The sequence below is a fragment of the Vidua chalybeata genome, chromosome 5, assembly GCF_026979565.1.
Source record: "Vidua chalybeata isolate OUT-0048 chromosome 5, bVidCha1 merged haplotype, whole genome shotgun sequence".
Taxonomy (NCBI): Eukaryota; Metazoa; Chordata; class Aves; order Passeriformes; family Viduidae; genus Vidua; species Vidua chalybeata.
In genome coordinates, this window is record NC_071534.1 from 1,431,033 (window position 1) to 1,503,121 (window position 72,089).

At 39.3% G+C, this 72,089-nt stretch overlaps 1 long non-coding RNA gene across 1 annotated transcript; it reads right to left on the reverse strand.

Annotated features, from left to right (window-relative positions):
• Window positions 1–23,602: 23,602 nt before the first annotated feature.
• LOC128788666 (uncharacterized) lies at window positions 23,603–27,045 on the reverse strand. The gene is made up of 4 exons (XR_008431157.1): window positions 26,722–27,045; window positions 26,031–26,067; window positions 25,437–25,505; window positions 23,603–24,100 (listed from the first exon to the last, which is right to left on the reverse strand). It is a non-coding gene; the product is annotated as an uncharacterized LOC128788666 (long non-coding RNA).
• Between the last annotated feature and the right edge of the window lie 45,044 nt (window positions 27,046–72,089).

Sequence of the window (72,089 nt, forward strand, 5' to 3'; positions counted from 1 at the left end):
TTTACTGTGGTGTCTTGTGTTGCATGTCTTTTTCAAGTGTCTTTATTTTAAAATTTGCCTGTATCATATGCTTTTGATTTGGGAATGTAGACCTAAATATTCTAAAGAGGTCTAAAGTGTTTCATTGCTGCAGGTTTTCATTCAAACCCCGGGGACTGCACAACACAGGAAATGAAGCCCTGGGTTTATTTATGTATTTCACTTTTTCTAGAGATTCCTCTTGGCTTCAGGTGCAGTCGTTAAGGGATCCAGTGTCCCACAAACCTGTGTACTGCTGCTTAAGGATGGAAACAAACCAGCCCTCCCTAACCTCACTGTGGCATGTGGTAAATCTCTGACCCCCCCAATCCATCAGCATTCCCCTTAGAATCCTCAGCTGCAGCTCCTTAGCATTGTCCAGGCTGCAAACTGCACCTTAAAGTGTCTTATACCTGCAATATTTCGAGTTTATATATTTAAAACTGGACAAGTATCTGATTCCAGGGAGAAAATGTGAAGAACATTCCCCTCCTGAGTGCCTACAGTTTCGCTGCAGCAGGGACCTGGCTAATAAAGTTTTTTATATTAAGGGAGTTATAATTTGCTAGCAGGATCTCGACAGTTGTCTCTAGAATAAGACAATATGACTTTCCCCTCCCTACCGGGCCTAATTCCCTGGTAACCTTATTGAAAATGTGCATGGGCTACAAAACTAAAGATTAACTGTCCAGGGACCTGCTTCCTGGAGCTTATTTGAAGATTAAATCAAATGGCAGGCAATATATATTTGGTAATTCAGCTTTGTTTCAGACTTTTCCAATCTAGTGGCAAGTATAATAGAAGAATCTGACACTCAAAAGCACTAAATGGGTTTTTCTTTTTTTTTTTCCCCGTTTTTGTTTTTTTATTTGAAAATGCCTGGTATTTCTATCCCTAGAAAAAATTAGAATTAATTATTTATTTCCCCGTGTCTGAAGATTCTGCTCTTTTATTTTTGAAAATGAAGCAAAGAAATTTTAATTACAGATGATGCGAATAATTTTTCTCTTTTTGTGACATACTGCTCTTTCTTCTTATTCTACGTAACAAATAGCAGCAGAAGAGTTTTAAGAGAAGCAATAAAATATCCACTGTAGCATTACAGCATTCATTTAAGCAGAAAAGGAAACACACATATTGTTTTTTAATTCAGTGTTTAGACAATGTATTAGTTAAACAAATTTCTGTTCAGCAAATTGGATTGAGATGGATGGATATGTTATGCTGTTTTAAAAAACTGTATTTAGAAGGCACATTCAAAGACACTGAAGTGTGATTTGTCCTAGTAGCAGACATCTGAAGAACAAGTGACATTCTTACACAAAATCTATATTGGTGATGTATTTAATTACAGAGTTGATTGAAATTGACAGCTCCAGTGACCTATGAGTGCACTGTTACTGACTGATGGATGCTTCAAATCTGGTTACTTTTAAACCAATTCACATACTGTTCAATAATACCCTGTCAAACTGCAAACTGCAGTTTTGCATGTATATGGACTAGGCAGAGAACATTTTAATTAACAGAAGGTAGACATGAATGATGCTTAAAAATTGATGTAATTTAAAAAAATATGATCATCATGATTTGAATAGGAGATAAAGAACTCTCAGTGTTATTCAGAGTGGCTGCATTCCTTAAGAAACACATCTTTTACTTTCATACTCACTCGTGTCACCCCCAAACCTCTCAGCACAGATTAGCTCTCCAGGCTCTCCTGCACACATGCAGGCAGTTCTTCATCAGGGGAGAGAGAGCCATCGAGAAAACGGTGCCTCACCTTTCTGCTGGAAGGAGACTCTGCTGAAAGGAGACTCTGGAACTTCTGTAGTCAACTTCAGTGCAGAGACCAAGTCCTGTAGCACCAAGAGATGGCTCCAGTGGCCACTTGGCTCAGCCTTTTCCTGCAGCATCAGCCACAGGCTCAACCACAGCATCTTCTTTGCCCCTCTCCCTCCTTTGCTTCCACTTCTCTGCAGTTCTGGGGGGGTGGGCCATGCTTTCCTCAAGCTGTTGAATAATGTCTTGAGTTTCAGCAATCAGTTATTTCTTAGCCATTTATAGAAACAGAGCATGTCTTCTGGAGGAGTAACCAACAAGGTGTGAAGTTCTGGCTGAAGAGTTCACGTTCTGATCTGAAGAAAATGGCATAAAGGATGAGATGGAAAAGACCTCTGGGATCACCTCTGACCCAACACTGCCATATCAACCAGACCACATCCTGGAGCCTTAATTTTGCTTCTGTTTTAAATCATGTACACCTGAGATGTTAAAAAAAAAAAATCAAATAGCCTCCTATCCCCATTTAGTTAATTTGTACCTCTATCATAGAATCCTATCCTGGCAGTAATGGTAGCCATAAAAAAAACAAACTTTCCATCTGCCAAATTACACCGTGGTAGCTACGTACATGATTGAAAACAGAAACAAAATCAAGGCTCCAGGTTGTGGTCTGGTTGATATGGCAATGTTGGGTCATGGGCTGGCTCCGGGGTGATCCCAGAGGCCTTTTCCAGCCCCACTGATGCTGTGGGAAATCTGTCAGCTCACCTATATGCTGGCATCACTTCTCCGTGGAGCAAATCGAGGAGTACCTGAAGAATTGTATTTCCACTGATCACAGATGCATTTTCTCAAAGAGCAGTAAAGGTTAGAAAGCCCATGTGAAACAAATATGATCTGGGTGCAAAGCATCAGGCTGAGAAAAGAATTTTCAGTGGAGATTAAGCTCCTTAAAAAAATCCATAGGCTTTCTGTCTTTGAGGGTGCTTTCTTAGTGTAGCTAAAGTTATTAACTTTGTACACAAGTGATGAAAAAAATCAGAATCCCCATAGCCAAAATCTACATTTAAAGGAAGAGTGAAATGCTTCCAATATTAAAAAAAAAAAAAAAAATATATATATATATCTCCAGTCTACTGGAATTGCTTGTACAACTTTTGCATGTAGTACCTTTTTTTTAGTGTAGTAACATTTACAAGAAGTTTAAAATATTCTTTGTCTTTTTTTCACTTTTTCATCTGTTTCCAACACAGTTTTGCATTTTAATCACATAAATAGACCCTGCAAACATCTGGAAAACACTCTGGACCCTGGAAAACCTCTTTACATTCTCTGAGATGGGGTAAGTAACAGAATATAGAAATATTAAAATCCTTACAGTTATCCAGAATTTTACCAGGGCAAGCAAAGTTACTTTGTTGTCAACAAGGATTGTGAAAATATCCTTTGAGTGAAAAAAAAAAAAAAAAAAAAAAGAAGAAAAAAAAAGAAAAAAAAGAGTATTGAGCATTAGAATGAGTTCAGGAGGTGACAGTGCTGCAGTACTTTCGCATCTTGTCTCAGTTATAGCTGATATGTAATTCATGATAGAATGGAGCTTGCTATAGATTAACCAAAGGATTTATCCTGTTTCTCTGTGGCCTGCACTGAGCTCTAAATTGTCACTGGGGATAATTTAAATTGGGAGTTAATCTTTACATGCCTTGGTTCATGGTTCATGCACACCTAAAAGCTGTAGGATAACTGGAATCTAAGCATGTTTTCTCTGTTTCTTCATCGTGTAAAGTGCTGGTATCCCAGACTAATTCTGGCTTGACCTCATTGGTTCAGTTTTATGCAGCTCCCCTTGCAATGAAGGCTACAAAATGTTTCTATTTTTGTCCATGCATGAGTGGCCTCAGTGGAACATCTTAGATGGAACATCTATGCCTTTAATTGCTTGGCAATTGCTTTGTAGTGTAAGACACCTGTCCTGCTGTTTGCAACTTTTTCAGACTCCAGAAATGTTTGGCTGAAATTTTCTGGGTCGAATATCTGCCTCGGGCCGAATGGGATAAAAGAGTTCAACTGTTTCTAAGAACAAGATTAAGAAAATAAGCCTTGTTTTCTCATGTTTAAAACCCCTGTTTGAGCGGGTTTGAGATAAAACCTTGCTAATGTCTGTGTTTTAATGGCAGCAGGAGCTGGGCAGTGAGATCTCTGAGTCGACAAGGAAAGTTAGAAATTCAAAGCACAGATATTGCTCCACGCCTTGCTTCTTTCAGTCTGGATTCAGTCTCTCAAGCACTCAGACCTCCTGTCCTTCCTCAGTATTCCCACATTTAGGTATTTCAAACTCCTAGGAAAAGCTTTGCCTGAACTAATTTTTGCATTTATCTTTTCTCACCAATCTAGCAAAGATGAGTTAAGGCAATTCTAGCTGCAATAGTCAAATATTAAGCCAACTCTCGATTTTTTTTTTTTTTCTCATCAGCTTTTTCACTTTGCTGTAAGTGCAGCATTAGAATAATCTCTCCACGTCAGGAAAAGAAATATAATGACGTTAGTATTACACAAAATTTGAACTGAATAGCAGACTCAATGCAATTTTAGTAGTTTTTCTCTTCATTCTCAACTTTTCTATTTTCCTCTCCAGCATTTCTGGATAGACATTCCGAGACTATCAATATGAATAGGATGTAACAACAGCCATCTGCAGGTCAGATAAACCCATCCATCAGCACATCAGCAAGTGGACCTAAAATATTTATAGAATTTTTATTCATGAGAGAAAGAAAACGTTAATTGGTGATTAACATAAGAAGGTAATAATGAACTCAAATCTGTGTAGTGCAGTTTTGTTATTACTCATTTTCTGCAGGCAAGATAAGAAAACAAAATGAAGAAATTAGTTTTCATTTGCCAGAAGAGCTATTTTGTGTAGATTACTGATGAAATGTATTTTGAAATCTGATGCATCTGTACATATCAAGATTCATTTCTCTGATCTAGTGAAATATCACAGATACTTCCCAAAAAGGGAGCTTTATAACAAACACTAAAATCTCTATCAATCACTGTGTATTCATAATAACTCATAGCCCTGATACTTAATTACAGCTAAATATAATTTCTGACTTGAAACATTTTCAGCATTGCACTCAGCATATTCCTAACTTAAAATGAAGTTTTTTTTGTATTAAAAGTTCAAATACTTTAATGGATTTGAGTCTGTCATGAAGTTGTCTATATAGTCAGCAATTACTGTATGTAAAAGTGTGAAAATAAGTTCAATTTCTGCAAAACAAGCAGCTCTTCTGGGAAAAAAAAAAAGGTAGTGTTCCTTTAAGTAGTCTTCTTCAGAGAAAGAAAAGCTGAAGTGCCATAAAAAATTATATCCATTGCTTGTCCTCTCCTAGTTTAATTTCATTTTAACTTAAATAAACATTTCTTTACATTTAGTAACATTGGAAAAGGCTGTTCTTACTCATTTTGTATGATTAAAACTACATTAGCAATATAGATGTATTAATTTACAGATACAGCTACTAATTGCTTAAATATTGAGTTCAAAACTAGACACCAGTACTGGGAAGGGATAATTGGTTCTTGCCGTAGAAAAAAAACTATAATAAAGAACTTGAAAGTGCTGTCACATTTCACATAACAAGCAAAATCTCAGAATATTTGAAAAATATTCTGAAAGAAAATGTCTTGGGGCTTTCTTAATGAGAATGAATGTGGTTTGAAAAGATCAAATAATATTCACATATGTCAAATACAGGTTCTAATAACAGTTAGAGATAATGAATAAAATTAAAGTAGGTCATTTTTAGTCACTTAGGATCCAATAGGAGGCATACCTCTTCCTAACTGCTTGTTAAAATATAATTAGAAGCATTTGCTCTATTTACAAAAAAAAACTTTATATCAAAGATTTAAAAAATTAAAATGGGATATTTTACCATTCTTTAATTTTCTGTTTTTGTTTTATTAGCATTTGAGTAGTAAATGGCATATAAATATGTTAATCTTGTAATAACTGGCATAATGCATTCATAACCATAAGTAATATGGCAGCTATAAATATTCTGATAGGAGAGATGGGGTTTTTCCTCTCATCCTGAAATATGATGGCTGTAGCAACCCACAATTATCTGCAAATATCTGGAACTGAACACACAGAATTGTGGAAAGAAAGAAAAGTCCAAATTACAGCATTGTTTGGACACCAAATATTGAATTTTGTATTGAAAACATATGGAAATTCTTAAGAGGAAAAAAATAGTCGGGGTGAGGAGTCTGATATTGTCTCCTTTGAGACTCATTTGTCTCAGTTCAGGTGGATTCAACACATGGTGAGCACGTTTCAGCACTGGTCGTGCACTGGTCATTTGTCCATAGTAGCGATGGGGGGGAGCCCAAAGGCTTTTCAGAATGCTTGTTTTAGATGTCAGACTGGATCCAGCCGGCTCAAAGTGGATCCAACCAATTCACCCTAGATCACAGCAGACCCAGCTTCATGCTCTGTGATCAAAGATGTCTCAGCTCTTCCAAAAATAACCATTCTCTGCGGGTTAGGCTTCTACTGAGGGAGTTATGTACAAAACGGACTCTAGGTTGATTAGGTTTTTCCATCTTATTTTCTATAGACAAACTGATGAGGAGATGTTTATACCAATGCACAGATCCTTGCACTTTGCACTAACCACCTCTGGTCTGTATAGCAGAACACTAATTTCAAAATCAGCACTTTTATTTATTTACTCTCTCACCAGCAGCATGAGCTGCTCTTAAAGTCAAGTCCTCTTAATGGCACAGAACCTTCTACACCCTTCTTTTGCTAATGTATTCTTCAAGGGAAGGCTTGCATGCTTGCAGATTACTCTCAGACATAATGAAGAAACGTCAGAAAGCCTGTTGGCCTAGAAAAGAGCCATTCACATGCACTCATTTATGCATATCCCACTCACACGCTGGTAGTGTTTTGTGACATATTTTCTATCCCCTTATCCCTGAAGTTATCAGGCACCATATGTAAGGCAGGCATTAAAGCAGGAACATCACCCGTGACACCTAGTTAGTTGGTTAGAGACAAAGTCATTTCTTCTTATCTCAGCAGGAAGCCACACTACTTTGAGCCCAAAGCTTCTTGGTTCAATTTCTTGCAAGAATTGATTCCTTATAAATATGAATTACTCTTCATTTGATCTTTTCTCATTTGTGGGCAGGGCAGCAGTGCCCCACGGATCTGTGTGTGGAGGGTCCACGTAGGTTTTCAGTGTTTTCTCTGTGGAAAGCAAGAAATAGGGATTGAGTGATTCTCTACATGAGACTTTGGAGGGTGCACTCTGTTTGACATAACCTTATTGGAATGGGGGCTTAAAAGCTTAGGGCGACAAAGGGAGGAATATGTCACATATGCATTAAGCCCCTTCTCATCCTGTAGAAATTCATCACACACCCCAGGGAAAATCTTTAAAGGTAGATCTCTGACTTGAGCTGGGGTCCTCTTCTGTGAATCCTCACTGCACTGTCATTCCCCAGGTGTGCAGGATTAGGCAGGAGGTAAACAGAGCTGTAAAACTGATGAAATGTGTGAAATTGTAAAGTAGATCCTATATTTTCAGGAAGAAGTGAAATTATTATCTGCTCATAACTGAGAGAGGAACCAGACATTATCTCAGTCACCTTCCATGAGTTGAAGAGTACCAGAGCAAACTAGCCCTTAACCACTATTTTGTGCTGGAGGAAGTTAATGTTTGTCTTTGGGCTTTATTTTTATTCTGGACATAATGTATGTGTGGACATACCTGTTAAACCGCTTTGTGCGTCCCACTATCACTGAAGTGTTTATAGGTACCATCTCATAAATTTTTATCTTTCAATGAGCTACAATTTCACAGAGTGGCAGAGCTTGGAAGGCAGCTCTGGAGACCTCGTTCAACTCCCCTGATCAAAGCACAGTCAGCTGGAGTAGATTGCTTTGGACTGTGTTCAGGTGAGTTTTGAACATCTCCAGAGTTGAAGAATCTCCAGCCTCTCTTGACAACTTCTTCACAATCACCCCTACTTTTTTTTTTTTTCTTTTTTTTTTCTGATGTTTAAGAAGAATTTACTGTAGTTCAGCTTGTGCCCATTGACTCCTGGCCAGTCTCTAGGTACTACAAAAAGGATTATGTCTCCATCCAGTACTTATCTGCCTGTTTTCCTGTGCACTACAATGCACTGGTCCTGAACTTGCAGTAGCTGATCCTCCATAATTAACCAGTTCTCCTGGAACTCTGCTTGCTCCACGACCACATCACGAGGGATCCTTCCAATCAGGTCCCTAAACAGAGCAATTTGCCCTCCTGAATTGCAGGGTTATGGTCCTGTTTGGCCTTGTCCCTCTTCTCTCATGAGCCTGGACTCCACCATAGCCCCAAATGGCTCATCATCCCAGACACTTCTGTGCTCCCCATGGGATCACAGCTCTGCCTGTGCATGCAGATCCCTAATTCCTGCTGTTTTCATCCTGTCACTCACGTGTTATTGCCCTTGGAGATGCTGCCAGCCCTGCTGGCTTCACAGAAAAGTTCCCATAACTCTGCCCTATCAGCATTGCTTTGTGCAACTCTTCCAGCGCTGCTGAAAAAATCTCCACTGGTGCAGTTGCATTTTATATGAAGTTTGAGAAAAATTGCCTTACCTGATTAATTGTGATCATGCAAACAGATTTCTAAGACACTCAACTTTTTGGAAAAAGAAAGGTGTATGACATTAAACAGCACAGGAAGGCTCCATTACAGAAGCAGTTAGATCACTTTGAGCAATCAAATGATGCTGCATGTTGCCCTCCTTTGGGTAAGAGGTAGGTATCTTTTTCCACTCCTTTGTGGTTCTGGGTTTTTTTCTTTAGGTTGTGCCCCATATTTTGGCCACCATTTCTACCACTTCTCAGGGATGTGATATCTCGACTGTGCATGATCTATTGCTGAGGGCATAATGAGAGTCAAGTTTGCCAACACAGTCACTCCATTATCTGAGTCATTGCTCCATAAAGTGCTTTGAGGTACCTTGAATATGAAAGGCCATATATCTCCATAAATTCTGGTTTATTCTGTAGGATGCCCAAGCTGTGCCAATGCATATTCAGTGTTCTGGGCAATGGGAAGAAAATGGGAGGGGGAAGAGGAAAAAAAACATTCTTAACTGTGCTACACTGGCCTTTCCTTCTTCACGGCACAACTATTTTCACATGTTTGACACTCACTTTGAAATTGTTTCAGTAGAGTTATAACTCTGTAGTGAAACATGGCAAAGAGCTCCTTGTGAGTAACAAGTCTTAAAGGACTGCTATCAAAACAGCAGTTTCTTGCTTCTAGAGCTAAAGCTAAAAGCCATATTTTAAATTTTGGTTGTGTGCGTGTCATATTTACTGTACTACCAGAACTTTTCAAAGGTGATACTGAGCAGCTCCTTTCACTCTTCCAGAGCACTGCTGAAGTCTGGAAGCAATCACACGATTCTCTCAGTACTCTTTATTTCTCCAATCTCAATTTTTGGGGCATATTAAACTGTGATTATGTTCATTTCCTGTGAGTCTTAAGTGTGTTACAGGCTCTTTAAGGGTGTTTTTTGTGGGTGTTGGATTGTAGACATGGGACAGATGTTCTACAAGTTTTTCTGATTAACATCCCTCTGCTGCATACAAGACCAAAAGAACCAGAAGAGATGTCTCATACTCCATAAAAGAATATATGACCATAAAGGAGATGTAATTTTTGGATGCGATTTCATTTCTGTGTGGTTTTTTATATACTTTGATTAAATGAAATTAAGAGGGACTAAAGTCAACTATAGGGCTGCTTCAGCATTTCAAAATATGGATAATAAAGTGAACCTCAGCAAATAACATAATCATCCTGAGGATGCAGCTTGGCTGGAAAACCCTCAAGATCTGGAATAGTATTTTGGCAGTTGTGTTCCTGGCAAGGGCAGAATCAGGATGTGTAAAATGCAGGAAAATTAAAAAGATAAATAGAAGAAAAGTAACTTTTCCAAGTAAGATAATTTTTGTGGAGTTGATTACAGGGGACTTTAAGTTGCAAAGTCAGAAGATTATCTGGTTCCAGTCAATTCTGGATCACAAGTTTTTGTTACTTCATTGTGGAGAGAAGAGCCATGTGCCTGGTTTTGGACTTTGTGCTATGTCCTGTGACTGTATTTGTATAGAGAGTTGCACTCTAATGTTGTTCCACATTAAGCTTCATGTAAAAATATTTAATATATTTCTGATTTTTTTCTATGTAGTTCTTCCATCCCTGGTCTCTATTACTTGTGCCCTATGACTCTTACAAGCCTTGTGCTCTTCTTGTGGATTATCTGATGGATTTAGCATTAGAGAAAAGCAGACATCTATCCTGAGGTGCATTAATTGTAAGTTGAATGGATGGCTGCACACCCTCAGTATTCTGTTTTTAATGTTGTCATGGGTGTCATCTCTGTTTCCAGCTTTTTGGGTTTATTGCACTTCTATTTTCTGTAATTCTCTTGAAAGGCAGAAGGTAGAGTTATGCTGTGATGAATGAGTTGGGGAGCCTATAGCTCAGGCAGTAGTTTGCTCAAAGATTGACCATTGAATGTAAAGTATGCAAGGCTAAGAACAGTTTTGATATGATCCATTGTCGAATGTGCAGTGATTCATTTTCCTTTTCTAAATATGCTATCTTGGCTGTGGTTCTACCATTTGTCACATTTTTCTATTAATAAGTACCCAGAAGGACAAAAGCATGAGCGGGCTTTCCAAAGTTCAGTATAAAATAAATTAATATGTAAGAAATATCTTCTTGACACAACAGAACACACACCTGACAGCATACCACGTAAATTAGCAGCTTCTGGGATGGTAGCTGCAAAATGATAGCACATGGAAAGCTTTTCCAAAAGGTGATATTGAGAGCTGAATGGGAATTTCAAGAGCATTTGGGAATATTTGGCTCTCATTTCAGGTTATTTTATTCATAGTTCTGTCTCTGATGAGGCATGTGCCTATATTTATAGGGACATCATATTTAAACTCGAACAGGAACTGTTGCCAGTCTCAGGTGAAAAAAAATGTAGGTAAACATTTACTTTATATTGCCTCTCTTCAGCAAAGTTACAAACATATGATAAAAGTTAATCACGTGTTTATATTCTTTATTTATATTCTTTTCTGAATGGGGGGCATGGCAATCTGGGCTCTCAAACAGATGTAGGGCTGCATTGTTATATGGCCGTAGGCTGTGAGGTTCACGGCCAAGTTGCTCAAGGAATTCATGATCTTGAAATACTGCAACACACTGGAATCTGCAGGATTTAAAACAAATTAAGGGAAAGGAAGAATTTGTGTGTTTTATCCGAGCAGAGCAAAGCCTCCTTACTGCTGATTCTACTGTGAAGATCGGGAGGGTGTTGGTTATTCTGGCAATGACAGCGCTGGATTAAAAACAAGCCAGGTTGGTACAGATCCAGGGTAAAGAGTGCTAGCTGAGAAAAAATGAAAAGGTAAGCACATATGGCTGAACAGCTGCTTTCAAATTTATAAAATATCTTCTTTAATCCCTGCAGCTTTCTTGGCTTTTTCCTCCTAATGCTGTTCCTTTACAGCAAACACTGAGAAAATCATTCTGGTTTTTTTTTCATTGTCAGTTTTCCCCAAATATTAAATCACTTCCATTTCAAGTTTATAGTTTTGGTTTTCACCCAGAATACCCCAAATGCAGAAGTAAATAATTCTAGAGGAGCTAAACAGAGTTTCAAGTCATAAAATGGAGAGACAGTGAAGGAGAAGAAAAATTGTTCTATAGTAAGTCAAATTATTTATTCTTGTATTGGTGGCATGATTTTTTTTTTCCATTTCTGCTTTTGCTGCAGCAAACTTCAAACATATGCATGATTTTATAATAGTCCAAATAAGGGAATTTTTCTTGCCTCAATCTTAGGATAATAGTTTTCAACAACACTATTTGCCTTGGAATTCTCAAAGCAAAATTAAGACTTCAACTTATTAAATTTAACAATATACCTAAAGGGAGTGAAAATATTCCAGTTTTCAGCCATGAAATACAGGGATTGCTACCGTGCTCATGCAATAGAATATAGGGAGTGTAGGACAGAATAGGGGAGTGGCTCCTGTCCATGATAATCTTAATCCATTCAAACTTTAATATAGTTCATCTTTATAGGAAATACTTATAACTAAATTGTCTATCTCTACAAAAGAGCCCTATTTTTTCTTCTCATATACTCACTTTTATTTTGATTCTTATGAGTTGTCAGAAGTGTAAGTCAAACGAAAATTCTAATATTTTTTTCTGAGAAAAAGGTAATGTTTCAGAAATTTACTTTCTTTTCAGATTTTCAATAAATGAATTTCTTTCAGGTGACTTTTTAAAGAACAATAAGTTTTTCAGGATTTTTCTCTACAATTGGTCATTTTTGAGTCCTTCAACCAAATGGATGAGAGAAATTCCAAACTCCTGCTTGTATTTTCAAATTTAGATGGGGAAGTTCTTGACTGGGCTGGGTTTTAATATTATTTTTGTTTTATACTGCCTTTTGAAAAGAAGCAAAACTAAAAGTGTTGCCCCAGGCTCCAGTTTTTTGTGCCAGAAGTGCTCTGGAGTGCAGACACAGGTGCTAATTTGAGTATGGGAAGCAGTGAATTTGCATCATGATGACGTTTCTCTTGGCCTTCTGCTGCTTTTTTTTTTATGGAGTCATTGCTTTGAGCTCACTACAAGGGCTTTGTCCAGCACTTGGGCATGGATATAGACTCCTGGATCCCTTTTTTTTTTTAAGTTATTTAAATGTGTGTGGCCAGCATTTTTTCAACTTTCCCCAAAAATGCTTGTTAAACAGATAGGAACCCACCAAGACTCCATTTGACTTCATGGGTGTTTAAAGAAATCTGTTATGGATTGTAACAGATGTCAAAGAGGAAAAGTTCCAGTTAAGTGGTTCTTTTGGCCCTAAATACCTTTAATACCTTCACTTTTGGATTTAGAACACCTAAAGTACTTCAGGAGGAGAAGTCCTTTCACTGTTTAATGCTTCTCAGTGTTTAAGAGGCACTTGGACAATGCCTTTATCAGCATGCCTTAGCTTTTGGTCAGCCCTAAAGTGATCAGGCAGTTGGACCAGATGATCATTGCAGGTACCTGTGAACAGAATTAAATTCTTTTATTATTGTTATTATTACTATACTGTAAATATCATATTAATGTGCTATCAGAAATGATTGTAAAGGTCATTCTTTTATAAACAGAGAAGTGCAAATTACTTCAAGCTTTATTTCCCTTTATGTAGTAGTCTTTTATGTGTGTTTTTCTATAGCAGGACTGAATAATCTTAGTTTGACAGTACAAGTATATTTTGCAGAGGGAAAAAATCTCCAGAGTTATGACCACGTCAGCACTTGGCAGCTCAATAGATCTGTATTTTCCTATTTTCTTTCAGCACATGGGAGTTTAATAGCTTACCTGTAGAACAGGAAGTTTAGACCTGGTCTTTAAAGACCTGTGTCTTATTCCAGAGGAGACCTCTATCATTATTCCAGCTGGGCTGACAACACGGAACACACTGTCAAAGTCCTGGAGGTAATACCCTTATTACATGTGTCATTAGAGGATGTTTGCCATATCTGCTTTAACACCGCAGACATTTTAAGTAGGTTATTCCATCACTTTGCCATTTTGATTATGACAACAAAATGACACCATATTGAAATGGATTTTGGAAAGAAAGGCTAACTGTCCAAAGAGGTCCATGCTCGCTCTAATTAAAATTGGCTTAGGTGGCACAACCTTCATAATTCAGACTATGGCTATGAAGGATATGCATGTTGAAAGCGCTCTTTGCTCATTAGTGCTATTTCTGTCAGACACTGCTACCTGCTCTTTTCTTAATGAATGCTAAGCCATCTCTTTAGAAGATTGTGCTGCTTCCCTGAACTGAGGGAACTGTCTTATTTCCTCCCAAGTTCGTTGAGAGTAAAATCGGGGAGTCACCTCTTTGACATTTCCCAACCTCTGTACTTATTTATCTCTTTGAGACCCTGCGCTCCAGAGATATCACTGTCTTAATTAAGAAGAAGGATGTGACCATGGTAAATTGACTGATTCCATTGATTAAGGACTAGCTGTACAAGTAACATTGATTTTAACAGTGGGTCTACATAAATGTAATTGTTCGAACATGGGGCTGCATAATTATGGTGATGTACGAGAATAGTTGGTTTGTCCTTTTCAACCTTCACTAACATTCTTTTGCATGGTAATGTACCTCATTCAATTAGCAGAAATCTTAAATGTTACAAAATGTCTTTTGTGAAGGCACACAGTAATCATTATGGTCTAATTTAATCTAACAGCATCAGACAGATACATCTCTTTCTTTTCCTTTCTTTGTTTCTAGATTCTTCTCCCCTACCCTTTTTTTTTTTCCTCAGCTCTTAGGAGCACTCATACACCCATAAATAAAAAAAAAAAAAAAAAAAAAAAAAAAAAAAAAAAAAGAACCAAACAAATGGGAGAAAGACTTTTCCTTGCTCTGCCTAATTTGTAAAATGTATGATTTTGAGCAAGAACTCACAGAGTTAATTCATGATTAGGGACAATTTGTTCTCTTCTTTTCCCAAGTTCAGATTCCTGTGGGGCATACTGGACATATTCTTAATCTACCCAGCAACTTCACCAGCCCTACCTCTGGTGGAAAAATTGCATTTTTTCCCAAATGTGGACAAATATAATGTCTTTTTCTGAATTAACCATCCACCTGTCTGTCTCTCACCTCCATGCTCCCCTAAAACTAGTGTATGTTTGATTGCACATCTCTGATATTTCTTTTTGTGAGGAACTCATAAGGCTTTAGTGCATGCCTTACCTTTAATGCAAGTCAGTAAGCAGAATCTGGAGAGACAGAAATTTAAGGAAGGAAGTGGAAGAAAGCAGCACAAAAGCTGAAGTTTTAATTGCTGCAATAAATATGTGGACCACTTTCAGAGTACAGAACTTGTGCTACCAGTTCATAATTATTTTTTATGGTGTATTCTCCAGACAGAGCAGAACTCCGTGGGGCATTAGGTTATTAAGTCTTTTGGGCAAGAACTGTCTCTTGGCAAAGTGTTTATATGACTGGTGAGTAATTCTTGGTAAGAAGTAATAACTTAGTTTTGTAGGTTGTTTATTCGCTAAAAAACCTGATTTTGTAGCACCATAACTTACTTGGAAGTCTGAGTCAAAGAGTTCAACCATTGGTTTCCCTTCTCCTTCAATGTTTTCCATGTCTATTTTCAATAGTCACAAAACTGGGAATTTTGACATTCCCAAACTGCTTTGAGTTTCCCTTTTTAATGCTACTTATAACTGGAAGATACAGATACACTCGAAACCTGGGTTCTATGAATGATATAGCTTGATAGAGGAGATCCATGTGGATTGAGGGATTCACTCTGGCCAGTTTTGGATAAAGGTCTTGCTCATCGATATCCCAACCCTTGGAGGAGCTCTTAGGCAGGAAATTCCACCAGGAATTTTGATATCCCAAACCTCGGAGGAGCTCTTAGGCAGGAAATTCCACCAGGAATTTTGATATCCCAACCCTTGGAGGAGCTCTTAGGCAGGAAATTCCACCAGGAATTTTGATATCCCAACCTTTGGATGAGCTCTTGGGCAGGAAATTCCACTAGGAATTTTGATATCCCAACCCTTGGAGGAGCTCTTAGGCAGGAAATTCCACCAGGAATTTTGATATCCCAACCCTCGGATGAGCTCTTAGGCAGGAAATTCCACCTGGTAGGCTCAACAGTGGCTCAGTGGAGGATTATTTGCCAGGCCCAGTACTTCAGCTTCCTTGCAGAAGCTTTCTCCTCTTCACCAACCCAGAGCCCAGCAAGTCAAGCAGCACTCCAAAGGATGGATATAAAAACCAGTTAAAGGTGTGTCCTGCTTGTCCTGAAAATGGTTTTTTTTTTGACATGTGCTTTCCAGTTGATCACTGCCCAAGTTGTCACATGCTCCTAATACCAAAACTTGCTGTCAGGCTGGACACTTCAGATAATGCTGTGGTCATCGTATGGCAGGTGCCCTTGAAAACTTTAGTTTACCTTTTTTTTCCCTACTACAAAATGCATCAATATTTATTTCCCATATCTGCAGCAGGAAGAACTTTGGATAATCAGTCTCTTCCATACTATCAAAAACAGGCAAAAACTGTCCTTGCAGTACGTGTGCATGAGTACATGATATATCTAAATGAGAATGAAAGCCCTCCAGCAATCAAGTATGCACACAAGTTAAGAGAAGTGACACCAGTACGCACACTTCAGCACATATACATGCATACGCACAAAAAATCATATCCTGGATTTAAAAGGCTTCAAGATTAAAGGCCCAAGGGGCTTAAAACTTAAAGAAATATTTCTTCCACCTCATTGCATATTCATGAGTGAGTATTTTGGCAAGCAGACTGAACAAAAATAGCTTACAGAATTATGGAAGGAAGATTATTGTTGATTCCTGTGTGCCACAACAGAGCTTTCACGGAGAGAAAGGAAAATGTAAATAATCATCCAAACGACTGCATTGGCACAGGTGAGTCTGAGGGCTCTATCCAACTCGGGTCTTGTTACAGGCTTTTGACCCATGTAAGCTGCAAAACTTGGAAAAAGGGTCCTCCAGGGGCCAGCCCCTTCTGGAGACAGGTTAAAAGGTAGGAGGGGAAGCCTGCTCTGCACAGCAGGAGGCTGCAAAGGCAGCTTTCCCACGGCTTTTCTCTGCTGCTTTTGGCTTGGCCCAGACCTAAAGCTCCCACCAGACACCAGGGCTTTGTGGAAGGTTCTCGTGTGTTCCACCAAATTTGCTCTCAATTACTGTGCAGGATGAAGAGTTGGCAGAGGCTAGTTTTAATCTCCAGGGTTTTCATTTTTCTGACCAACCACCTCTGCTGTGCTGGTAACTCACCTGGATTTTTCTGTCTTTCAGTGGTTGTTTTTTTTTTTTTTTTTTTTTTTTTTTTTTTTTTTTTGTTCCCATATTTTTTTGCCAAGACCCTATAATGACTATAATTTTGGGGTAGAAAAATATTTTTCTCTCTATCACTTTGGCAGATACCATGAATAGACATTATACTAGTGCTTTATATACCTGATTAACAAGCAAGGTTCAAGAAATTTCAGTGATAAAACTGAGCAATATTAATGAGACAAAAGTAGATTCTAAGAATAATAGGTAAATAATATGATTAAAATAGCAAGAAAGCAACTCAGTGAAGAAATAACAATGCAAAAAGCAGTTTACCACTTTTGTACTTTTACTCAAATTGACTTAATTTACATAAAAGCAGAGTGAGCAAAGGACAGCTTCTGCAAAAAAGCAGAGTTTGCCTGTATCCTCTGGAAGCAAGCAGACAACACTGATGACAAAAATTACTGCTACCTTTGAAAGCAGAAAGGGTGCTTAGCAATGTGAAAAAGGTAACAATACAAAGAACAAATGCACTGCTTCATCCAGCACACGAGACATACCAGGATTCAGTATCTCACTCTAACCCTGATTTCTGGCATGAGAGATCCCACACTTTTCAGAAAAAGAAATTAAACTTTTTTTATTTTCTATAAGCACAGGAGTAGCTCTCACAGAAGTATGGAAGTGGAATTTCAGTGTTGGTCCAGCTGCTGCAGGGATATACAGAAACCTGCAGCCAGGAGAAAGGTGCTGTTAACTTCATTCAGGAGGCCTACTTCTGGGTTAAAATAACAGATTTCACAAAAAAAAAAAAACAAACAAAAAAAAAAAAAAAAAAAAAAAAAACAAAAAAAAACCCAACAAAAAACCCAAAAACACCCCCAAAAATAACAAAAAAAAAAAACAAACAACAAAAAAAAAAAAAAAAAACCAAAAAACTTCCTTCAAAGTTATCATTTATTTTCACCATGAGACTTAAAAATATTTACATTCTACAGAAATAGTTCCAGTTTGTGCACAGCCTTAACCCAGCCTAGTTTTAGAGTGTCATGCTCTTCTTTCTCTTTTTCTTTGTATTTTTTCTACCACCCTCGTCTCATGTCTCTGTAGGCTATATCCCTTGGGAAAGGAAGGCTTGACACCATCTCCCCCGGGGTCAGTTAAGCTTGACCTAATTCTTGTCTGGCGAGACAAGGTGAGCTGGTGGGTCCATTTTCAAGGATACCAATCCCATGGTTCCTGGCTGTCTTTTAAGGCACAAATTCAGGTGCTGCCTGATCTTCACAGAGACTTGGGACGCTGAGGCATGACAGGGTAACAGGGCATTGCTGTGTCCAGTCCCAGACTGCAAAGTAAGATGTATCCATTTGCCAGCTGTATGGCAGTTGTCTTCTGTTAAGTGGGCAGATTTTCCTTATCTCTTTCACAACCAATTCTCCCTCCAGGGAGACATCAGCTGATAATGGGCTACTGAGTGTCACTGCATGACTGATAAGAACTAGAACATCCCACTGTGAGATGCTCTGCCCAGGGGGAGGAGCCAAGCATTCCCACCTGGATATAATCTGGGTCTTTGGGACACCAGACTCATCCTTTTCCACTGGATTCCCAAGAGGAACAGCTGGGTTTTTCCACTGGATCTTCAGAGGAGGACTACACCCTTCTACAGGACCACTGCTCCCACAGAACCACATCTGCCACTCCAGGAGGGATGCAGCCACTCTGATTTGGATTGCTACCAACACCCTGACCAAAACGGTGTCAGGCTGTGCTCTGACTCTGTCAGTGGTTTTTCTTTGGTATTATTGCATGCATTTTGTTTTCTTTTTCACTTTTCCTAAGAAATTGTATTTCTGACTTGGAGTCTTTCACTGGTTTTTGTTTTCAAACCAGAACAGTCCGTTCTGCAAAGCAATGAACAGGGACATGGGAACAGGCTCACCTTTGACATGTGCAAGGTGGAAGTGTAAGTTATGATGTCATTTTTAATATTCCTCAGTAACCCCACCTTCCTGCCCTCTGGCAGTATCAGTGGAGACAGAAGTACCTTAGGAAACGTGAGGAGAGTGGGGAGAGCCAGAGCACAGCCTTGATCTAAAATGGTGCCAGGCCTGAGCAACTTTTAATTGTGAAATAATTCAGAGGCTCTCTCTCCCTCCCTCCCATTTATACAGCTGGTTAAAAGCACCAGAGCAATGCATTTCCCTGTGTTCCCTCTGTGCTTGAAGTAACAGCACCAACTGAATTTCTGCTGACAACCTGCAATTACTTCAGCAGAGAGCAAAGCACAGCCCAAAACTTCAGGGAAGTATTTGTATCTTAGACAAGGCCATTTCCCATAGGCCATAGGATTAGTGTGTGAATGAGTGGAAATATGGCTGTGGGCTATATGTGATGACAATTCATAGCAAATCCATCCCAGAGGAGATTTATGGATCTTCAGCCTACAATACCCTACCTTCAAATTTATTTCACTGACCCCTCTTTGAAATAAAGTAGTGTAAAACTCATGCTGTTCAAAATATTCCTAATATCATGGGTCTAAAACCAGATTTTTTTTAATTTTTAATGGATTTTTTGGTGAGATTATCCCACTGTTGTGAGCTTTTACAAGGATGGCTGTAGCATGTATCAGAAATGTCTGTCATCTGTGTCTCCCACTGAACAAGGACTGTGATGGTTCTGTGTGGAACTGTAATGCTGAGCCCACAATTAACATTTCTTACACTCACAATTAGATGCTACAACTTGACCCTTCTGCCACTGATTTTATTACCAATCTTCTCTTTTGCCTTTCTGAAAACCTTCCTGCTTGTTCTTAAATCAGAGCACTGTGAGGACAGCCCATTTGTACCACTGTTTGGAGCACTGGGATCTCGAAAATTTCTGTTTCCTCATGGGCTTCCATTTTCTCTTGTAAAAGCTTCAAATCAGACTAAGCTTTTCCAAGAGAAATACTGCAAGGTTGGTTGTAAAGCTTTGAATGTGTTAGATATGAACTCAGTTTTTAGGAGTTTAATTGTAGGTCTGTGAACATGAAACACTTTAGGAGGTAGCTAGTAGAACTCACTACTAACACAGAGAAATGTGCAATTTTCAGAAAGTGGAATGAGATTGTGAAACTGCATTTTTAAAATTTATATCTAGCTGATTGATGTAAAATCTTGTCATTCTCAAGTATTTAATACGCATCCTGACAAAGTTTCATGTTAGTTGATCAACTATTTTGAATAAGGAAAGAAAGGTTTTCATTCTTTGAAAATGTTTCAAATACTGATCTGGTTGCACTCTTATAGCATTTTGAGAATTCCTTCCACAAAATGCCTTTGTTAGAATATTAGAACTCTGCTTTTTGTGGATTGCTGGTTTTTGGGTTTCTTTCTGGTTTTTCTGGGGTTTTTTTTGTGTGTTTGTGTTTTTTTTTTTTTTTTTTTTCTTGTTTGTTTGGTTTTTTGTTTGTTTGGTTTTTTCTTGTTTGTTTGTTTTTTTTGTTTGTTTGGTTTTTTTGGGTTTTTGTTTTGTTTTTTTTTTTTTTCAAGGACTCTAGACTAGTATTTCCAAAGGCACGTGGACCAAATTTCTCCCAGTGCACCTCAGAAATGTCAGATCTGCAGAACAACTGACAGATAAAAAATAGAGTTCAAGAGAAATTTTTTGCTCTTCACTCTAACAGATGAAACAATAAATTCAGAGATGCGTATCCAGAAAGCATCTTATTTCCTGGGTATTTTCCTAGTTCTGTTTGTCTTTCACCAAGCTCAAATGTGCATGAATAGAGGATGAAGACAAATTTCTAATAACCAAACTGGCAATTGTGCTTCTAACCCATTTCAGATTTTTTTTTTCTCAAATGCCATAAACTTTTTGAAGATGATGAATTTGTCAATGCAAATAACCTGGGTCCAAAAGAAATGCCATGTTTTTTTTTTTGATTTTAAATTTTGGTTGGTTTTTTAAAATGTCTATTTTGAGGAAATTAGCTAAGCCAAGCTTATCTTCAGACAAAAGTCACGCCAAAGTAATTTGAATCGCTTTATAAATCGATTTTGTTAAACTGATGTGAACACTTGTTTGGACACTCCTAAATTGATTTTGTCCTGGCTTACATTGATTTAGCTTAAGTCAGGAAGGAATTCACTTAAGATAAATTAATGCAAGTCTGAAATAAAAAGTGCCCACATAGGGTTTGCATGGGCTTGTTGAATTGATTTAAAAATGCACTTTTAATTAAAGTGATGTAACTTTGTGTAAGGCAGGCCTAACACCACAGAGAGAAATCTTTGGCTTGCAGAAATTATGAGCTCTGTCGTGTCCTGAAAGGGCTTTAGGTCTGGCTCAAGGTATTGCAAGGTTTCTGCATTGATACTTGAAATAGTTTACAGTAACTTTGCAAGTGTGTAGATCTCCTACTCAGAGAAAACACACCTCTTCTCACTCTGACAATTTTATGTTTTTTCCAATTGTCAGTATTGTTTCCATTAAGATGAAAACAGAATCTGATTTCTGAACTTATAGACTTTTCAAAATCTGCACACACATTTTAACTTTTCAGCTCTCTGCTGCCTTTAAGCAAAACCATCTCCAAGACAACTTCCTTCACATGACACAGGCATTGATTTTGACATAGGCAAGCACCTCTTGCATACTGGGGACTAATTTCATGTTAAGGCACAACAGGACATTTGCTGGCTTCATAACTAACACTGTCTTGCTAATGTAAAGCAATCAGTTTTCATTGTACTGCTAATTGCTGAATTTCCATGTGCACTTCAATACACAATTACCAATTTTTCCTCAAATCTGTTTGTCCAGCAAAGAGGGTCTAGACACCAGTGGCCTTGCAAAGTAACCTTGAATAATGATTTGGAGAAAAGGCTGTAACCTTCGTGATGCTGCCTGGAACTGGCAATCAAAATCTGAGATTATGCAGAAACCTCTATCTCCAAATGTGCCTTGTTTGCTGAACTCTTGCTTGATGCAAAGTACAGTTTGAGGGAATCTGCATTGCACATTGGCACGTGGAAATCACACCCATACCCAGCTCCTTGATCTCCCAGGAAGAGAAAATAACAAAATTACATGTTTTCAGAGACAAAGCTATTCCTGGGACAGTAATCATAGCTGGTGTTGGACGGGTCACCTCTGCTGGAGTGCTGCTCTACTTCCCATTCCGAGATCTCCCTCTGCAGTTGCTTTGTTTCTGTGGTATCCCCACTTCTTCCCTGTGATTGCTCTGCAGGGAATATGATGCCCTGGATTCCTGAAGTGCAGTTCACTCATAAACCAGGAGACCTTTGCTAGCTGTAGATCTGGCAATGTGGCTTTGGCATTGCTCAACCAAGCAGCTGTATTTTCCATGCAAGAGTCGTCTTCTATCTGCTGTCATCTACATAAGTAGCTGAGCTTGGCCAGTACCCATTTCTTTCTGTGTTTCCCACAAGTAGGGAAAATAAGCTTCATCTGCATAGTCCCTCTAATGCCCTATCTTAACTTTGCTTTTCTACACACACACACCCCCCCACAAAAAGTAGTTTCTTAAACCTTTGCACTGTTTGTATTGTTTTACTTGGCACTCTAATTAACTTACATCTTTGCTAAAGTCTGTAAGGCAGCTGGCAACAGTATTTTAGAAAGAGTGGGGCAGTGGATTCCTGTCCTTTAGGTAAAGCATTCCTACCAACACCTTTTTAGAATGAGATTTACCCTTCTGTTGCTGCCAGTAGTTGGCAGGTTCTATTTGTAATGCATTTCTATATCAGTGCTTTAGGAGTTGTCCCTCGTTTTCTAGCTGTGTATTTGCTTTCTCTTTCCCAAGAGCTAAAGTTTGTACTTCTCTGTATTTAATTTCATCTTGGTCCTGTGAATGTTAGAGAGATCCATAGAAAGGTCAAGTGGGATGGGTCACTGAAGCTAAACTGCTTCATTGCCAAATTTAGTTTGAGGCACATTTGTACAATGGGCTAGAATATTTGCAAAATATTTATTCCTGTCACACTGGTATTTTTTCAAACAGTGCATTTCTAACACTGGACTGTATTTTAACAGTGAAAAAAGTCTAAAGCTTACTGAAGTGTAAGAAAATGACTTAAGAAGCAAGGTACACTTGCTGGAGGAGTCATTGGCTGAGTTTCCACTGCCAGAAGAGTGCCTACATGACTTCAGTGACCTCTTGAGCTTCATTAGTTAACTGGACTGTCTTGTTCACACTTTCATTTTTTGTTATTGTCTACAGGCATTTGTGTCTTCTGGGGTTGCTATATTGTACCTAAGCAAGTCTCATGGTAAGTCTGAGGATTTTAATTTTCTTAGTCTTGACTTTAAGGTCTTTTGGAATAGGTTCATCTATTTTTTAAAAGGCATTTTTCCAAAGTTTTGTTTAGTTTTCACCTAGAATGTTGTGATTAATCCTTAGCCATGTCACACTTTTTTTACAGACACCCCTAGATTCCACAGTTAGACTTTTCTTTGTTATGATTCTTAGTAATTCTGTAATCTTGAACAGCAGTAACTACCAAAGGCACCACTTTTGAGACTGGTGGCTAGCTGTGCACACTGAAGACACACAAATTCAGCTACCATCAAGAAAGGAGTAAAACAAGAAAGCCATGAGTTGTAGCAATCAGCAACAAAAAAAAAATATTGGGGAAAAAATACAAAAAAAACAAAACAAAACAAAAAAAACCCCAAACCAAACCAAACCAAACAAACAAACAAACAAAAAAAAAAAAAACCAACAAAAAAACAAGGAAAGAAATCATAGAGGTACCCTTAGTAGTTAGTAGAGAGTTTATTTAGAGAATGTGCCCTGCACACAAAGGCATGAAAGGCAGTACAGAAATGAGTTCCAGCAGTCAAATGGAATCCTAGGGAATGAGATAACATGGGAATGAGTGCCATCAGGAGTCATCAAAGTGCACAGGTAGGAAGAGAAGGGAAGAATTTCAGAGAGGTGGTTGCACATGCAGTGTGTGGCAAAGGATTGTCTCCCCATCCAGCTCTCTGCAGGAACCTCTGTCACTGCAGGAAGCAAAATACAATGAGGAATAGGAGGAGAGGGATGAAAAATAGGACATTATGAGTGTAAAGCTATGGATAATGATGGAAAAACAAATATACAACAGGAAAATGTTCTTAAGAGCACACAAACATACCTGCTACCTGCTTGTGGATCTCATCCTTCCTTGAATATTATGGCAAACTCTCTTGCAAGAACAACATTTGGTCTATTTTTAAGTTTTCATATAAGACTTTGAAGTTCAAGACCATGCACCAGGTTTTTATTCTATTCAAACTACCCTGAATTTGGAGAAACTGAGGACTGATGCTACCTGAAAGCAGAGGAAGGAAGGATTAACTTTTTTATATTATAAACCTTCAGAGTCTATAAATGTTAAACTTGATCTGATCTATTATCCCTTTTTTTTCCTTAGAGGTCTCTCTGGTCACCACTTGCTCTGTGTGACAAAGGCTAACAAAAAGTTGAGGAGCAAAGTAAAATGTAAAATGTGTTATTATTTAAGGTTTTCTTAATTGTGGTGTTAAAAAATAATTCTATACAGAACAAGCTTAAGAGCAGCAGATACCTAAGAAACTGTCAAATAGCACTGTTAACTATAATAATTTATCCTATAATTTAATGTAGCCCTGACCCCTGTCATAAGTTAATACACCATGAAGAACAGTGTGCAAAAAACATGCTTATTAATGAATTGGAGAAATAATGTGACATTGTTTTTTGCCATTTCCCAGGAAATATCTTAATATTGGAGTCAGCAGAGCCTAGACAATTTTTGCTATGTAATTATGTCTGTCCATATCTTACTAACTTGTGCTGTGATTAAAAGGTTTGTAATATTAATTATTCTATCTGACTCCAATTGTTTGATCCAGGCCAAAAGCAACAGTATGGAGGAACCCTGCATCATGCACTCTATTTTTGCCAATGTTTTAACTAAAAATTCTTTGTAAGTGCTAGCTGCAGGTGTATACATTCACCACTAGCACTATGTAAAATACAAAATTCCTCAGACACCATGCAGTGCCCCAATTCTTCTTTTACTAATGATCTGGCTGCTGAGTGGCACAAGATATGGTGGTGCTGTTCTTCTAGAATTTCTCTGCATGTAGGCAGGGGATTCATATGAGGATTAACATGCAAGGGGAAAGGCTGGCTGTTGGTGCTGTGATATTCCAGATATTGCTGTATCCTGTCTGTTTTCAGTACCATTCTTGCAGCTCATGTCCTGTCGTTGCTGCTTTGGCCCAGGAGATGTGCTAGGCTTTAAATACCAGTGGAGAGTGTTCCTGCATCTTAGAGCTTTTTGGAAATGCCTGTGTTCATGTACTTTGAAACTAATTCTGAAGACCACAAATTAAGATGTGGGATATTAAATAATTTTCATTCTGCACTATATCTGGCTGCATGTTGGCATTAGTAGTATGGAACTCTGCCTAAAGACTCCTGATGCTGAAGAATTATATCAAAATTGAGGATGAGTTCCTTTCGTAGCTGGTCTGGAGCTGTACTCTGAGTTTTCCTTGACACTCTAAAATGTGTCTTAAACTGAGAAGTTTCAGTCAAAAGGAACTTGTGTTAAGAATACTGAGAGCTGTGGAAAGGAGCAGCTTTAGGACAGTGAGTGTCTCCAGAAAAAGGAGACCCACCCAGCAGGCAACTTCCATGGGGGTTCCTGTTGCTGTAGCCACAGTGCTGGAAAGAATGAGCTCTCTCTCCTGTAAGAAAAAAAATATTTCCAGTGTTTCTAGGCATCTAATAATACTGTAGACTAGTTAAACTATAAAATGGTTCTCAATTCAAAGATTGAGACCTTAAATTTTGTTTTTTTAAGTATCTGATTAGAAAAATCCACTCTTAGATTCAACTTTTTTTTTATGATATGTAGCTTCAGTTTTCAATCAAATGTTTGGACATTAAAGCCAATGGGATTCTTGGACAAAGAAAAATGGGGATTTTTTTGTCTGTTTTTTTTTTTTTTTTTTTTTTTTTTTTTTTTTTTTTTTTGTACTTCCCATAGACATGGACAGCCCTAAGTGGTTTGATTTTTGCAGATCAATGAAAGCTAACAATGTCTCACTGACATTGTGTCTGACCACTTGCTTAACAATGGACTTGATGGGGTAAATTCAGAGCAGTTTTAAAAGGCATTGCTTTGTTTGCTTGAGCATTTATTAGCATTTTTTGGACACTTATTTTCCTAGTAATTTTCCTGTAGAAATGCTGGGTCATTTTACACTCACCTGATTCCTCTGAGGCTTTCTCATTTGACTTGTCTACCTGGTTCAATAGCAATGAAAGGGTTAACTGTCTGGGTGTTTTTAGGTTTGCACTGTACACAGGGACTTGACATTTTCACACTAATTAAAGCAGGCTGCCTCAGTCCCTCTGTACATGTAACTCATATTTAATTCAATGGAATCGTTGAGTGTGCATTGGTGGAAGAGTTGGGTCCATACTTGTCCTATTGTGATAGTCAGGAAATGTCTCACCCACTGGTATATTCAATTTACCCACAGCCTAAATATGGAAATATTCAAGTCTTTAAAATATTTCACTTAAATTAAATATTTGTATCAAAGAGAGAGGTCCTAAAGACTTCCTTTAATCCAAGTTCTCCATAATCTGGGACTTGAACAAATACAAGAGCACCACCTCCAGCACAGTAATGCTGTTGTTGCAGTTTTTGTTTCTGGCATGCAATATGAGTCATACTCATCTTCCCAAGCTATGGGACTTTATGGTTCATAATATTTCATAGTTTTAATTTCATATTTAAGTGCATATTTACTGGAATGCCATGTAGAAGTGCACCCTTTTCCTTTTAGTTGCAGAAAATATGAAGACTTCTGGCATCTCTGAGGTGCCTTTTTTAGGTTTGCAGAACAAAAACCAGGTGGTCTGGCTACCTCTAGAACTTAAGGTCAGACTCACAGCATAGCAATTAGAGACTCCTGGAATGGTTTGAGTTGAAAGGGATCTTAAAGGTCTTCTTGTTCCAACTCCACTGTCATGGACAGGGACACCTTCCACTGGACCAGGTTATTCAAAGCCCCATCCAACTTGGCCTTGAACACTTCCAGGGATGGGGCATCCACAGATTCTCTGGCCAGCCTTTTCCACAGTTCTTAGTATCTAAATCCACTCTCTTTCAGTTCAAAGCCATTCCCTCTTGCCCTTGTAAAAAGTGCCTCTCCAGCTCTCTTGTAAGCCCCCTTTAGGTACTGGAAAGTGCTATAAGATCTCCCCAGAGCCTTCTCTTCTCCAGCTGGAACCTCAACTCTTTAATGTCTTCATAGGAGAGGTGCTCCTCCCCTCTCATCATCCATTCCAAGGTCTGTGACCTCATGTTGGGAGCTCCTGAGCAGAACTCCTGATGGGGTCTGATGAGAGCATGTTTTCTTTTTCATCCTGGCCCAGAAGCTCTCAGCTGGCCCCTCATCCAGCCCCAGGTGGAACACCCTGCACGCCAGAGGGTCGTTGGCTTAGGGGATGACAGCCCCTCCTCGTCTTCCCTGCCTTTTCTTCCCAGAGAACCCTGTGTCGTTCCATTCCAATGCTCCAGGAGCCATCCCACCACATCTCTGGAATGCCAGTGAGATGCCAGCCCTGCAGGCACGTGCCCTCCTGTCTCAGTACTCTTATTCCCCATCCTGTGTGAGTTTGCACTGAGGCATTTCGGCTGATCAGGCTACCTTTACCTTGGAAGAATGCTACTTCAATTCAAGCTTATTTCGAGCTCTTTAGGTACAATTTTTGCATTGATCAATAGAAGAAAATAAAAACTGAAGAGGAACAAAAGAACCCTCTGCTGATTTCCATTTCAATATAAAAACATTTAGTGGCTAAATAATCATCTATTCCATCTTGAGACTGCTGTGAGCACTCACTGGTGTATACAATTTCTTCCTTAAAGTCTGTGGAAATGTTGAACTATGTGTCTTAATATAGTTTCTTATATTTTAGTGAAAAGGCAGCTGTAGATGTCATCATGACTATGGACTTTTATAGTGCTGTAAAAATTCAGTGTCATCATAAATTCATGCTGCTGAAAATGTCGACGTTTATGGCAACTTCTACAAGGGCATATTTTAGAATTATATTAAAACTTTATGCAGCAACTTTTATTTAGTTAAAAAGGTAAGATTATAAAGCAAAACATTTACTCTCATTTTAGAACAAAGAGGCGTGACAAATAGTTTATTTAAAAGGGAGAAAAATGAAAAGGGTTTGTAAAGAAGATCAGTCAGACTCTCAAAAAACAAGTGTCTTGAATCCTGTTTATCTGAAACCACGTAATTGAGGCAAAAAATAATATTCACATGTATTGTCCTTGACATAGATTGCTTATCATTTGGTCATGTATCAAATGCAGAGAAAATATGTAGTAGAACATTACTTGGATGGTGCAGCATCTCTTATGTGATCAGCACCGAAAAATCCTTAGTTTTACCTGATTTTTAGGACATCTGAGGTAAGTGAGCTTAATTATTTCCTGTAAGATTAAGAAATAATGGAAATCTGGGTTCCTAAATCTGCTAAAATTTGAGGTGTGATGCTGCAGTCCTTTGGGAATCTCGTTGAAAGGAACTCCATGGACCCCAAATTAGGATAATCCTGCTTACAGAAACTTCCCATCCAGGGACAATTGCCTGAGAAGCTCCTGATCCAGATCTCTTATACTCAGTTAAACCATTGATCTCAGACAGGTTATTTCACAGAAACTAGCCAAAAGAAAGTGTGAAAGAAGTGGGGGAAGGTAAATTGCCTTTTGGCGTTGTTTTTTTTTTTTTTCCTCATTGAAGTTATTCAGGAAGTATCAACTAACTTTTCCTGAGTTTCCATCAACTTTCATTGAAGCAGCTTCAGAGGCTGTTGTACCTCAGAGAACAAAATATATTGAGTATTCCCTCAAAACAGTGACATTTATGTTTCAGCAGAGCTTTAGGGACTGAGTTTAGGGACTGAGCATATTCCTACTGAAGTCAGAGAGATAGCCCTATTAATTTCCTTGCAGCAATAGCTGCCACTAATGCTGAAAAGAACTGACTCAAAGACTTGAACCTTTAAACTAATGCATAAAGAGGATGTGGAACAAATTGTATGACCCCTATGCTCGGATTTGCCTAAATATTATATATAGGGACAGTCTTTCTCTAAGTTTAATGGCAGTTTTACTTATGCATCTCTACAGTTTTCCATGCACACTTCTCCAGCATGTTTGATTCTGTTCTCGGGCTAATGAAAAAAAGCCCCAAAATCAGAGTCTCTCTGAAGGAACAGCTAAATAGTTGCAGCAAAAGAATATAAAAGAGATGACAAATATATATCAAATAGTCTTCTTTCTCTAGGGGTTATACACAAAGTTGCCTTGCCAATAATTTCAAAAGCTGGGAATGTGGAACAATACTTAGTCAGCTTAATATCTTACATATTTTTTTTAATGTGATGTGGAGTAGTAAAATGCAATGAAGAGGACTTTTTTTCTCTTACAGTTGTCAAAATTTTGAGGTAATTTTTAAGAAAAGGGCGGAAAAGACACATATGCTTGATACAGAAAAAAAATGTCTGTTTGCATCTAATAAATTATAGAAAAGTTCAAAGACAGCTTAACCTTGTAAAAATGTTACCTCTGTAATGCTGCCAAGATCAGTAGCTGTATGAATTATTACTTTGACTAGCACACATGACTTTTTTCAGATTTTATCAAACTTATGCGTTCGTTAATTGGTGACTTTCATATGCTGGTGATTTCATAAATTGATGATTCATTTCCCCTTTCATTCAAAATCCCAGCTTTTAAAAACCTCATGCATTTTTCTGCCCTCAGAATCATAACATTCAGCTCAGGCATTATTTGGTGAATATTCCAGATTCAATGCATCCCAAATCAGAACTTATTGGAAAACAATAACAGTTATTTTATGTTCAACGTCTAAAATGAAATATAGGACCACAGTAATGGCCCTCTGTCAAGCTTGCTCTTCTCATTGTAGCAAACAGGATGAAATTATTTTCAGAAACAGAAAATAGGGATCCACATAGATAAAAAAGAATCTTTTCAAGAGTGGACAATATGCGTTGAAGTTAAATTGATAGAGTATGTAATTATGATAAAAGCCATTTTCCTCATTCTTGGTAGAGAGACTTTTTTAGACCATGTCTAAACTTTCACCTGGTATCCTATTTATTAGTATTATTTATTGATTCTAGATACCTTGCCCAAGGATCCACGTGAACACTTGGCCTCATATGACAATGGATTTTGAAAGAAACTTTTGCCATTCATCCCACCTACCTGGGTTTGAAAAATTCACTTCTTCTGCGTTTTGAAAATGTGTTTCAGTTGGACAAGTGTACCTCCTCTGCTGAAAGAGAAAAGCTTCTCAGCTGCATGGTGAGGCACATAAAGCATCACTCCTATTTTTTGAAAATCTTCTCCCTTTATTAGCTATATGAAATGCAAAGATATAGGAGCATGTAAACCAATAATAGCTATTCAGTCTGAACTCTAAGGATAACTTACTATGGGCACTGGAGGCTGAGCCAGGATGTTGTATTTGCATACATACAGTATATGGAGAACTGTTCTGTTTTATGGAGCAGCAATCATATTTAGTTTAATGTCTTATAAGTCCCGTAAAATGACATTAAGAAATTTTGCTATTTGGCTGGTGAACAATCTAAGCAGTGGTGTTAACTCATCATAACACCCTTACTCTGAAAGCTCAAGCCTCATAAAATTTGGGATATAAATATGCCAGCTCAACTAAACGAGATCAGAGATCTTGCATATATTCTTTCATAGGGTGGCATCCAAAAATCTACTGTTCACCTAAATCTTTTAAGAGTTTCAACCATTTTTAGGCTGCTGGGGAGTCTTAATATCAGAAAAATCACACTCTTGCCCTTTTGTTTCTAGACATATCCAGTCACTTAGCAGACAACCTAGCAGGTTTTGGACAGTGCTGGTAGATGTGGCATGACCTCTGAGAGTCATGTGCTCTTGAAATGGCAGATAAGTAGTAGGAAGCATTCCTAGGTAATCTAAAGTGATATCAGATGATTTCTGGAGTGGAGGAGCTAAAGCACAAGGTAATGACAATAATACAACCGCAGCAGCACATTAATCACTTTTCTTTTCTTTTTAAAGGAAGGTGATTAATGTTTGAGATTCCCTTTAATTTTTACTTGAAGCTTTAAGGCTGACCTGACATAAACCTGAATAGTGTCTGATGATGCTAATCATGAGCTCCGCCAACCCAAAATAACAGCAACTTGAGTTTAGGATTCTTTTGTATGCTCACTGTTCATCTCTGTTTTCATTTGTGTCCTTCTCCTGATACATTAGGCTCTTCCAGGTGGCAGCAGGCGGAGTTACAAATGTTACTTAGCAAGGACACAGATTTTGCTCCTGGCCAGGCTGATAACCTACATTTGCAGTGTGAAGCAGGCTCTCTCCAAGCCTGAATGCACTGGCCTTTCAGTCCTGCACCACAACTCCATCTGGGCTGTGCTTTCCAGTCAAACTCCTCCCATCCTCTTTATGGTGGATGTTCCATATGGGTCTTCTCTGAATTTTTCTGCACTTTCACAGAAGATGAGTAGAGGTGGCATCCAAGAAATCATTCGCCCATGGTGACAATTTGCCAGAAGCTGATAGTAACCTTCTGGTAAATCTGTGATTTTATGCAAGAAGGGCTCCTCACTTGGGGACACACACTTGGTTCACCCAAAATATCTTCTTTATGTTTAGTGGAAGCTAAAGGTATGAGGTGCAGGGAAGTCAGCTGGCTCTGCTGTGCATCACTTTGTGGTCTGTAGATTGAACTCTTTAATGACATTCTCATTAAAAGTTCCTGCTGCCAAATGCTGTTTGCTTTTGCCTTTGGAACTGTCTGCATTAACAATGAGAGACTCATCTTGAAAGTTATCTACATTTATACACGTTGTGCCTTTGTGTCTAATGGGGCCTTGAAGTTCCATCTAGGTTTTGTTCTCTAAAATTGTTTCTAAGATCACAAAAAATATTTTGGATTAAAATTTTCAGGCTGAATAGCAAGTTTTTTTTTGGTACTGCTTAGACCAAAAAAAAAAAAAAAAAAAAAAAAAAAAGGCATCTCATTTCAATAAGCTTCATTAATTTATCAAGGATTCAAATTACTTTTAAAATTAGACATATGCAGACTGATTCAGATTAATATTTTAATATCAGCTAAAAGTTCATGGCTTTTCCAGAGATTTTAAAAGGCTGAGTAACTTTATTCATGTGTCTTCTCTAGTGCTTTCTATTAGGAGAAACAAGAAAGAAGTGTTATTTTCACAGCATTTCCAGTGCTTATGGGAGTACCAAAAGCCTCATTTTGAAGTGTGGACTTTTGCATCATCACTTTTTTTTTTTCCTGGAGACCTGCACTAAGTTAATCTCAACTCAATTTAGACATTCAGATAAATTTTAAATAAGCTTCTACACTTCTGGTGATCATTCAAACAGTCTCTCAACCTTTTGTGGTTCACCCATCACCAGTTAATATCACATTAAAAACTGACAAATAATGTTGCATTTCATTGTGACTTGTACAAGCTAGGTAAGCTGCCCATTAATTATCTGCTGCTTCTCACTTAGCATCATTCTCTTCCCATAATAATAAAAGGACTAAAGATTGGATGCAGCTAAAATTAGTTTTTTATTAGTAGACAACTGAGTCTTCTTCATTCTCTGTAACCTGGAGGAATAGAAAAGCATTTTGATTATGGACTGTGAAAAATTTATTTAATTCAAGAGAATAAAACACCTTTATAAAGCAGTAAATTAATCTAAAGTGAGTCAATTTTGTTTCCTCAAAAAATACCCTTTCCTGCAACAAATACACTCTACAGGATTTTCTTTTTTACTTCAATAGAAATTGTTTGATATAAAAGAAGGAAGTAAAGTGATTTCTTTTGCTTCTCTTTCCCAAAAGCATAAACTTTTTTACTTTCAACAGCCAAATACATTGGATAAGGTTTTTCCTGGGGAATGAAAAATACTTTCATTGAATTACCAAAAGCATTTCTAGTGCTAATGTTCACTGGGAAGAAGATGGTGAGATTTTGACTTTTTGAGACTTTCTAATTCTGTCTTCACTGGAAAGAAGATGGTGAGATTTTGACTTTTTGAGACTTTCTAATTCTGTCTTCACTGGGAAGAAGATGGTGAGATTTTGGCTTCTGTAATGGCGCTGCACAAGGAAGATGGAGCCACAAGCTATCCACTGTGAAACACTCCTTCTTCAAAGTAAGCATTTTTCATATTTTTATCAAAGACAAAGGCACTTGAGATGAAAGATCTTATTCTCTTCTGTTGCTCTGTAGACACACTGGCACAAGCACAAAGCAGTTGCAACATGATACTAAATGTGGATTGTATAATTTGCACTCATTTTGCATTTCTGATGAAGGGCAATCTGCAGAAAATTAACCTGGGCTTTATTAAGGCACACATACAATTCTTATCTTTGTAGGTGGGAGATAATTGTATCTTTATGGGTAGTTTTGATACACACACAGAGCCACGCAAAGCAAATTAATGGGGTTTTAAGATGCATTTCTAAATGAACTGAACAAAAACCTTTAAACAGCTTTGATCCCTCATGTCCTCATTACATCAATTTGAGGCTGATGGAACCGGAGGGGAGGGCTGCTGATCACGAGCTCGAGGCTCAAGGGCTCTGTCCTTCAGTGGGGCTGCGCACAGTGTGGAGCCACAGGGTGAGGTGAAGGAGCTTTCCATCTCCCCCAGAGTCCTTGTGGACCGTGGGAGCACGTCCCAGCTCCCCCAGCCATGCCCCAGAAGGCAGTGCTGAGGGGCAGGCAGCACTCAGGTGCCTGGGGAGGGGCTGTGTGCTGCCCAGGAGCTCCCCACGGCGTCAGCCCTGGCTCCACACCGGGCACAGAAAGCTCCGTGGCTTCCATCCTCTCAGCTGGGATGGAACTGGGAAACTTCCAAGCTCAGTTCCTCACCCTCACAGCCACTGTGGCTTCAACTCTCTGCCTCTTACTTGTCTTCTTAGTCCTGGTGGTTGGAGGTTGGGTTCCTTCCATCTTGGAGATGGTCTGAGCGCACAAGTCCCCGCTTTGTTTCAAGAGATCTAGTTCTAACATTTTCTCAGCAAGACCAAGCATCCTAAGACTCTCTCTGGGAGCAATTTCTTGTTATTGTTGGCATTTATTGCCTGATAGTTTCAGCCTTTTACCATCTTGCTGTTTACAAAAGGATCAAAAGGCAGTGCAAATCATTAGAACTAGCAGCGCAAAGTTGCTCGTTTTGGCAAAATCCCGCCTGCTGTCATTTTCCATAGTTAAGACTTTTGCCTGAAGCCTTGAATGTCTCACCCTGACACCAGCCTGCAGTAATTAATCATTAAACAGTGATTGAGGCAGTGGACCCCAGAAAATATCTTCATATTCTGCCATATGCTGGAGCCAGCTGCAGCAAGCACTTGGAGAGAAGCCGCGCAGAGGAAAACGCTGCCTGACAGTCCCCTGCTGTGAAGTCCTAGCACAGAAAGCCTCTAACGAAGGGCCATAGACAGACTGTTTGCTTGTACTGACCTTCATTACCTGAGATTGTTTAGAAGGCAAAATGTCAGTGTTAATGTGCTAGAATTTTAAGCATTATCGCATTTTAATGACCATTTCCAGCCTCTCGCATACCCGCAATGTGGAGCAGAGATGTGGATCAGTGTAAGGAAAGGTTATAACAACAATAACAGCAACAATAATGAGGAATGGGCAGATGTGTGTTGCTTAATTTCAAACTCCCCCGGAGCATCTCAGATTTGGAATTAGGAGCGTTTTTCACCCACCCGAGGTTCATGTTTTATTTGGGGCTGGCCCAGTGCCACGTCTGGGCAGTGACAGGCCACAGCAGCCGTGCAGAGCTGGGAGGGAGCCTGCCTCCAGCTCTGGCTGGGCTGGCAGATCCCTGCAGAAATGCTGGGGTGAACAGCAGGGTGGGGGAAAGGCAGTGGGCAGCCCCTGGGTTATGGATCCAGGGCAACTTGCAGGCTGCACACTGATATTACAGTTTCAGAAGTCCCACAAATCACAGAATCACAGATTGGTTTGGGTTGGAAGGGAAATCCAAAGATCATCTCATCCCAAATCCCCTGCACAGGCAGGGACACCTTGCACTAGACCAGGGTGCTCACTAAGACATGGGTGTTTTCCTAAAAGCCATCCCCTAAAATGAGGGGGTTTACCTCATACTGATGCCCTGAGAGGGTTGCCCTAGAGCAGAGGCTGGACAGAGCTAAAGAATAAAGCAGGGATTTGTTCAAAGGATCTCCTCCATGGATCCACCTTGGGCAGCACCAGAGCCCAGCCAGGGCTGCACCCAAGAGGAACCAAAATGGTCCCAAAATGCACGAGCGCTCCCGGGGGCTCTCACTGGGATCAGTTAATCAAGGTGCTTTGAGCTGTTTCATCTGTCAAACAAGGAAAATTTTATAAATAGTTCTGTTCTGCTACCAGATGTGTTTCAATTAGAGAAGAAAAGCAGCTTTATTGGGAAGACACTGGCACTCTGGTACTCTGGCCCACCTGTCTATGTATGTATGGTCTCAAATTAGACAGAAAAGTTTAACAGAAGTCTCTTTGTCACTAAAGTGACTTACACCAACACAGGTGCTCCCCATACACTTTTTTTTCTGCTCTTTTCAAATTACTGACACTAAGAGTATGATTCATATTCATGTTCTTTTTTAGACAGAGGAAAAAAATTCTAGTTCTCAACTTGTTCACTTAAGAATATTTCAACAACATTACAAAAATTAAGTGAAGAGATACATGCATACTTAAACACACAAGTCTGACCTCCGTGTCTTCAAATAATTACAGAAAATAATCAGCGATATACCAACTCTATTTTTCAGTTGAATAAAATAAGCTACATAAGATGACAGTACAGTGTAAAAAAAAAAAGGTTTATAGAGATAAAATCTCATTGTTTCATGTCCAGGATCTGACATGGCATTTGCATATTCAGAGTAGGCAGTATTTGCATTAATGGCATGCCCTTGTTTTTAAGTTTATTAGATTTGAGATGAGTTTGATAGGAAATGGTGATTTGGGCAATTTTTGCATCCTTTCCATGTTTGTAATTATTGAATTTATGTATATTTTAATATAAAATATACATACACCTATATTTAAATTCACATATATAAATATATGATGTTTTATAAAAATGTATTATTATATTGTTATGTTATGTATACCTACAGATTTATTTTAAATAAGAGGTTTGGGGACTTATTTCTATTACTATTATTAGTACTATAACAATGCTATTCACTGTAATCATGACCAGCCCACTGCAACATTAAATACAAAAATGCTTTTGTGTCTAAGTTTTTAAAATATGGGAAATAATAGAAGTGGACTGCTTAATGGGAAAAAATCAGATTACAGCAGGCCACTCTACTGGCCGTGACTGGGTGTCATCCTCAGGATATCACCCGTGTATGATGGAGTCTTTCACAAAGATTCTGGCAATTCAGACATTCATTGAGATACCTGAAAAAAAAGCACTGAGCTAACTGCAATGTTTTCAGGTTTCTTCTCCTGAGGACGAGGAGCAGCTTGGAGAGGAAGGCCAGAGGATCTTTTGTAAAACCTGCTTGCTGAGAAGAGATACAGGTAAGATGAAACACCTGGCAGCGGGGATGCAGGTGTGCACCTCGTGGCCAGAGCAGGAGGCTGGCAGAGAGCTCTCTGCATGGATATGCACAGCTCTGCTGAGGCAACAGAGCCCCAGCAATCAAAACAAGGGATAATGAGTACCCGAGGAAGATATTAAACTGTCTGTTTGGGGAAGGCAGGTTGTATCTTAAAGATATAATAAATATTCAGCTGAGTTAGATTTATCCTGTACCTGAGGAGATTAGCATCAGATGAGGCTCACTGTATTGAAATAACTATCCACTAATTATTTTTCTTTTTTTTGCTGTAGCAGAGAAAAACTGGCTTTGGCCCAGGCCCCTTGTTTTAATGCTTAAGAATGAATAGTCCTGACAGTAGAATTTAGTATTTATATTAGATAGACTGAATGCAGAAGGGAGAAAACAATACTGTCACTCATGTAAGGTACAAAGGAAGGAAGACTTGTACAAGGGAGTATTTCAGTGTACAGAGAATTATACCTCTTTTTCTCATTCTCACCCTGCTTTCATTCTGCTTTGCAGAATAGCAATGCACTTTAAACACTTAAATTTGTCATAAGTATGATGTGCTGGTTTTCAGTTGTGTGCAGCAAACAAAAACATCAAATACCAGACAGAACTGAGTGAAAGGATTGATTAAAATTTTGTAGCCCCTTCACTTACTTTTTTTTTTACACAGAAACTGCCTAATGCAGAGTTTGTTGAATTTGGTAATTCAATAGAGAAAAATTGCTACCAAGCTTCAGAGCAGCAATGAAGTTGGCTTGTGTCACTAGGCATAAACACACTGAGGCATGAGGAGGCCAGAAAAGTTCTTCAGCACTCCTCACCAGCATGTGATAAGACAAATGAAGGAGACCACAATGGAAAGGCAGTGATTCATTATCTGACCTGTCAAGCAAAACCATTGCAACATTACAGAAGGGATGAGTTACTTTGTGGGGTGATTGTCACTGTTAGAGGCCGTCACACACCCAAGGCCACAGCTGAGGTGGAGAGAGCAACCATCAGGCTTTGTTTATAGGTCCCCATCTCTTCTTTTAGCCTTGATCTTTTACATCTGAGGGCAGGACATGCCTGGGCACTGTGACTTTGCTGCCACCAGCGAGGGAGAACTCTGTGAGGAGGGAATAACTGTACCAGGTTCTCCTCTACTGAATAGTTCCACCACCAGCCCATGTGCCTGTTTAATTCAAAAGGTTTCCCTTTGTCTAGAAACAAAGACAAATTAGTTGTCAAACCAAATAGTTATTTCAAACTACCCAGAAATAAATAATAAAAAAAAAAAACAATAACACAAAAGCACGGTTTTGGTGCATTGCTCCACCATCATGAGTACAAACATGGCCACCACTAAAGTGCTGATTCTTCCCCAGATCAGATTCAGAGTCTGGATGTACTCATCTACTACAGCATGCTTTGGAAAAGGAGAATGGCACACTCTGAAAGGACTACACACAACATAACACAAGGCAGGATATAAAATATCTTTGCCTGAAAAAAGGAGAAATGCAGTATTTCACGTCATTTCCAAAAATGGGCTTGATGGGGCTCATCAGGAAAGCAGCTCAGTTGTTCTGTTGCCTGATTTGTGAGAGGCACACTGACACAGAGCTCCTTCTTCAGGGGAGTCGAGTGTGAGAAATGGGCTGCAATCAACAAGCTATAGGTGTATCAAAATACATTTGATTGTGAAGGAGCCACATCAACTAAATTCATTGAAACACCCAAGAGGTGAGTGGGGCTTAGCAAAACATTTAAGCAATTTGCTTTTTTTTTTAGTGTAGGGAAAGATGAAAGTATGGAGATCTGAAGAAGGTATGAAGGTGCCCCTGGAATCCTATTTTACTGGCTCTCAGCTGCATCTTTTAAAAATGGAGACTGCTTCCTACTCTTTTTCATTATTTTTAACAGATCTAAGCATAGAATTCATGCTTATAGGAAGTAAAGGTATTTCGGGAAGAATGCAGTATGGAAATTATGGGTGGGGCATTTCACCCTTTGTAATGGAAAGTTATTAATGTTTTCTGGTAAACCATCTAAATTTATAGTGCCTGAAGATATTTATATATGCTCCCTCAAAGTACAAATTACAGCAGTCTTGAGCTTTTTTCCCTGAGGTCTTTTTCACAGCTCTCTATGCAGATGATATCTAATAAATTGATTTATATTTCTCTGTTTCATTACAGAATTGCTTATTGTAAAAAATATCTCTTGTCTTTGGAACACCTGATTTTATAAACAATGAGTCAGTAAATGTGAATAATTAACAAGGCAGACTCTGCACTTCCAAGGAGCAGTCATTATAAACTCTCTTTTAAAGGCATCTAGTTAACAAATTTCTTTAATAGAAAAATATAATGAGTTCTCTTGCTTGTTAATAACTATTTTGCTCTTCCCCTTTTCTTGATTTTGGAAAAGTTTTGAGCTTCCAGCAGGATCTTTATGTAGCTGCAGTTTCCAGAGCAAATAAGACTTTGAATGAACAAATCAAAACAAACAAACAAACAAAAATTAATTAGAAAACCAAACCAAAACAAGCAAAGAACCAAAATCCCAACAACTTTGTTTGTGCTTGGCAGTAAATATTTTGCCTGAAGGAAAAAACGGGGCAAAATCTAGTCCTTACCACAGTCCCCATAATTCTTAATTTTAAAGGTAAATTTAGGTGCTCTGAGTGGACCCTCAATTTAAATCATGTTGTTCACTGTCATTTCAAAGTTACCCATATATCATATGTATTTTTTGCCTATTTATTTGTGAATTGTCTCCATTAGAGATAAAAAAAAAAAAAAAACAACAAAAGCAAACACGCCCCAAACTGCTTACCCAAATGTGAGGCGTCTCATATCACAAGTACAGCCAACAACACTGACACTGTGAACCCCACCTTAGTATTCCCACATGAATATATTGTATTTCTCACATGTGTGAGAAATGCTTGGAGTGACACGAGCCTGTAATATCTGCCTACCTACAAAAGGAAACTGTTATTGCAATATTTGCTATGGGAACCAGTGCAGTGAGGCACCCAAACTTTCCTAGGGAAATCAGCTGACTATTCATGAACATCAGAGCTCTACTGCAGGAAGGTCTAGACTGGCACTAAAAACTTTTCCAGCTGCAGGAAGCAGCTGTTGTTTTAGTGCATCACAACAAGCTGTCTCTTGGGAGCTGTCTCCTCTGAGTGATGATGAGAATCTGTGCTTCAGCAATCCAGATGAAACAGGTTCTTCAGAGGATGGGCCTGGAGAGAAGGAAAATAAAGCAGCAGCTTGCAAAAAAACCAACCCAATGTGCTGTGTTTAGAAAAGGGGACAAAGTGTGCAGAACTGTCCTCCACACAACAGCAAAGCTCATCTTGGCTGCTTTTGAGCTTCCATTTATTCATTTCTGCAGCCAAAGTTGTACATCCAAAATATTGAGTCTTACCTCCCCTCCTGACTCCCATAAACCTGTGGAGAAAATCTGTGCCAAGCTTCCAACCAGGTATCCCTGGCTTGCTCTAGCGTTCCCTGGGTTCTCTCCATCTCACATCTGAAAAGTAAAAAAAATGGTGAAAAGAAAGCTTCAAAGCACCCCAAAATTTTTACCAGAAAAAAAAAAATTAAAAAAACAAACAAACAAAAAAAACCCCAAAACCCAAAAAACAAAAAATAAAAACCAAAAAAACAAAAAAAAAAAAAAAAAAAAAAAAAAAAGCCAAAAACCAACACAACCATAAATTTATACATATATTACATTTAATGCATAAATTTATTATAATTTACTTCCCAATCATGGCGTTTAGTCTGCAAGGTTACCACTATGCACAGAAGAAATAATACAATATTGCTAAGTGACCTATGCTCTTATGTGACCTGTACTGGTAAGTGCCTTAATTATCTTGAGATCTCATATGGAGCAATAAATTTTCTTCTTTTGAAAATGTAGAGGGTTTTTTTTTTTTTGTTTGTTTGCTTTATTTGAAATCAAAAAAACATGTGTCATTTATAATTTTGTGCCAGAAGGGGAAAGGAAAAAAAAATTGAGACCTAAAAATAGTCTTTAAATATATCATTAAATTTGTCTAAAGTTCATAGTTGAATTTCATTAAAACATTAAATAATATTATATATAGGTATTTAAAAAAAAAATATATAATAATCTATCTCTTAACAGGAACAGTTCAGCCAAAATAGATGCTATCAGTTCTACCATTTGGATTGATATTCCTTTAATACCCCCAGATGGATGATTACTTTCCTGTCTAATTAATAAAAAGTTTACATATCTAGTGAAGAAAAAAACATGCATATTTAATACCCATTATGTTGTCAAATTCCAGGCTAGAAAATACACAGCTGAGGCCTACTATATTCTGATATTGCCTGTAAAATTCTAGTTATTTTGGGGCAGGGAAAGGAAAGAACATTTTTTTTTTTTTTTTTTTTCAAAATCAGTTATCTCTGTTTAGAAGAGCAGAGGAGAAAAGTTTTCTCACACCAGAGCTGGCAAAATAGGTGTGAGATGCTGTGGCAGAAATGTTTATTTTAAAGAGATGGGAGTTCACCATTAGATGCTATGTCAATAATGTGATATAAAAAGAGAAAAAGAAAATCCACCTTAAACCAGCTGAATCAACTCAACTCTGCTGGATCTGTCCCAGGTAAGAAGATATATTTATTCATGTTACATTGCATCCCATGCAATATCCATTTACAGGGGGTTTAACAGTAAACTTGACCAGAGGCTGCTGAGTTTTTAACTTAGAGTTTTAGCTAAAAACAAAAACAGTGCTGAAAAAATAGGTTTTGTTTGCACGTTTTTCAGTTCTAGAATTTCTTCATATTTCCACTATCTTTTTTAAAATGTCCTTTTCTTTGTTTTTCCCTTTTTGCCTTCTGTCTTTTTCAAAGCAAAAAGAAGAGAGAAAGGTACATGGAGTCCTTAAAACATATTATTTTCCAAAGCAAAGCCTATTGGTTAAAAGGCAGAAGAAATCCATTTCAAAGAGCTGAAATATTTCATTCTTTGCGTTCCTTGCAGACTTTACATGGCAGAATATATCCATGATTTGCCCAGTTTTGCCAGAGAGTGTGAAAGAATAGACACCTTGATGCTATGGCTGCACCATTTAAGGCAACTTTGGTCAAATCTTGAACATAGGCATCCAGCTTAAAAGGAAGGAAATCACAGCAAATTTACCAACAATGCAAATCATAGAAGGTGGCAAAAATCGGTTTCCTTGACAACATGACTGCCCCAGAGGATGCTGTTTTTTTTTTTTTTTTTTTTTTGGCAAATGGGGCTGGGAGATGGAAGATTTTAACAAACGAGCCTTGAAAAGCCTCATGGTGAAATCACTACAAAATATATGTATATTTTTTGCACATGGTACCTCTTCTTTTTGGTGCCTGACACTGGAATCCCTGAAATGGAGCACGCCCAACAGTTGAGCTTTTCGTGTTTAAACCTGGTCATGGAAATCTCTTTTGATGTGTGAGTTCCATTTCCTCCTTGCCAACAGCAGCCAGCTCCTAAGCCGAGGCTGCCTGCTGTTAATTAAACCATGTTCCACTAAAAACCTGCAGCACAAACACACCGTGGCAGAGCATGTTCTGTGTGCTGTTCCTCCTCATGTGATAAGCAGTGCATTTCCTCAATGGGTGCACATTGCTTACATTTTTAGAGCTATTAAGCCAGGATAATTATGGAACAATCTAGGCAATGTTCAATAGCCCATGCAGATGCCTGACAGGGCATGTTGTCTCTTAATTAGGAATTTGAATGCCTAATGCTTGTATATTAACTGAAATAATTGGATAGATGTTTTACATTTTCTTCACTTTTACTGACAACCAAGCAAGGGACCACAGGAATCAACATATCTTCCTAAACCAGCTCGTTTCATTTGACTTTCTGCGTGATTTAATCTGTGGTTTAAGTGGGATTTTTAAGAGAATGGATGCTGGCTACTGTGTAAATATATTGTAAGATGCTCCTCAGTGAGTCCTGCAGTTTTAAACTGGTATCCTGTTGCTTCCCGTGCTATGATAACCCACACAGTGTAATTGCCTGGTTCTGTCTTCTTTGTTCCTCAGAAGTCAAGTAAAATTACAATAGCTGTTATCACTCTTTTCTTTTTTCCAAGAGCTGATAATGGGATATGTATCATTTCAAAGAGAATTCTGGTGTGACAGGAGCACAGTTGCTACTATTGATGTGAAAATCTGCTTTGTTTTCCACAGATTGATGATGCTTTTGTGGGGCTGGGCTCGTTGGCCTGGGTTTTGCAGCTCTGGCTGCAAAGGACAGGTTTTGCTTGGACATCCCAACCCTTGCCCTCCCTTTCACTAAGCACAGGAAGAGCCTTAATGGGTCTGGCCGAACTGTGTGCAAGCAGGTAGGACCCGAATTTTTGGATCCTGTGGTGCCTTCCATTAGCCCATTTCCACAGCTGAGACACCATCCATCTCCCATGTCAGCCTAACAAAGACTGTCCAAAATTCCCCCGAGCTCCATGGCAGCAGAACTGGGCCCCAAATGAGCAGCTCCTTTAATCCACGTCCGCTGTGCTTGCCAGTGTGTACATTGTTTATATTTAGGGTGCCTGATAAATGTGTTTATTCACAACTATTAGTATGAAAGCTCCTTTAAAAGCAACAAATTGCTCTCTATTAGTAATGTGCATAATGACCTATTTCCATAAACATTTTTAGTAAGAGAAATTTTAATGTGCAAAACCCTGCAGACATTTTATGGAAATTTGACTGTATTCTGCAGAAGTGCATCACAGTCATATTTTGTTCTCTAATATTTTGTTTTGAGAGGTGAATTACTTTCATTCTGATATATAGCACAAAAGAAACAACCTGGCACGGAAAAAAGGAAAATGAGTCTTAATGTGTTTCCTTCTTGCTAATGTATGTTTGCTTGATTGATGCAAGAATGTTTTTTACAAAATATATACAGCTCTTGGTGGTTGGGGGTTTTAGTTGGCTTTTTTTAGTTTTTTTTTTTGTTTTTTTTTTTGTTTTTTGTTTTTTTTTTTTTTTTTTTTTTTTTTTTTGTTGTTGTTGTTGTTCTTTCTCTTTCTTATTTAAAAAAGGGTAATGGCGTCTTTAAAAAAAGCTCTTTAAATCCATCCATAAGGAAAAATAAAAAGAAAGGAATGTCTTTATGGTCAAAAGGATAAATATAGCTTCAGAGTCTCTATCTGTTGTACTGCATCTGATTTCTATACCTACATAGAGGTCAAGTGTGAAGAGCTGTATTCAGAAAATATTTTGATTCAGTTTTAGAGGCATGCCTTAAAAAATTAGCCCAAGGGGGTTAAGCATGTATCATCTTTACTTTTTTGTTGTTGTTTGAAAAGTGTGCAGACGAATCTTCAGTATTCTGTGGAGTCTTAACAACATTTCTGTATGTTGTGTACTAAATGAAACCTGAACATCAGCAGGGTTTTTCATATTAATTTACTGTAACTTTGGAGCAAATGATGCTTTTTTCTTCCATGCAGAGCTTAAAGCTCCTGAATTACCAGCAATTCCAACAAAAGTCTGTAAGAAATAACCTAACTCATGTCAGGTGAAAGCTGTCTCGTTTGTAGTACCATCAAATCACATTATTATAAAGAAAGCAAGGTTTTATTTTAAATCAAGCTAATCACACAGCCATGCAGAGGAGGTAGAAATGGCAAAAATAAAATAAAAAAAAATCCATGGATCTAATAGTAAAGAAGCTGTGCAGTATTTTAGCTCTGCTTTGAAGGCTCTCTAGGCAGCCATTTTTTAAGGAAACCTTGCTCCATGTTGAGGCACAGGCAGAGTTCAGCTTTGAATCCAGTTTTGCCTTTGACACTGCCTTAATTTGGACAAACCCCCCGAGTGACATTTTTAAGCTGGAAGATACCAACCTCCAGCAGGGTTACCCCATCCTTACTGCACACAGAGGGCTCGGTCAGCTAATAAAGTTCTCTGTAGATGAACAGAAAAACAAAAAAGGCATGATGAAAGGTATCAAGGTTGTGAAAAAAGAGTAAAACATGAAGGTTTGGAGATCTCTATGGCAAAAGCAGGTCCCTATAGTTCTGATTTTGTCTTACAAATGTTGATATACTTTGCAACGTTCTATAGGAAAAGTTGGAAAGAAAGTCCAAATTAAAACCTCAGTTGTTGAGGGGGTACACAGAGTAGAAAGATTGCCTTGGATCTTCATATTGGTTAAGTGGCTTAACTCTGAGCATGTGGAGGAGAAGAGGTCAGAAATGTGATGAAGAACTTGGGTGTCCTGGGGTGCATCGGGAAGAGCGCGGCCAGCGGGCCAAGGAAGGTGATCCTCACCTCTCCTTTCAGCCCTCTTTAGGCCACATGGGAAGTGCTGTGTTCTCTTCTGGTCTCCACAGTTTAAAGAGGGTGAGGAGCTACTGGAGAGGCTCCAGAAGAGGCCACAAAGATGATGAGGGCTCTGGAGCATCTCTCCTGCGAGGTGAGACCCCAGGAGCTGGGCCTGAGAACAGAAGACTGGGAGGGGATCTCATTAACGAGCATATTATGTCAAAGGTGGTGCCAAGAAGGTGGTGCCAGGCTCTTTTCAGTGGTGCCCAGTGACAGGACAAGGAACAGTGGCCATAAACTAAAAGACAGAACTTCCACCTCAAGAAGAGGAAGAACTTTTTTGCATGGAGGGTGGCAGAGCCCTGGAATGGCTGTCCAGGGCAGGCGTGGAGTCTCCCTCTCTGGAGACATTCCCAACCCACCTGGAGGCATTCCTGTGTCCCCTGCTCTGGGTGATCTCCAGCAGCCCCTCCCAAGCCTGTTCTGTGAATATCCCACTGGACGTGGGGCTGGAGCCTTCTGAGGGGGCCAGCTGTAGCACGTCAGTCTTGCAGCTGCAGTAAGATGGGGTTTTTTTGGGGTTTTTTTATCAAAGCTCTGAGCAGCTCCACACATGCAATGAGAGCTGAGCACACAGATGTACCAAGGCACTGCCCTTGTCCCCTCTCGCTGGAGTAAATGGCCAGCTGTAATTAATATCTGTGGGATCAGGACTGTGCTCCATAAAGCTTCCAGAGGAACCATCCTTCCTTCTCCCAGCACTTTATATGATCTTTTCCTGCCATTACCAACGCTGAATGTTCATGTAATAGACAGTTGTAAAATCTTATATGAGAATGAATGAAATTTTAAGTGTTGAATTAGTCAAATGAATTAATGACCATGATTTAATGTATTTTTGCTGTAGGAACTGTGAAGAATCAGTCAAGATTTTGTCCTGTGAGACCTGTATTGTATTGATTTCTTTTTCAAATGGCCAAGCAATTAGCATGGCAGAAACCTAGGTGCTCAGCACCTTCTGCATTAAACAGAACAAATGTCAAGTCCTATTAATACAGTCAGCTGTTCCATAGTGGTTGATCAGGTGCTATCTGTCATTATACACCTATTATCTTGTTGAAATAGTGTTATGAGGTTTTGCTGACAATAACTTTGGATGAAGCACTCTTTTTCATTTTAATCCTTCTTTGTTGTTCAGGCACAAACAATTTCATCATGTCCAGGCTGTTCAACAATTAATTGTGATAGTCCAGATTTTCAGGATTTCATGCTGGTGCAGTAAGTCTTCTTTCCCCATCTTCTCTCCCAAGTGGGGAAAAAAAAAATCTGTATTTTTAATAATAATAAAAAGACATAATCACTTAATGCAGAAATGTCCACTGCACCAAAAAGCAAATCCAGCTTAAGTGGAAATTTACACAAAGAATTATTTATAGGAATCAATCATAATTACATTTAATGCATGCTGCAGCTGTTTATAATTGTGTTTTTCCCAAGGTTATTCTCCTCCTACTGCCCACCCACACACACATGAAATTTGTTTCTGTGGAAATGCTTAGGAAGCATTATAATTTTCCTGTAACTTGCTACAATGGCAGCTGACTGTTGTGAGGCAGACTAGATCCTGATCAGTGAGTGCAATAAAAAAAGAAAGGAAAAATGTTTTGTCCCCCAGTAAAAGTCTTGAGAAGCTGAACTGTTAGGACAAACATTTTCCATGTCTTTCTGATTGCTATTTATTATGACAAGCAAATCTGACTGCTAAATTTGAAAGTTCATTTTTTTGGGAAGCATAAATTCAAGATAGTGTGGGCCAACTGGAGAAGACGTGTATAAAATAATGTAAACAATGTCACACTCAATTAGAAATTTCTTTCAGCTAAAATTCACTGCTATAGAACTGATTGTAAAATGCATTTCTTTCTTCAACTATTGAAAGAAGTAGAACTTCTTATGACTTTTCATAGCAAATGAAAAATAAGACTTAATTTGGAGAATTTCTTAGCTCCAGCTATTGGATTAAAAAACTTATGACTTAATATGAAAGGAAATACATGGGATACTGATTTTTCATTGTGTTGAAGGCCTGCATGTCCAACAAGAAATTCTAGAAGGGGGAAAAAATTGGGTAGTCACTTGACGTAAGATGTATGGTTACCTATAGAGGACACCACACTGCTTTTTCATGTCAATTGTGAGGAAGGGAAAAAAATGTAAATTTAAAGCAGTCATTCATTTTGCTGTCTATTGTTCTGGCACCTCTATCAGTATGGTTTAAATTTTAAATTACATTGCATGTCAAATAGATTTCCTGTAAAGATAATTAGTTCTAAGGTAGTTTAGTGGAAAGTGGGATTTGTGTTACTCTGTTGTTTTGATCCCTCTCAAGTACACTCTGTGTTTTTGGTGCTCATACCAGGGTTAGAGCACCTCAGTCAGCCCAAACACTGCTGAGGGAAGGCTCTGTGAAGCCTAAAATGCAAAATCCTCTGGACTTCAGGGGCAGTGGTATTCATGCTGTTGCCTGATGGGCTTTATCTTTGCCCATCTTCACAAAATATCCCTTTGACCTGTAAATATTTGATTTTGAATGTTCACCTAGGCACCTGACTTCAGAAGTGGTGTACATGTCCATTAACATCTTTGAGTCATTTAAAGGAGGATTCCTGTAGTGGCTGTAGGGATAGTTTGATATTGGGCCCATAAACTGGAGCAAAAGAAATATCTGGGGGTGGAAATGATACATGATTAGGTATGATTTTGGTTTCCCAATTCTTTTTTAACTTCTGGAGCATGATTGAGGGAATTTTTAGTAAAAGGCCTGATACAGATATAGATAGATATAGATATAGATGATATAGATAGATATATATAGATATAATACCAGGTTATTAAATTTGTGATTAGATCTGGAAAATCTTGAGTCAAAAGTTTGGTTATTTAGCATGGAGCCTTTCTCCAGACACAATTAACTGCCCTTTGATCTTCAGGAAAACATTCCCAGGGGTGCAGAAGGAGTCAGAGGTGTTGGTGTGGCTTTGATGAAGATGCTCAAAGAAGGTTCATCAGTGAGAGAGACATGGCAGGGAGGGAGATGGGGGCCCCAAAACCCATCCTGCCCCTGAGATGGAGAGAGCTGAGCTCCTGGTGTATGAGTGCCAGAGCTGCCTCACTTTACAGCAGAGTTTTTTTCAGACAACTCAGAATCCCAACTCTCAGGTCACTTTGTGGGGAGCCTTGAAAATCCCTCAATTTCTGCAGTGTCCTGGGGCATAAAAACAGGTTCAAGCCCATTCCAAATCAATGCACTCACTTGCTATTTGTGCTTTTATTTCTCCCCACATACCTTGTAGCATAGAATTTTAACTGTAGCTGAGATAAAGCATAAGTAAATAACCAATGGGGACCAATAATAATTGCAATAAACCTATAACTTTGATGCTCCAGTATTTAACATTCTGGATCAAACTGTGCCCAGCCTTACACTCTGCAGAACCCCCCTGAGGGCTGTAGGATTTCATGGGGTATAAATCAGGGCAGAATGAGGTGATTTCAGAGTAGGTGAAATTGCTGATGTAACTTCCCCATCTTAAAGAGACTTCAGCCAAAAAGTAGGGTATGATGGCAATAGGGAAAAAAGGTCACAGTAATACATTTTCAAATGAAATAGAAAAACAGTTTATTGTTCTATGGGTGCTGTTCTTTATAGTTATTAGACCAGTTTGGCAAGGAAAAAAAAAAAAAAAAGAGTTATAACATTAGCTGTATAAAACAGGTTCTTGAATTTCTTTTTCTTGCTGGTGATGCCCCATCTGAATGGAAAAAAAAAAAAAAACACAAAAAACCCAGTCTGTCCAGCATGTCTCAAGACAGCTGCTGTAGGAGGCATTATTTCTTAGCATCTAAGACTGACCAATTTAGGGCATTGTAGCAATTTAGCAAAACTCCAGAAAAAAATCACCATATTTTTACTCTAACAGGCAAAAAACCTTGAAAATCTACAGAAGTGAACTTTAGAGTTTGAAATGGGAGTGTAGTTCCAAAGAACAACAGTCTCTTCTGTAGAGAAGTAAGCTGAAATATCATTTATTCCAAGAGAATTTTCAAGACTAAGCATGTATTAAAACCCCCCCAAAGAAATATCTTTGTTTTTCAAATGAGGTTCTCCTTAGGAGAAAACCATCATCAATAAAAAAAAAAATCAATAGAAAAACAAGTTTGGTAGAAAATATTTAACTGGAAATTAAAAGAACTTACTTCTTTGGCCCCTAACAAAATTGGAGCAATGCAGAAACTTGCAGCCATAAGATGCCATTGCTATAAGTCATACAATGGAAGTAATTAATTATATTTTCTATGGCTTATTAGTGCCAAATTGCATGTTTCAAGCAAACCCATGGCCTGTAATTTGTCTTGTGTGTGACACTCCACAAGTGCTCTTATTCAGGTTTCCCAATATTAGCACTCAGCTTGTTTATTTTCTCCTCAGGTGAGATTTCCTGCACACTGGAGCAGAATTGGGCCTGCGAGCTGAGCCATGGACCTCTTCCATCAGCAGCGATGAAGAAAGTGCCTTTGGTGAGTACCTGGTGGCTTGGGGAGAACTCCAGGGGAGATGGGGACTGTGCACCCCAAATCCCCAGTGCCCCACACTCCCCATCACCACTCACATTTCCACAAGAGAGGTTTAACACCAGCACAAACAAGGGGAGCGCTGCAGAGATTTTTGTATTAATTTATAAAGCGACACAGGGTACAGGGTGCTGAAATCAAATACTGCTTATGAGCCAGGTACTAAGCACAGCAGTTACGGTGAGTAAGAAGGTGCCACAGAGGCTTAAAATGGTTAGTAGAGCAAATAAACCTCTCCAAAAGAAAGCTCTGAATGTCAGAAGAATTGATTTTCAATGTAACTATCCATATGCTGAGAATCCCCAAAGGGGCATTTTCAGCTGGGGTTGAAAAGTGACTATTTTAGTGCAGCGATGTATTCCTAAGCATTAAAAGTCCTTTATTCATGTAAAGTGGTACAAAATCTCTGAAAGTCGGGCTCCAGACACTGGTTTTAGGACTGGATGCCAGGTAGGCTATAGGTGACAAACAGCTGTGTGTAAATGATCTCTTTGTCATGTTTAAAGGTGCATTTCTGTGGCTCTCAGGTGCCCACAGACACACAGCTGAGCAGCACAGCGAGCGTGCAAACCTAAAAGTTGCCACTTTTGCTCTGCCTGGAACTGCACTGTTCAAACTGCAGATTGAAATTGTGCCCTTTGTTTTTTAGGAACATTGCTCAGCTCATTTTTCAGGGCAGCTAGAGGGAATGAGTAGTGACAGCGTTTCCTGTGACTGCATTAACACACGGGGCCTTTCACACTGCCCTTTAGTTTTCAGGCCAGCATGGTGGGAACAGCACAAGACCAAAATCTTGCAGCCTGATGCTTTCTTTAGTTCCCCTTCACCTTTACCAAAATCTGCCCTGCCTGGCTGCTGTCTCTTCCCAAGCTGAGGGCAGTGTTTGTGTGGCAGGAATGGATTTCTCTCCAGGGACATTTTCCCATTATAGATGTCTTTAGACCCCGGGCTCAAATCAGACCCAGTTCTGTAATTTAAATGCCTGTTTCTGCCAGGTGCACAAAGCCACTGGTAACAATTAAAAGAATGGTATCTCAAGATTTTCAAAGATATAGCCATTGCAACTATTTAGCACAGACAGGCGAGGCAGCTATAGATTAATTAGCTCGTGTACCATTAGCTGTTCCACACAGAGTAATCAACGTGAGGTAAATTACACAGGCTCTTTAGCAGGTTTTACAGCCCACACTGAAATTCCTGCTGGTGAGTATGGCATGAAAAGCAGGTAGAAATTGCCATGCCTCAGTAAAAGTTTGGAAGAACAAGAACTGACATATGTAAAGTGTTCACTGTGGCCTGTCCTTTAGTTTCCCTGAAGAGACTTGCCTTCACAGGTGAGCCTCTGGGGAAAAAAATAACTAAATTTTTAAAAATTAGCTTGTGCCATGTATATGTGATTCTCCTTGGAAAAATGTAAACAATACACCAATGCTGAGTTTGTATTCAAAGGCTGAGAGTGAGAACATTCCATGTGAATTTACAAAGAAGAAATCAAGCTGCAAATGGGATTTTTCTTCAGATGTGTAGACTGAGTCAGAGGCATAGCATGTAGCTAAAACCTTCAAATAGTCCTACAGGCTCTGAGGTCTTAGCACCAAAAATCTGACTTATACCATTACAACAGAGTCTGCCTCCATTAACTTCAAATTAAGGGTTTAACTGCCAAAATACATTCACCATATACATTGTCCCTGCATGAAAGGAGAAGGTAGTTGCCTTGAATTCAAAAAAATTGGCATGTTGAGCTAGGAGCTGCTTATTGTAACAAATTAAAAAGTTCAGGAGAAGGTTGTGATAAATTCCACTTTTCTCACAGGTGCCTTCCTTGGCAATGCTCAGTGCTCTGGTTACCTTGGCCTTTCCTTCAGGACAACTTCTGTCTTTGAAGAATATGGTGGATAAGAAGGGGCCACATTTTACACAGATTTTTAGGAGTCAGAGCATCTATTCCAGCCATGGAAAACGTAGATCCATGTCTCCTTCTCTGCTGAGGATTTCAAATATACATCTATGTCTGGTGGACTGACCTAACCACTGTAAAACAGGCAGGCTAGGGGAGGAAGGGGAGGAAAAAGATAGAATGGAAATGTCAGATTTCCAAGTCCTGTGCTCTGCCTGTGTTGTTTTGGCTTCTAGGCACAAACACTAATGACCAGATTTTTAGGATGTGCTGGGGTGAATATAAAAGCACTCAAGCACCTGCCTTCCAGCTGTGAATCTGGTTCACAAATTCACAGTAATTTTCAGGTCTGAGAGCAGGAGAAATCCTTGTCTTCCTATCTAAACTTCTGTAAGTGAGGCCAGGAGGACTTGATCCAGAACTGCTTTTCAAGTGTCCAGCTCAGGGAGGAGCACATCACATGCCTGCTGTGTTGGTAAATACCAAATCTGTGCAGGAATTCTGGAGTGCTGGCGGTCAGCAGCCAAGGTTGCTAGCACCCATTTTTAAGAATTTTTGGTGCCTTTGTGTAACACAGGCTGCTTTCTCCCCAGGCATGTGCATGCACTAGCACACACGGGCTCTAAAGCTTGTGCTGCTGTGTTGGAGACTGCCTGAGTTTTTAAGTTTATTTTTCCTGAGATGAAAGCTGTTCCAGAAAGTCTCTCACTCTCAGCAAATCCAAGACCAAGGCTGGAAGCCATAAGAATTAGCTGCAGGTGCTTAGGGTTTAGAAACTGCTGAAGGGACCAAAGACCAAGGTGTTGGCTCCAGGTTAGTTCTTATGATCAACTATTCTTTTTATCTTCCCATAAGAGCCCCTCACTCTTTTGTTGGCAAGGGGGAGGGAGAATGGGGCAGGGGGGGCAAAAGAAGAGTTAGACTGATTTCAACTGGGAGGTGAAATTCCTCAGAAGACGAGCCTGTAGTGATCAGGAAAAGCAGATTAAGAGAAGCAGGTGTGGGGGAGAGGGAAGATGGGGAGGGGGGTGGATTTATTCATGCAATTTAGGATATTAGCAGCAAATTGGGAAGGCGGTTTGTTCTGCGTTTAGTCTTATACAAATTCTGCCCCCCTTCTCAGCACGTTTTTCCCTTTGTTTATCTCCTGAGAGATGCCCACATGTGTACAATACAAAGAATCAAGTCATAAAAGCACAGGCCTGTCAGCCTCCCTGAGGACCAATTAATGGTGCTCCAAATCTTGTGGGCAGGCAGATGAAAAGGATACAGATAGAGCAGGGGAGGCAGATGAATACTCAAAGAGAGCAAGGCAGGTTTTTCAGATGTTGGTAGGAACTTCTTTAGGTATTCTTAGCTAACTTATTTGGGGTTTGGGCTTCTCTCCTGATTCTGCAGTCCCCTGGTCATTGCTGCGACAGAGGGAAAAGCTGCACTTCAAAATATAAATCATGCTTTTATCCAAACCAATCATGCCACAGCAATGCCAGCGTGGGAGAGGGGGCAGAAAGAGGCCATTTAGGATTTTCCCAACCCTCCCTTCGTAGACTGGCAGTCTTATTGGTAGGTACTTGGGTTTATATTATCATTTGTATCTCCGAGCTGGGTGTTGCTCTGAATGCAGCAGGCTTTGTAGTGCAACCTTTTCCTCCTGTCTCACCCCCTGTGTGTCCACAGGCCTTTGAACAGCGAGCCAGTGGCACTTTGAAATCAGGAGTTGAAAGTGTTTGACATGGAAAAGGGAGCATGAAAGTCTTGCTCTTTGAACCTTGTCTTTTCCAAGTCCCACAGAAAATAGAGACAGGACAATAATGGACAGGCTGGGAGCTCTCAGGGTGAAGTGGGGATATGTGGTAATGAGGTTTTAAGTGTTTCAGCAGTTGTTCCACCCCACAGTTTCCTCCCCTACGTACTCCCAGTGAATTAAATTTGCTGCAAGCGATCACAAAAATCTTCAGCTAGATATATATTCTGTCCCTGCTTAATTCATTCCATGATTAGGTCCTAGAAGCAGAATTGAGCTGATGAAAAGAGGAAAAAATGGTCAAAATTATCATTAAGTTGCTGACTACTGAAGGAAGATCAATTTTTTGTTTGTTTTGCCTTATAATTAAACGAAGCCAGATGTACAGTAAGTGCATGTTGCATGAGAAATGCAGCCAGCTGTTGCATCAAAAATCAGGCTCAGGCCTCTCTGTGCTCATGTGTAAACTCACATCTCTCACCTGTTGAGGTCAGGAGGGTGAATTAATAACCTTGGCTGCCGCTAAGATTTGCTTCAAGTATTTCACTGGCACATGAGGTCAGTTAGTGGGGAAAAAATGAAAGAAACTTGGAGGTCCTGAAATGAAACATCTCATTGAAGAGCCTCATTATGTTTAAGAAGAGAAGTAGAAGGCTAAGTTATTATTCTGCGGAGTCCATGAGCTGATCTTTCACTCTTTGGAAAAAGGTTAAAAAAACCCAAGCTCAGAAAGCTCCTTATAATGCATCTTCTCAATTGTGTAATCCTCTACCTGAGAAGAAAAAAAAAAAAAAAATCCTTTCTAAGTGATGTAGCAATCATTTTACACACTCAAGCATGAAATTTCATCACCATTACCTTAGCTTGGATGGCTGTACAGATGTTGTTTGGCCATAAAATGCATTCAGTGCTTTTTAAAATCTACCTGCAGTATCTGACTCGATGACCTCTTGCAGCAGTTGGTTCCGTGGGCTTGGACTACATTTTGGTGAGGAAAATTTGTCCATATTGATTATAAAATTAGCCAAGGTAGGAGAGGAAGAGCTGAATAAAAGCTCACTGTCAAATTGCCTCAGGTTTTTTCTGATCAGTCTCTTTTGTCTGACCTCTCTAGTTTCTTTTTCTCATAGTTCTGTACAACACAGCCCCTTTTTGGAGCTAGATGCAGAGAAGGCAAAAGAAGACTTCCAAAAAGGCTGAACACGGAATCCTCCAGCCCAAAGTCACTTTTTAGAAAAGAGAATTACCCTGAATTTGAATTAGATGGGCCGTTCCTCTTTCCCTCGTGGAGCAGGCATAATGCAGACATTAATCTGAGGTGATTGTGGCAGGAGTGTTCAGTGAATCCCAGTGAAGCTGGTGCCAGCACACTGCTCTGAGGGCTGTGCACACACAGCTGCAGCCTCCCTGCAGAGCCCCACCAGTGCCCACAGGCACCCCAGTGCTGAGCATCCCTGCTCCTGGCAGGATGAGTCCCCGAGAGGCTGGTTTGGAGTCAGATCTCCCCTTTGGAGGCCACCCCTGGAAACCTTTCTGGTTCAAGGGTTAGAAGCAGAAAATAGATCCTTCCTTTCTTTAGACGTGTAGTTTTAGCCCCTCTCTTTGTGCAGTGAGGTTTGAGGCAGTGAGGGAAACACGGAGGAGGCTCCCCTCATTTCTGTGGCTTGAGGACATCTTTGGGGTCTCAAGGGTACAAATCCCTTAAGGCTTTTCAAAGGGCTGGTTACAATTTTTTGGTGAAAGGTGCTGTGGCTGTCTGAGCATCCAGAGGTACAATTCCTCCCATGTCTGCTGTGTGGCTGCTCAGGAAGCACAAAATCTGTGAGGTCTGAGATGGAGTGGGGCAAGAGAACCAGCACAGGTCCCTCTGCAGAACAGATTATTTTGTTTCTCCTGCCTGCCCGACTCCCTCCAGCCCTCAATCAAGCTTCATAGTGACTGTCTACATTATAAACCTAGATATATTGACTAATAGATTTATTGGCTAATTACTTTCTGGCTCTACAGGGGTATGTGTACACAGAGGTATCCAAATCACGTGGGAACCACTTCATCTGAGCTGGGGTGCTCCTGACCTCATGAGTCACAATTCGCTGTTCTTCTTAATCCCAGAGTTCTGAATTTATGGTGTTTATTTCCTCAGAGATCAAAGCCACAACAAATATACATTATAACTCTTTAAGTGATGGTGTTGCCTTGAAAAATGTGATGGCTCAATGACTATTTTTTGCTTTGAAAAAGGTATTCTCAATATTTTGGTTTTTCCTCAAATGGGTTTGTTTCAGCTATTCCAAAGAAGATTTCCACTCAGCTTAACCACTCCAAACTACCATTTGGGTTGAAAGTGGAGTCTGAACAGGCTTCTCTGGAGCATTCAGAGCTGCATCCCACAGGTAAACTCTCACACAACCCTAGCAATGGAACTTGGTCCCTTCAGACCCTATTTCAGAGCCTCACTGCCATGGTGCTCTTTTGAAGACCCAGAAGATTATCTTTGTCCTTCTTTTCTTGCAGCTGTAGTTATGACCTCATATCCCATTTAATTTGTTCCTCCCCATTCTCCACACAAGATTAGGAACACTTGTGGAGTTTCAACATATATCCTCTATTAATTACATCATAGCTGAGCCATACATAGATAGCTCTTTTTATCTTCCCTCATATGTAAATTCCTCTGCTCCCCTGAACATTTTTGTTTCTCTTCTCTGAACTCTCTCTAATTTGTCAATATGTTTTTGGTAATTAAGATTCCTGCAGCTAAATGCAGTGCTCCATATGCCTTCGTGCCAGATCCCTACAGATTTTCAGGAGAGGTCACTGCTCACAGCTGGGGCCAGATTTCCAAAAGCACTTTGAATGTTGAGAGCTTCTGAAACTATGGCTATAAAATATCATTATGGGAACTTCTGCTTAAGGAACATTTGGAAGCCTTTTCTCCCTTGTAGGTGTCTAAATGAAGTTGGGACTCTGTTAAAAATGTGGTGCTGATAAAAATCTTGAGCAAATGAATATCTGCCTCCAATACCTTTAAGAAATCTGTCCTATAGATGAGAAATTATTGGTCCTTCTCAGCACCTTCTATTTCTACTTCACATGATTAAGATCAGTGATATCTGTTAGGCTCCATTTAATTTTAAGTAAGCAAAGTGAAGTTTTAAAATCAACCTTCACACAATCTGTGAAGCATTAAAAATTACAATAAAAGTAATTAATAGTAATGAAAGAATGGTGCTCAAAGATGCTCACAGTTAAGGTGGATATCTGGACCAGCTTGCCAGGGTTTTTATACTTCACAAATAATGCAGACATTGAGCAAAACTGAGTAAATAAATCAGGCTGAAGAGTCAGTTCAAGGATTTTTTTTCCCCTATTAACAGTTGCCATTTCTGTAAATCTGTGTATTTATATATTTTCTCAGTAGAAAAAGGCAAAACTGTCTCTATTCTGTTGAATATTCATGGCTTAACCAACATGTCTGGCAGTATGTTTTAGAGCTTCCTACGAGTGAGTTCAGTTCTTAACTAGGTTCTTTGGGATCAGTTAGGATTTTATGTTTTCTATTTGGGGGCAGAGAGAAAAATTATTCCAATCCCTTTTTCTGACTCTGCAGAGCACCCATATCATGGACAGAACAGTTTGGGCCACAGGTTTTTTAAAATCATATGTCTAGGAGCCAACAGTGACTGACTGATGTATGGTTTGGAACACAGTGCTTCAGTGATGCTGTTCACAGGAAAATACTTGTTTTCCTTCTCAGTTACCTCTACAAACCTTCATACTGGACAGTTCTGAGAGGAAGGGAGGGAAGAGAATTTTTTATTTTTGTTTGGGGAGGGGGCTTAAAATTGCAAAAGAGCTGCAGTTGAAAAATAAATTACAGGGATTAAATAATATGGATTCATTTCTGTGCTGCAGTAAACACATTCACTAGACAGTTAAAAAAATTGTTTATGATGTGCCTAATAGAGCCATTCTAGTTTATCCGTTAAATATGTATTCATAATTTTTTAAAAGGAATATTATTTACCCAGAAGACCAGAGCAGTTTCTAAAAGAGCTTTTCCAGTCCATAATGTAAATATGTATTTAGGACAAGTGCTGTGTGTACAGTATTAAAAAAAAATCCTCTGAAAATCTCTTTGAAAAGTTATTACACATGTCCACTGCTGCAGCAAAGTTTTAAATATTCATATCTCAGCTGTTTTCTTTTTCAGATTTCTCAATCTGGCTTGAATATATTGTGGGTGAATTGCTCTGCAAGAGCTTCATTTGTTGAATGTTAACAGGCTTGTGTCCTAAAGGACTACTCATGTGTGTCACACTCACATGTGCTTGAGTCTCACCACATCAGGGACCTCATTTTGTGAGGGTAACTCAGATATCACATTTTTGTGTAAAGGAAGGTCTTGCATCCTTGCAAATCAGTTGGGATGGCTCATCCACCTCTTGCCTGTCTCTCCCCACCCCACCCTGAACATTTTCCCCGTGGCAAGCTGTCTGCACACGACTTGTCTGCAGCATTCAGACCCTTTGGTCTTCCCTGGAGAGCCCCCAGTGCCCTGCAGAGCATCACCAGGAGCTGTTTCCCCAGCCCACAGCGCTCGGTGCAGGGAGATGCTGACAGAGGAGAGGGGGTGTCCCTGCCGTGGTGAGGTTTGGAGAGGGATTTGCCCTTTCTCTGTGACCCCAGTCACACACTGAGCAGGCAAAACCGGGTGATGGGGGCAAAGCTTGCAAGGGAGGAAGAGGGGAATTCGTGGTGAATGAATTCCTATGAATTCTCTTTGTGGTTGGGCAGCAGAGAACTGTCTGTGCAGAGCTGTCACATCCAAGCAGAGGTGGGAGTCACTCAGGGAGATCCCTCTCGCTTCCATAACATGTTTGGGGTTTGGAATGTTTTAGATTTCCTTTTTTTAACCGCAATCAAAAATGGCGAAATTCTTGCAAGAAACACAGAACTGTGTACAGCCTTTTAAAAAATAGAAAGAATACAATTTTTTAAAAAAAGGAAGGAGAGCCCATCTCAAGTTTTCCTCACAATGTACCTTACATGAGCTTGCTAGAAATTCAGTTTATAATTAATAAAATTGTATGGGATAAAAGGGGGTTTATTCCTATATTGCTTTACATTAATATTTTTGTTTGCTCTGTGAGTGCATGATGGGTGTACAGCAGTAGCAAACTTGAGTTGGGGTAGGTTGTAATAATTTGGCAGTCTGGAAATGGTTATGCAATGTAACAGATAAACAGAGAATCATCACCTTTAGAAAGGATTATTTTCTCCAGTAACAACTCTAACACAGGCTTGAATACATGTTAGACACAACTCCTTTCTTAAATGTCCAGCTGTGCGCCAAAGCAGGACGCTATTCCTTTCTAATTTCATTAACTGAAATTTTAAACTTTATATAATTTTTAACTGGTTTGCATTTTCCTAAGTACTATGGAGATTTAAGGAGCAAAAGTTAAGTTTTCTTTTTTATCTTCACGATAAACTGGTTTGGGTTTCCTTTTTTTTTTTTTTTTTTTTTTTTTTTTTTTTTTTTTGTCAGTAACATTGTAAAAATTTGAAGCTTCAGGTCACAGAAGCCAAGTTTTCATTGACTTCACCAAAATTTCTGGCTGTTTCAATTATGTCAAGGTTGTAACCAAACCCAACACGCACAAAATCATCAATATTGGGTACACTTAAATTTAAAACATCGTGACAGATACAAGGAGAAAGTATGGTGTGCCTAAGCAAACATTTTTCATGTTTTTATTATTTCACTCTAAAAAACTGTTAAGTTCTCAGCAGAGGAGGGTGGGCTTTTTATATGAAAACTGACAGCTGTCTTGAATTTCAAAAATGCAAATATAGATCCAAATTTTGAAATACTCTGAAGTTCTTCCAATAAAATGAAAGCAGTGAAAGCTGCATGTGCTTATTGCAAAACAATCAGCCTGAACCTTTTTCAGAACTGAATATATTTGCACACAGAATTCCCATCTTTTCCAAAATTCTTGTTGTGGAATCTGCCGTGATATTTTTTGTTAACATTTTTTATTGAAAGACCTGTTGAGATTTTTACTGAAAATAAAGCTTTAATTATATGAAAAAAAAAAAAAAAGGAGAGAAGCAATATTTTTTTAAAAAATTCAAGTTAAACCCCCTGAAAGTCTTCTTAAACTTTATGAAAAGATCAGCATCTTCTTCAGAATTGCTTTTTCATTTTTGAGATCAATTTCAGGTGATTTTTTTCCTTTTTTTTTCTGTGTGTTTATCTATCTGACTTCCATCTATATTTCACTGACCAGGGTTGCAATAAAAAAAAAGCAGCAGAAAATCCTCCATTATGTCAGGGCTTGTTTACTTATTTTATTGCTTTAACTGGTGTGATCTCTTTGCGTAAGAAATTCTCTTTTCTGAATTTCATTTGAAGACTGGGAAACTGATTAGGATATTAATGTTTTATTCTACTGACCTTTCTTTCCTTTTTTTCTTTTTTTTTGTTTGTTTTTTTTTTTTTTTTTTTTTTTGTTTTTTTTGGGGGGGGATTTTTTGGGTTTGCTTTTGTTGTTGTTGTTGTTGTTGTTTTTTTTTTTTTTTTGTTTTGTTTTGGTTTGTTTTTTTTGTTTTTTTTGTTTTTTTTTTTTTGTTTTTTTTTTTTTACTTTTTTTGGGAGAGCATGGCCAGCAGCACCATCTGGACTTGCTCTGTGAGTACCTGTGCCCCTTGTTTGTTCTGCCTTGCCTCTTGCTCTGCTCTGTGCAGATCAGAGGCAACCATCCTCTCTCAGTGGACATATGCAGCATTTTTTCAGAGGCAAAAATGTATACAAGGCAGTGGCTCTCCACTGCAAATTTAAGGCCTTCCAGTAAAGCCTTGTCGAGGCTTTTTTTTTTTTTTAGATAATATGAGCACTGTGCCCAAATCTCTCTCCTGCCTAGAAATGTTCCATTCGTGTACCTGAAGATCTGCTTTAAGGCCGCTTTCTGCACATTGTTTTGATGATTATCTTAACAATTAAACTGTAACCTAGGGATTATTAATAATGCTGTTAGCACCTTAACATCTTGATGTTTCTATGGCCCTTTAAAACTTTGTTAATGCTCTTCTGTTTGACATTTTGAATCTCTGCCTCTCCCCTGGCTCTTGTCACGGCTTGGCTCTGGTGTTGTCCACTTTTCCCAACGGGAGAATCTGCTTACTTGGTCCTAGGAGGTTGCTGAGCCTGCTTAAACACAAACATATTGCCCTACTTAATCAGTTTCTTGATCTTGTATTTCTTGTTATCTATTTGTTTTCTACTTCATTGCAAGTGGCCCGAGGAAATATTAAACTGGTAAAGCTCTTCTGCTTCTAGGTCATTGGTTTTCATCTATATAAAGTTGATCAGCATCAGGCAGTAAATCTATACAGAGAAAAGGTGATTTCTAACCAGTGGATGGTGTGAATTTATATCTATTAAAATATACATGTTGACTGTAAGATCTAAAGGGGTTACATCCACACTCATTGAATTTAATGACAGAACTCCAGTTTCTTGTTCTGGGACCAGGTTCAGACTTGACTCTGCAGGTGACAAAGATGCATATGCAAATTGTCTTGTAATTTTTTATTGTTTTCATACCTGGGAGTACCATGTATTTTTATTTGACTCCTTTCATAAGGCATGCAACTTAGATTAAGTGCTCTACCTTAAAACTGGATTCCATTAAAACAACACCAGGTTTAATATTTTTTATTTATACCCTGTAAAAAAAAAATTTAGCCTGCAAATAAAGTATTTTTTTTTAATTTTATTTGCTAGTCTGACAAACACAAAAACTTCTCTCACCATTGCACGAACTATTCCCTATTAGTAGAAAGGTTCTGTGTGCCCCATTAGGCTTCTTCCCATGACATTGGTGCTCCAAGGTTCCTTATATGGGACACACCACTGATGCCGTGATTTCTTGCAGCCTTTTATGTAGACAGACCTTATTTTACTGGAAAGCATTCTGGTGATATTGCTTACCAGGGAGCAGAGTCCAGGCTGTTAATCTCATATCCCTATATCCTATAGGGATAACTGAGCTAGGGATAAGTGAAGCACAAAGCTTCACTTATGACTGTAAAACTTTTCTCTTCCTTTTTCTTTTAAATTTTTTCTTTTTCCCCAGAAAAACAAAGAAACCTTATAAAGCTCCATGGTTATTTCAGTGCTGGTTTTGTGCTGTTCCAGTGCTCTGTTGTTAATCAGACCAAGCCAGCTTGTAACTGAGAAAGTAACAGTAGTGCCACCAGACTGCAATCTGTCAGGCCCTCCTAAAAACCCTCTTTAATTGCTTATGTAGCCTTACTGTCTCCTTAAAGAGTCCCTGGGCTGCATCCCCGCTGCATTTTGATAAAAAAGTTCTCCCCATGCCCTCTGAGACTCTCAATAATTGCATAAAAACGCAGAAGGAACTTCTTGAGGACTCCAGAAAGCACTGTTGAGTGCAGGGCATCTCTCTTTGTCAACCCACAAAAGCAAAATATTTAAATTAAAGTTGGGCAAGAGCTCTTGGATGTGTCTTCTTTGCCATTTCCCTCCTGGGAGCTGCTGCCTTACTTTCAGCATTTTTTAAGCTGTGTGCTGAAGTTCCACGGGCCTGTCCCTGAGAAGTTCCAGAAGTTCCCTCGTGTTTTACCTTACAAGTGTGATTTTTGGAGGCCTCCTTGAGTTATTTCATCCCTTTGGCTGCAGCACGGTGACTTCAGGTTCAGTAAGGGCTCGGATGTCATCACATTTCCTCACAATGGTGGCATCAAAGTTGGCCAACACATCACTGTTGTGTGAATCTGCTCCTTCCCACTTCAATAAAGAGCCTTTCATCCAGCAGCTAATGTGACCTTGGAAAAATCTGCAAAGCTCATTTTCTTCAGCTGCAAAAAAGCCTCAGTCCTTTCTATCTTGTTACATAACAATCCCACACAACGCTTAAATTTTACTTCAGATGAAACAAATACCTCTTTCCACGGCTTTAGTGTATTCACTCACCTATTTCTTGTCACCTTTTTCAGCCAGAGGAACTTTGAATTGAATTTATTAATATTTTTATATCTAGAAGGAACACAAACGCTGATTTTTCTATTGGGTTTCAAGTATACAAAGAGTTGGTCAAATTTTAACTTCATGGAAAATTTCAGTGAAAATAAATACATGCATACAGATTGTTAACTCTTGCTCAAAAAGGTTTGGTTGTTCTTCTTCTTTTTTTTCTCCATAAAAATAAAAACATACAGATTTTTGACTCTTGCCCAAAAGGGTTGGCTTGCTTTGTTTTTAACTAATGAAAATAAAACATACTGACTAAAGTCAGAATATTTTAATTTAGAAATGCCACTGCAGCCCCTTACAGCAGAATTCTTTTCCAATGCTTCTAATTGACAGTCCAATTATTTTTCAGAAAATATTTACTGTCATGTCTAAGTTCCCCTCTCAGGTAATATATCTTAATAAGAATTACATATTATTACATGTGATGGGAAAAGACAGTGACCATGAATCTTTGGAGTGACAGAAAACATGACATGGACCCCTTGAAGGTCTGTGATGGTAAAGATCATTCTTTTTACCTGGTAAGAAAAACTGCATTTTTGATAGGCAAAAATAATGCTGAAAGATTCATCTTGTTGAAAACATAATTTTCCCACAGGGAAAAAAAAAATAATTGGGAAAATGTAATTCATTTTAAAGTGGAATTATTCTTATTTTAAATTACTGCAATGAGAATCTTATGAAAAATTTTTAACCTCCTTTTAAAGTGCAACAAATATTAATTATATCACGAGGCATTCCACCTCACAGCAGATATCTATCCTGTGCTTTAACTCTCTATTCTTGGCAAGAACATCTAGAACTTATAATTCATAATATGAAATTTAATCCTTTCAGCCATAAGTGCAATAACGGTTTTGTTCCTAGAACAGAATTTTCCAAAAATATGATGAGTTTACATAAATATTTAAGACTATCAAAAAAGTACAATTACAAAAAAAATCTTTCTGAAAAATGGATGTTAGTTTCTCACCATCCTACCTGCAAAAAAGCTTATTCTTCACACTGGTTTATGCTAGCATGAATCTGATTTCACAGTGAAAGTATCTGGCACAAAGAGGTATCATAAAACTTTACCTTTTTTTTTCATTAACAGATTGACAATTTAACTCTTACGGAGTTTTGGTTTTGTTTTCTTTTTCAGTGTTATTTAAGAGGCTGAGGAACCCTTGATTCAGGAGCACAAGGTAAGAGAACTCCAGTCCCACGGTGCAAATGAGATAAATGAGATAATGCAAATGAGATATTTACATTACATTTTGTGATGGGGTGTGGGTGATGTGGCTTTGAATTTTCTCGAGCTGATGAAGACAACTCCAGCTTTCACACCTTCTAGACTGTTACCCAGTCACTGAGACACTAAAACAAAAAGTCTTAGTGACAACCCTCCCAAAGTTTCTGAGCAGAATTTTTAGCCACAGATGATCAGGTCATCTTCTACACTCAATACTTCCCACATGGGTCAGGGATTCTTGGCGCCCACGGATTGGAAGGGGCTCCCTGGGGCTTCTGCTCAGTGATCCTTGGTGGATTTCCTCGGTAGGGGATGCTCCCTTGAGCTGACACATTCAGCTCAGCAAAGAGGAGACAGCTTTGTTTTAGTCAATACCAAAACTTCAGCAGTCTGAGTGAAAATGGGCCCAGTTAATAAAGACATGAGTCAAAGCACAGCTTCCTAGAGTTTCCCACCCACCAAACTGGAATCCACAGAGGATTTGTGAACTCATGAACTTAATCTCTGCCTCAGAAGAATAAATGTTTTCCTTGGAGCTAACCTTTCCTGTCTCAGTTTCCCATCTGTGCACAGCCATAGCTGTGCCTTCCTGGCTTCTCTAGGTGTTACAAGGATAAATATTTTAATTAGAGGTTTTGACAGCCCTCAAGGAGCAGACTTTTGGGGTGTACAACTATCTCAGATTCCATCTACCATGTTTTAATGTGTAAAAACACTTGTAGATTGTTCTAAAAGAAATTCCTGTGCTCTGTGTCTGTGGAGCTTAAAGGGGATGGTAATGAGAACAAAAAATTATTCTTATGTAGGAAGATAATCAATTCACCTTACTGGTGTATGTGATCCCTTGTATTGGTTTATTGGCTTAGAAGCCTTCAGGTGATAAGCACATTTCTTTTTGCAGGAATCTCCTCAGGAAACAAAAGTAGCCCAGATGCTAACACACAGATGGTAACACACTCATAGAGCTGGCCTCTCACAGCCACATGGGTAAGCTCTTTTTCTCCTATGTTAAAAAAAAATATATATATATTTGCAAAAGAGATTTAATCAATTAATTGCACATAACAAACATGGGAAAAAAACCCTAATACAGAAACATAAACAAGTAATATAGTGATGTAAACAATTAATAGAAAAGCTGATTGGCAGCTGCGTTGAGGAAAGAGGTGCAGCTCCCCAGCCTGAAGCTGACCCTCCAGCACATGGGAGCACAGCTCTGTAATCTGCTGTGGGAGCCCAGCAGAGGCTCCTGTTTGTCCACACACTTGTTTGCTAAACAACCAAAAATAAAGGTGCACTCTCAACTACATGTTGACCATTCCCAAGGGATGGAGGGCCTGAATTCTTTAAGGGCTCAGAGAAGTCAAGGTCACAGAAACCTCACACGCCCTCAGGCCATTTGATGTCTCCCTCATGCTTTCCCTTCTAGTCCATGTGTCTGGGGCTACTTCTGAACTGGGTCAGAGGATTCTTCAGCCTATAAATAACTCAAAACCAAATCCAAACAGCTGCATCAGCATTTAGGAGGGACAGCGTGTGGTAGTGGTGGGATGAAGGATGGTTCTGAGGCTATTTATGCTGCCCTGTTGCTGAAAGAAATGCTCTTTGAAGTGATACTTAGGCATCAGATTTTCTCATGTCCCTTGCTCTCTACTCTTTCATCCCACTTGCCATCCATACCTCCTGTAGCTGTGGCTAAGCTCAAAATTTCAGTTCTCTGACTGGAATTGCTAAGGACTGGATCTTTGGTTTTAATTTTAATTTTTTTTTTTTTAATTCAGTTTCCCCTAGCTGGCGTGTGCAATGCATTTCAACAGATGGTCATGGAGTTTTAAATGTTGTGAGTGGATTTTTAATAAGTCTGACTAATTTCATGATGATTGCAGTTCATGTGCACTCAACATTCCCACTGACTTCAACAGGAAGGGTTGGATATGAAAAAATGTCATAATGCACTCAGCCAATGTAACTCTGGCAGTGTAGATAAATAAGGGAATTCTGGGCTGTAACAGCCAGGTTCAATTGTTTCCCTCTACTCAGCTGAGCTAAATGTATTGTGTTTTTTTTTTATCCCAGCATCAGGTATTGGGCACAGCTGGAGGCAGAAGTTAGAGCACTTGTGTGATCAGTGATGACAAACCCCATGTTTCTCAAAGGGGTGTGATTTGTGGGTAACTCCAGCCTCTTACCTCACTGCATAAAAAAATCCTAACATCACAGTTAACTCCTGCTCATTTTTTCCTCTTTCCAATCTGAGGCCTTTCTCCCCTTGCTTCTTTAAATTCAGGGAGTGAAATCACGACACCTCTTTGAAGCCTTGCCTGTTATTGTCTCTGTGCCAGAACGTAATATGTCATGGAGAGATGGCTTACGGCTATGCCTGACAAAGATCCTCTGCCCATTGTCAAACATCCTTGCTGCAGCACTGCCACAGCAGAGATTCACTGTCCTCCTGCATTCTCTTCCTGTTGACAAGTTCACATCTCAGGCCGTCTGCCCTGATTTGATAAAGTGTTTGGTCACACTGCAAGTCAGGGAGGATCGTCAGGGCAGGTCTCCCTGAACCAGCTGCTAGGAAAATATCCATCAGCAAGTCCACAAAACAGTAAAATGTAATTGCAACTGAGAGAGTGCACCTTCAAATCTCCTTCCTGCATATTTGTTGGGGTTTTCTTGAATTTTGTTTACCGCTGACAAGTTTTATCTAGCAGCACGTTACAAACCTCCTTTTGGCAGCCACAGGAATATATTTCAAGCAGGTTTTGTTTGATACCTACAAGAAATCTCTGTTCAGTTTATGTAATAAGACAAACATATGCAAATCCATTCTCGGATCCTGTGAATTATATGCCTGGAATCAGTAAGCAATACAGTAAAAGCTCACCAAGTTGCATTTTTACCTATCACGTATCCCATAAAACTGACATAAAAAACAATAGTTTCTTTACCATTTCTCAACAAATATTTAATAGCAGCTACAGTATTTTGGAAGGCCTCACATTATTGCAACTTCTTGACTTTTTGCAAAATGTAACGAGATTGATTCTTTATAAAAAAATACTTCACAACATTTATTATTGCTCCGCAGTGCAAATATGAGCGTAAATAAATAATTTTGAACTGCATTATCAGGCAAATGTAGCTGTTGAGATGAATACATTGGTTTTGTGTGAGTATTTCCTCATCTGCTCTGACATTTTTCACAATTCAGTAATTAACTGATAACTACTGACTTATTATTCAATCTCTTAGAACATTTTGAAAATGGGATATGTGCCTAGGACTAGATCTACAGCCCTCATTAAGAGCTAAATTCACAACAGATCACAGGTGCTGGCTGTTTCCAGCACCTTCATCCTCAAACACCTGCTGCAGGAATGCACAACCCCCGCTGGCTGCTTAAAATGAGGGCAATTGGGTCCTAAAACAGGTCCAGAAAAGCGTATATAAAGTGTCAAAAGAAAGCTGGGTCGTCCACAGCAGCCTCCTCAAACAGCAGTGGATATGGAAGTGTCAAACCCTGCTCCTCTGCCATGCCTCGACCAGCCCTGAGCCTTGTTGAGTTTTATACCCACGTCCATCCCACCTCAGAGTGCATGGAGAGGGAAAAAGCCACTTCTGCCTCTTTCTTCCCATCACATTGATAAATGCCCCGAGGACTGGGCAGTGAAAGATCTGAGTTCTCATTCCTGCTTTGTGAAAAACCCAGTGTGAAGCCGTGAGTCTCCCCGAGCCTCCCAGCCCGACGCGTGCTGCTGGGGGAACCTCTCACCGGCCCATCCATCCCGCCCTGCCTGGAACAAGAGCTAAAGGTGACACAAGAAAGGGGAGCGTAGGGGTGTGGAAAACACAAGGATTGGCACAGCTCTGTTCTCCACTGGCAGCGGGACCTGTTGGGAAGTGGAGAAACCCAAGGGCTGCTCCCTGCTCCAGGAAATACTCACGGTGTGACTACAGACCTACACAGGTGTGTAGTTGCGCCTAGACTGGTGCAAGTCTGCTCCCCATTGGCTACAAATCCTTGCTCGGGGCTCGTCTCCCTCCTTGCTCTAATGTATGTTTATTATTCCGTACAAAGCTTCAACGAGAAGGACTGAGCAAGATCGTAATTCCCGAATACCTGTTAGCATAATGGTTGGGAGTTTTCCCCTGGAAGATGCAGGCTTGTTTGTGCTCAGCGAGAGAAAAGAATTGAACCCACATTTCCCATATGAATGCTCTAATCAGCGAGCCCATTTAACAGAAGAATGGAGCCAATCTAGCAGGAGCGCTCAGAAAATGAGTAACGGGCCGGGTCCTGCCAGCCAGATACATAGAAGAGTGACTGAGGTGTCTGCCTTCTGCTGCTGCTGAATCTGAGCCTTATTCCATGCTTTGATCAGGGATCATTCCTTCCTTCCCTGAATGAGGCTAACAAGGCTGTTTTGCAATTGCAACGTGCAAGAATTGACCCTCCTTACAAGGTTTTTCTTTGCTGCAGAGACTGCTAAGGGTAGACTTAGCATCTGCTGCACACTGCTGCTTTTTCCCATTACTGCCTTCAGCATATCTGTTTCAAAACAGCTGTAGGAATCAGCATTACATCTACTGCCAGGAAACCAGAGTTTGTCAACTCTCTCTGGTGGAATCCCCTCCATTGTTCAAATGCTGACCTGCTGAAAACTGCCCATCACTCACTTTCATCTAAAACTAAAAAGGGTTTCCACTTTTCTTGGGTTGCTTGTTTGTTTGAGTGATTTTAACAAAAGATAATGTTTCTATGAAGTAAAACTTACTTAAATTGGAGAAAAATATTTGTATTTTCTCACACCTGTTTAGGACTGTGTATGGCTGCCTTTTCCTCCAGGTATGTGTTTACAGAATCCTTTTCAGATGCATCACTAAATTATTTGGGATTAGAGAATTTCCTAAGCTTGTCAAGTTGATTGCACTCCACCACTTTTACTGGAACCTGTTTCCACAACTCCTACCAGTGTTCTTGTAATTTCTCAGCTGAAGTTTTTCCAGGGGCAGTTAGTAACATTATTTTTTTACCTCTCACCAGAATACTCTGAATCTTAAGAACCTTAGCTCCTCTAGCTCTTTGACACTGATCCTTTTACTACATCTATAAAAAAATATTCAAATCCTTTACCCACAGTGTTAAACAAGCCGAGTTCAAGATTTTGGGGAACTTGTGTTCTCACACGTCAGGCTAATTGAAAAGCACCCAGCTACGAGGACAGACTCAGCCTCTTGCAGCCACCCTCATGGCCTTAGGACACGCCAGCTTGCTTCCAGCCTGTCCTGAGCTGTGGCTGCTGTGCTGCAGAGCAGCTGGGAGCACAGACACACAGCTTCTCAGAGCACTTTTGATTTTCTCTTATGAGGCAGGGTCTCCCTTCTCCCGCCCAGCCCACTGCTATCAGTTCCAATTTGCATTCATATTTCTTGTAGCAGGATGACCTGAGTTGAGCACAGCATTGCAGGTCTCACCGGGTGTTGTAGGCTTGCAAGGTGTCATTAATCACCTTTCCAGCTCAAATGCCTGCATTTCCCTGTCCTGTGGCTGCCTCACATTTGTGGTTCACAGTCTTCCTTCTCTTTGTCACGTTTGCTGCAGAGCTCACAGAGCAACTGTGGGTTTTTGCCTTCTAAAACCCTTCCACTTGCTCACTCTTTTTTTTTTTTTTTTTTTTTTTTTTGTTCTAGATGTGGTTCTAATCTTGTTCCACACTGCTCATGTCTCCCAAAATTGCCATCAACATTCACTTGTGTTTTTCTCTTTTATTAAGGTGGGTATTTCTCTGTTATTAAGGTGGGTTCAGCAGGGAAAGCAGGAAATAAAACCAGCTTAAAGCAGAAGAAGCAGAAGAAGCCACAGTCCTGCCTTCAGCCACGGCCTTGCCTACAGCACTGTGCTGGTAGGAAAAGTTTCCCACTTCTCTCTAAAAGCCACATTGCTCTTCTGTTCCAGCCTAAAGAGAAGGAAGTTTCTCAGCTCATTCAGCATGTTGCTTGTATCCAATACAGTTGATGATTTTATTATTTTCTATGTAAAAATTAAGGTTTACATTAATGTCCACTTCATGTACCAGCTCTCTGTGGAGTCTGCTCCAGTGATCCTGTAGTTCTCTTTATCTGAACATATTAACATATTTAATTTTGTATCAGTAAGATACATAAAAAAATATTTTTCCTGCCTGTGCAAAACCTCAACCTCCTGCTTTGCCCTTACCTGCTCAATATTTTTACCATTACTCAGAGCTGATGACAGCTTCTCACTTAGTTGATAGACTGAATTTCAATTTATTTTTGCTGAAATATAAAATTTATTTATTTCAGAATATCTGATTTTCTATGGGGAAAAACATCAGTCCTGAAAAACTAAAAATATTCATTCTGGGGTGGAAGTAGGGGCTGCATGATAAATAATAATGCCTCTTTGCAGGAGTTTAGAAAGTCCCAGATTACCTCAGAAGTTTAGTACTATTCTGTGACCCAAAATATTACAAAATCTTGCAAGACAAACTTGACAGGAAACCTGGTACCAAAATGTGCATTGTTTGTATAGGTTCTGTTAAGCAAAATAGTGACGTGTTCTATGGATATCTGTTCTCTCCACTAACAATTAGCAGATTTCACAATGAGCTGATCAGATGACAACACCTACAGAAAACAGATGGTAACAGTATTTGGCTACTTCCAAAAACATATGAAATCCCAAAATTTACAGAGTAAAAAGTTTGAAGTCAAGCAGTGCTCCCTGGAAAATTCTAGTACCAGAAATGTTTTTTTTTTTGGCAGTTCTAAGAAGTGATATGGGAAGTATTCAAATCATCTCACAGGGCTCCAGCTACATATCTTACATTGACTTCAGTGGGAACCACGCAGTGAAATCCCCACTTATTGCTTTGAAAATGTACCCCTCAGTGTTTCACGTCGTGCTGAGAGACAGAGCAGTGATCCAAGGTCCAGATCCACAGCAGGCAGCAGCGCACACAATGTGCCAGAATTCTGTTAGGCACCACTGTGTTAAAATATGCAGGCTTTAACTTAAAATGACAGAAATCAAGGGCATTGCAAATTAAGGTTCCTAATGGCCTCCTCCCCTTTGTCCCATTTAGTGATGGTCATACCTTTAGAGCTCTAATATGTAAAGTTGGGATTTTTCTTTTTTTTTTTTTTTTGTGTCTTCTTCCTTTTCTCTTTTCTATCCTGCCCTCTATACGACCTCTCTCCTAATTGGAATATATCTTGTTTTTCGATAATAGAATTTCCCCAGGAAATAGTCAATTTTTTAGAGCTGAAAATTAATTTACGGGCCCTGCTTGATTGCATGCATCAGATATGTTTGTCTTTTACTACACAGTGACCTTCTTCTCCCCTCTCCCTTCACATCTTCATAGCTAGGAATTCACTTCAGAGTCGGATGACACACCTTTTTACTCTGTTACACAGGTGCTTGTGTCACGCTCTCCACATGCTGCTGTTCACCCACCCAGAGTGCTCTTGGACAGTCGTGTCCCAGTCAAAAGATTGCAAATTCAATCATTCCTTGCACTGCAGCTGGCAGGACTGTGGCCTTTCTCATTTGGTAGCAGCTTCCAGCTCGTGTGTGTAGAAGTGGCCAGGGCAGAGAAGGGGCTGCATGCCACTCAGAGATACTCACCCCTTGCAGTTTGGTACTTCACTCAGGAGCCTGTTCACAGCTCCACAGGACCCCTCTCCTGGGTTTTTTAAAATGAGATCAGAAAGGTAAGTCCACACAGTTTGTAGTCACATCATGTGGATGTGCTTCCTTCCAGCCCCTCTAATATCCACCAAAAAAAAGAGGCCTCTTCCTTTCATAAGATGCCTCAAGAATAGTAACCTAAATATAATGGATTTTTCCATTTCATCAGTCAAGATTTCTGTTTTTCAAGAATCCTAGCATGTTTCCACGAAATACACTTCTTTGCAGGGCCAATCTTTTATTTTTGTTCAGCTGATGACTTGCTGGAGTGCTCAAATTGAAATGAAAAGTTGAGCAAACACAGATGCTGTTCAGAGCCGCACGTCTGCTCACACTCGGTGTTAAGGACACTCCTGCAGTGGTATTTTGATGAGTTTATTTAAGACAGTGAGTGTGAGATTCACCTCATGTAGACTTAGGTGGCCACAACACAAATTTTTACACCTCAGCTGGGCATCCTCAGTGCCCTTTCTACTCAATAAAGAAGAATAGGCAAATTTAGCTCGTGACTCATCTGACCTATTCTGGACATTTGCAATCTTTGCATCCTCAAATCACTCCAGTGATATATAAATCATATAAAAGGAGTCAAAGTGGCTGCATCAGATCTAGGTGTCAGCAACTGCCACATTTACTGGTTAAATGGATCCCACTCAAAGCTACAGGGAAGCATCTTCCACAAAGTGAGATCTGCGTGGTACCCTTTTAAAAAGCTTGATCAGCCAGTTATGTGATCCTGACAATGAGGTTTCTGCTGGGGCTCAGCTCAGAGCTGAGGATAAAGAAGTTTTTCAGAGCAATCTACAATATAATACAATATAATACGAGTCTATCTTCATGACTGGTTTCTCCCAGCTTCCAAATGTTGTAATGGTCAGCCAATGAGCAGGTTCAGTTGCTGTAAATAAGATCCTGGATTTTATGTGCACACTTTGAGACATTTCAGAATGTTACTTGCAACAGCTGAGCTCCATAACCCATCAAACATTAAA